This window comes from Miscanthus floridulus, chromosome 13 (genome assembly GCF_019320115.1).
Source record: "Miscanthus floridulus cultivar M001 chromosome 13, ASM1932011v1, whole genome shotgun sequence".
NCBI lineage: Eukaryota > Viridiplantae > Streptophyta > Magnoliopsida > Poales > Poaceae > Miscanthus > Miscanthus floridulus.
In genome coordinates, this window is record NC_089592.1 from 81,555,525 (window position 1) to 81,625,739 (window position 70,215).

The window sequence follows — 70,215 nt, forward strand, 5'->3', positions numbered from 1 at the left end:
TTCCGACCCCGCGACACTTGTCTTAGTGGTGTGGATGCCGTAGGCGTGGTGGCACACTGGCGCGCGCTGCTGGTGTTAGGTGAGGAAACTGAAGATGGGCGATTGATGGGCGGGACCCGTGATAATGTCATTTGGTTCGTTTATACTAGTGTTTTTTTAGGGAATCTTTTATACCAGTGTTGACATGCCAAAAACGAATCAACGTAGAATTGGGCTAGGCCATTGAGTTGCTAACATCAAGAACGTGCCAAAAAAAATATTTGGAACAACACGATTTGAAGCGTCAAACCAAAAAGAAAGAAAAGGAGAAGGAAACTGTGTTGCTCTAGCCAAACCGGCCGGTTTCCCTGCTCCTCATCCAAACAGGGCCCTAGCAGGATTCTCGCTAGATGTTTGTTTGAAGCAAACTCTAGTTGTGAGAACTGGCTCGATCAAATTTAACATGTTATTACGAAAGGCTTGCCCGCTTGAGCAACACGCTTCTTTAAGAGAAGTTTTTTTTTGCGAATATTTCAGAAAAGAAGTTAAGCGCTCATAGCATGAATTTGTTGACTATTCACAGTTCAAACACGCAGGAGAATTCTCGATTGCAATCGTGAATTGTCTTGTCTCACAGTACGCTGATCTGGATTTGAATTCCGAAATAGTGCAGCGCAGCGCACTCGGCTTCACGAACAAAACTACGGTTGGCGTGCCGCATTGCGGCGAGAGCATGTTCCAATCGTCCGATCAACCAGGCCGGTCTTGCTCGCGCCCCTGGCGGCGACCACAAGCGGTCCCCGGCGATCGGTGCCCCGTTGCCACACATACGGTACGGCTGCAACAAAATATCCCGCGAAAACAACGGCGAGCCAGCCAGCCAACCACCGCCACCGGCTGCATCCCGTGCGTGCGTCCTGCGCTAGCTGCGCCATGGCTACCGTGACCAGCACCGCCTCCCTCTGCCCGGCCGCAGCCGGCGGCCTGTCTTCGTCGTCGTCGTCGTTCACGCACAAGCCCAGCAGCAGGCGGCTGCGGCAGGCAGCATCAACGGTCCGCCACTGCCGCCCTGCTCGGTACACACGTCAATCTCGTACACTCCAACAGTAGTTTCGCACGCACCTCGCTCGTTGGCACAATTCAGCGCCACCAGCTTGCATGGTTGTCAGGGTGGAGGGGCTGGACCGGAGGGACGCCTTGCTCGGCATCGCCCTCTCCGCTGCGGCGCCGCCGCTGCTCGCCCCCGCGGTTGCGCTGGCGGACGAGGCCACCACCGGTACAGCAGCGCCTACGCTCTCGCCTTGCGACATTCAGTTCTCTTTGCTACCGTGTTCATGCTGGTGTTCCAGCTGTGTATATATGCTTATTGCTTCAGTTTTGGTCGGCGAGTAAGAGTCGCAGGAGGGCTTCACGACGTACGAGGATGAGGCCAACAAGTTCAGCATTCAAGTTCCACAAGGTACTCAATTCTTCCCCTTTCAGCAGTTGTAGGAGCGCTTCAATTTCCCTGTATCCAATGCAAAATAAGTCGAAATCAGTCGATCAGTTGGCAGAATTTGGTCGCAATGGCAACTGACCAGCTCTGTGCGTGTGTCTGCAGGCTGGCTGGTCGGCGCCGGCGAGGCCAGCGGCATCAAGTCCGTCACGGCGTTCTACCCCGAGCAGGCCGCCGCCGATTCCAACGGTACGCCTGCTGCTTTGTCTTCTTCTCCCGCCTCGGCGACACCGTCAGTCCCGCTTTCATTCGGGGAATGAATGAACTCACGCTGACGGGCCCGTGCATCTTGTTCCACTCTAATCAGTCAGCGTCGCCATCACCGGGATCGGGCCAGACTTCACCAGCCTCAAGTCCTTCGGCGACGTCGACTCCTTCGCCGAGGGACTGGTACGTGCTCGCTCCAGCCTGCTCTGTCTCAACATTGCTGACTGATTTGGCACCAACCAATGCAAGCCGTGTTCTGAGTTCTGATGGCCACCGTCTGAGAGCAGGTGAACGGCCTGGACAGGAGTTGGCAGAAGCCGCCGGGGCTCGCCGCCAAGCTCATCGACTCCAGGGCGGCAAACGGTACTACTACTAGCTCACAGTCACAGCACAACTGACGGAAGGAACGCAGCGCTTCTGAACCTGACCTGACCATATATATGCACACTGACTGCGCGCTGCAGGTCTGTACTACCTGGAGTACACGCTGCAGAACCCCGGCGAGCGGCGGCGGCACATCGTCTCGGCCATCGGGATGGCGTTCAACGGCTGGTACAACCGCCTCTACACGGTGACAGGCCAGGTGAGCCTCCTGCTACAGCTTGGCAAGCCAACGCCTGCTTCCTCAGCTGGATTAACAGCTTCGAACAAATGCTGTTGTCTGTCTCGTTGCAGTACATCGACGACGACGATTCGGAGAAGTACAGGCCTCAGATCGAGAAGGTGAGACGATCCGTGTTGATTCTGCTCTGTTCTGCTCCCTGTTCTTTTATGATGATGGTTTATGGTTTCCCTTCTTCTCCTGCCCTATACTTTTGCAGGCTGTCCGATCGTTCAGGCTCACATGAAAGAGACGAGCTGATTCAGCAGCCTACGGTACATATGCAGAGAAGCTCAGGTTTCAGTAACATATATGCCAGTAAATTGACACCTGGTCATTTCGATGAGACAAGACGAGACATATATTCCAATTCTTGAGAGTGGTGTTTTTCGGTTGTGTATGTTTAGAGGGTCGTGCTGAAGGAGCAACTATGTGGCCTTTATTCTCTTTTCAAGTCAAAGTTCCTCTCACTTCGCTTCAAAACAGGCAAATGATTTTGTTTCTTGAGTTGGATAACAAGCAAACTTAGAGCATCTCCAACATATATCTTATAATGTATCTACTATAAGTTGGTTTAGACAGTGTCTTAAAATCAATTTAGAATACAAGAGAGAATACAAGAGAACACTGTGGTAGCGGATTACCTAAATTTTGGCTCCTATATTTCTTCAGAGGGGAGAGGGTTGTCTTCTTCATTTAAGAGAAAGGGCGCTTCTTTTTGGGAGATCTCTTAAAAGTTATTGGTATAGAAGACGAGGTAAGAGATTTGATGCTTCGCATGCATCTCCTAAATGTTGTTTTTTAGATATAGGAGATTGAGTATGGAGATGCTCTAAGTACTCCCTCTGTTGACAAATATAAAGATTTCTGAGTTTTTTGTAAGTCAAATTGTTATAAGTTTGACTAAGGTCAAAGATCAAAATAAGTAGCATCAAATACATTACTTACTTTCTCTATTTTTTCTAGGGAATTGCTAGCGTCCGAACATCCGATGGATAGGATTCCATCGGACGGTACCGAATGGCCAGCAGAAACGCGCTGCACTCCCACCGCATCGCTGCATTCCTTTCTCGTCTGTCTCGTCCCGCCATGCATGCGCACACCAACCCATCCGTCTCGCCTTGCCCCGCGCCCGCCGCTCCTTCTCCCTGACCCCTTCCTCTCTCTCCGCGCGTGTGGGACCCAGGAGCCTGGATGAGGACGATCATGCCCCGTCCGTAGGACCCCAGCCGCGCCGCGCCCCCCATTCGCCGGTCCCTGGCTCACGGCGCCCCATACCCCGACGCTCGGACCGTGCCCCATAACTCTCTGAACATACCTCTGAAAGACGAGACACTTGCAACATGAAACACTTGAACGCAACATACGTCTGAAGCAGATAAAAACATTTGGAACATACACTTGCAACATGTGTATGAAACATATGCAACATCCAGATAAAACACTTGCAGCTCGCAACACAAAAACACTTATTGCAACAGAAGACTGAAACAACCGAAACATTTTCAACATAGTCGTACAACATATGTGTGAAACATATACAACATCCAAATAAGTACACTTGCAACATATATCTGAAAAAACAGATGAAACATTTGGAATGTGCGCTTGCTACATACGTGTACAATGCAACATCACGATCTATTTTTACAACATTCATATAAAACACTTACGACATAGACAACGGCACATAACTCTGTTAACGAAAAAAAAACGGCACATAACTCGTATGAAAGCAAATCAACGGCCCATAACTCGCATGAAAGCAAGCGACGATACGTGCGCCCCTCCACCGAAATAGTGGGCGATTACAAATTCGTAATCACCAAAAGGAAACCGTTAGAGCGCCGCCCCTCAATCAAACAGTGAAAAGGCACTCTTCGTTTCTTCCCCTCCGCGGCTCCGCCCCCTCTAGCATATAAATCCTCCCACCATCCCATGATCCCAATCCCTACTACAACTCCACCCACCGACGCCATCTCCGGCAACGGCGCCGGCGCCGATCATGAAGATGGGCGGCGGGCGGCGCGCGGCGCGCGGCGCGCACTGGATCTGTACGAGAAGCTGGAGAAAGTCCGGGAGGGCAGGTACGGGAAGGTGTACAGGGTGCGGGAGAAGGCGACGGGCCGGATCGTGGCGCTGAAGAAGACGCGGCTCCCCGAGGACGACGAGGGCGTGCCCCCGACCGCGAAGCGGGAGGTCTCCCTGCTGCGGATGCTGTCGCAGGACCCGCACGTGGTGCGCCTGCTGCACCTCAAGCAGGGCTTCAACAAGGAGGGGCAGACCATCCTCTACCTCGTCTTCGAGTACATGGACACCGACCTGAAGAAGTTCATCCGCGGACACCGCAGCAACCGCGAGAAGATCCCCGCGGCCACCGTGAAGGTACGTGGCTTCCTCCCCCCTCTTCCTCCTTCTCCAACGGTGCACGCCAGATGTTTGTGCGAATGCCTTACCCATGTCATGTTTGTGCTCGCAGATCCTGATGTACCAGCTATGCAAGGGTGTGGCCTTCGTCCACTGCCGCGGGGTGCTGCACCGGGATCTCAAGCCGCGCAACCTGCTCATGGACTGCAAGACCATGGCACTCAAGATCGCCGACCTTAGCCTCAGCCGCGCCATCATCTTCCGCTTCCCGGGCCAGACGTGCACCCACGAGGTCGGTCTCGAGCCGCATGGATGCTACAGGCCCCTCGAGATTCTCCTGGGCGCCACGCACTACTACATGATGGCTGACATATGGTCTGTTGGCTGCATTTTTGGTACGTTTTCGATGAACTCAGAGATCACTTTTCAATGCAAACTGCTTCAGAATTCACACCGACACATATGGATATTATTCGTCTAACCTGCATGGTGTAAACTGTAGCTGAGCTGGTCACTAGCCAGCCACTTTTCGCTGGTGACTCGGACTTCCAGCAGCTGCTACACATCTTCAAGTAATATCCCCAGTGTCTCTAATTAGTTCATTGTTTCATATTGTCTGATACTGACAATGATACATCTTGTTTTCTCGAATGCCAGGTTGCTGGGCACCCCGGATGAGCAGGTGTGGCCAGGTGTTGGCAAGCTGCCCAATTGGCACGGGTACCCTCAGTGGAAGCCGACAAAGCTGTCCACTCTTGTACCCGGTCTCAATGGTGATGGCTAGGATCTGCTTGAGGTCAGTACTCAGTCAGTAGTGAATCATGCAGAGGCTGCGGTACTCTTAATTTTGTGCAATGTAGCATCTAGCCTATAAGAGAAAATTGCATGCAGTGGTGTCTGAGAAGAACTGGCATTATATATTTGTGGGGGATTTCATATTCTTACTTTGTGTTGGTCTGTTGCAGAAAATGCTAGAATACGAGCCGGAGAAGCGGATCACTGCACATAAGGCCCTGGAGCACCCCTACTACGATGTGACTTTGTTTCTTGAGTTGGATAACAAGCAAAGTTAGTACTCCCTCTGTCGACAAATATAAAGATTTCTAAGTTTATCACAAGTCAAATCGTCATAAGTTTGACTAAGGTCAAAAATAGATCAAATGAGTATCATCAAATACATTAATTTTCTCTCTTTTTTTTAAACTTAGGTAGTATGGCGGGGGAGTAGGCAATACTGTTATATATCCTCCCTTGTTTCACGAACTTTTTTTAGAAAACAAAAAATAAGATAAATCGTGTCATTCTAGACTCTATATGTACTTATAACTGCTTCTCTTGCAGCATCACTCAAGCCCTTTTTAATTTGTACTGGTATGGAAGTCCTTCAAGACTTCCATTGCATCAAGATCTTCAGCAGGTTGATCAGCTTCTTCATCAAGTTCTTCACCGAGTTCTGCATGCTTCTTGTTGTTCTCCTTTTGTTGAAATTGTACATGTGTTTCTGTACTCAACGGTGATGGCTACGATCTGCTTGAGGTCAGTACTCAGTAGTGAATCATGCAGAGGCTGCAATACTCTTAATTTTGTGCAATGTAGCATCTAGCCGATAAGAGAAAATTGCATGCAGTGGTGGCCGAGAAGAACTGGTGTTACACATTTGTAGGGGATTTCATATTCTTACTTGTTTTGGTCTGTTGCAGAAAATGCTGGAATATGAGCCGGAGAAGCGGATCACTGTGCATAAGGCCCTAGAGCACCCCTACTTCAACGATGTAATTATGTGAACAAGGTGCTGCACTGAAGCGATTCAATAATCCACCGAGGAGGCCCTTCACGAGTTGACGTGAAGGCATAGCTTGTTTAACTTGTTAGACTGGCTGGGGTGTGTTGAGCATGGTTGCCCTGAAGCAGTGCTTTTGCTACCAGGGCACACTGGCACAGACGCAGTCACAGTAGCCTGCTACCTTAGTTAGGGCCTCTTTGGCAGGGCTCCGGCGGCTCCGGCTCCCGCCTGTCGGCCGTCCAGCGGCCGACACCCTGTTACTGTTCACCGGAGCCGTTTTTCTCTCTCCTCCTTTCCTCTCTCACTGACACAACCGGAGTCGGAGAAGCTCATTTTTCTTGCTCCGCGGCTCCGGCTCCTGTAGGCACCTGTCGGCTGCCCAGCGGCCGACGCCCGGCTATAGTGCAGGAGCCGGAGCCCGCTGGAGCCCTGCCAAAGAGGCCCATTGGCTTTGGTAGCTGATTTTCCTGTGTGCTGAACCATTGGCTTTGGTTGTGAACTGGTGATGGATAAAAACACTAGGGACAAGTTAAACGTAAACAAACTCGTGTTGGCGAGTGAAATGATGTTTCTTGCACCTGTAGTAGCTAGAAAGTCTGGTTGGTCATCTTCTAGTGGTTGGATTATGGAGTTTGCCTCTGGGCTCTGGCTAGAAAGTCTGGTTGGTCATCTTCTAGTGGTCGGTTTATAGCGGTGGTTACAGAGTACCCACTCGGCGATATCCTACGAAATAAGGAAGCCAACAGTCGCATCATCAAATGGGCGGTCGAACTTGGCACATACTCCATCGACTTCAGGCCACGCCAGACGATCAAGTCGCAGGTGCTTGACAACTTTATCACTGAGTGGACGGATATGCAGACCCCTGGCCCGGTCGATCATCCCGAGCACCGGACTATGTACTTCGACGGATCTCTCAACATTGATGGCGCCTGGAAAGGCGTATATTTTATTTCCCCATCCAGGTACAAGCTTCGCTACATCCTTACGATCCACTTCTGGGAATCCAACAATGCTGCGGAGTACGAGGCGGCACTGCATGGTCTTCGTATAGCTGTAGAGCTCGGCGTTAAATGCCTCATGGTGTATGGCGACTCCGCCCTCGTAATCAACCAACTCAATAAAGATTGGAGCTGCACCAGCGAGAAGATGGACGCCTACTGCGCCGAGATGAGGAAGCTCGAAGGCAAGTACTATGGTGTCGAATACCATCATGTGGTTCAAGCTAACAACCAAGCAGCCGATGAGTTGTCGAAGTTAGGGTCAACCCGAGCAGAAGTTCCAGCCGGAGTGTTTGTCCAGGACCTTATGACACCCTCCATCAAGCAGGGGCAAGAAGTCGTTGAAGAAGCGCCACCTGCCGAGCAGATAGTTGCAACGGTTCCTGGGCGGAGCAGTGATTGGAGGGTACCTTTCATCGAATACCTAACCACTGTAGACGTCCCGACTGACAATACAGAGATGCAGCGCCTCATCCACCGCAGCAAGCATTACGTCCTAGTTGATGGAAAGCTGATGCGCAAGAATGCCAAGGAGGAGCTACTCCAAAAGTGCGTCTCCAAGGAAGGAGAGAAGATACTCAAAGAAATTCATGCCGGCACCTGCGGCAACCATGTTGCCTCTAGAACACTGGTCGGCAAAGCTTTCCGAGCAGGTTTCTATTGGCCCTTAGTCGTCACTGACGCAGAAGCACTAGTTCGCCGGTGCGAGAACTGCCAGTTTTTTGCTAAGCAAATCCACGTTCCAGAACAGGCTCTACAGACGATTCCTACGTCTTGGTCGTTTGCATGTTGGGGACTCGACATGATCGGACCATTCAAGCCCATCCCAGGAGGATTCCGCTGGGTCTACGTCTGCATCGATAAGTTTTCCAAGTGGATTGAATACAAACCCCTTGTCCAGGCCACACCGAAGAAGGCAGCCGAGCTGCTTGACGACACCATACACAAGTTCGGCTTGTCGAACAGCATCATCACCAACTTGAGGTCCACATTCACTGGTAGCGACATTTGGGATTTCTGTGACGAGCGATGCATCTCAGTCAAGTACATCTTCGTGGCTCACCCTAGGGCTAACGGCCAGGTCGAACGCGCCAACGGCATGATCCTGGACGCATTGAAGAAGAGGCTCTACGAGAAGGAGCAGAAGCACCCGGGCAAATGGCTCAAGGAACTGCCAGCTGTGGTATGGGGACTAAGAACCCAACCCAGTCGCAACACCGGCGTCTCCCCATATTTCATGGTTTTTGGCTCCGAAGCTGTTTTACCCGCCGATGTCGCCTTCCGAGCACCCAGGGTAGAGCATTACGACAAGGAGAACTCTGACCGAGCTCGGCTCGATGATGTCAATCACCTAGAAGAAGAGCGCCTAGTCACCTACGTTCAGACGACCAAGTACCTAGATAGCTTGCGCATGTACTACAACCGCAGTGCCAATGATAGATACTTTGTGGTCGGCGACCTGGTGTTACGCAGAAAATAGAAGACCAACGGGATGCATGAGCTTTCATCCCCCTGGGAAGGCCCCTTTATCGTCAAGGCGGTCACTCGACCAGGATCTTACAGATTATGCGACGTGAACGAAGTAGACGTCCCGAACTCCTGGCATATCGACCTTCTTAGGTGTTTCTATCCGTGAAACGTTTCATACTAAGATATATACCTTTCACATTTGAGTATTAAATAAAGATTTTGCTTTGATGTTTCTTCATGTTGTTTTCTCCATGTTTATTTGCTAAACGATCTTTTTTACATGTATAACATGTTAAAGATGACATACGACTCTACCTAAGGCAAATCCCCAAATAGTCATGTTTACGCTCGTGCTCCCCAGAGACGGCCATGTCCTCGGCTTCTCCCTACACGTGCACGAGCGCCTACCCTCTGTGTTATGGGTGGTCGGCAGTGGCTCCTTGGCGACGCCTTGTTTTCCTACAAGTACACGAGCTCCGCGCTCCACGTTACGATCTACGGGCTAGCCAGGGCTGGTGACTCAGTTACAAACTAACTGGCCGGACGGTCTATATTAAATATAAACATAAACTACAAACTAACACTTCGTGTTCAACAAAAGCTGCTAAGCAACTTTACACAGCATTCCAACATAAGTTTTTTCCTAATCTACTGGACATTGTCTCACCCCTCGTCGAACAGGTCGACGTCTCCAGCAAGCTTCATCGCCGCTTCCTCCGCCTCGTCCTCCAACTTCATGATCTTTGCTGCACTCGCCCCTCGGGCATAAACGGTCATTATCACTTCAGGTTTCACCGAAGGATAATGCAACCATAGCACCACGAGCGCGTGGATGACGGCTCCTTGGGCGGCGCTGCGTGTGAACTCCTTAAAGTCCATCCAGGCCCTCTGGCACCAATCTAAGATCGGTCGGTGGGGCAGGTTGGTGGGCAACTGCGTGGATCCCTCAGGTGGCTTGAAGCCGACGCAGTCAAGCACGGGTTTGATATCTGCTATCACTGCCTCCAGCTTCTCCTCCCGGGCCTTCATCTAGAACTGCGCCTGCGCATTGTAACGATACTCTGCAGCAAGGCGCTAACATGTTAAACATGTTCCTAGCACTACAAGAACAGATTCTACAGAAGATACCCTCACCCTCAAGATCTCTCATGACCCTATCGGCCTTCTCCTCCGCCTCCTCCTTCTCCTTCTAGAGTTGGGCGATGGCCTCACGTGAAAGGCCGAGCTTTGTCTCCAACTCTGCAGAAGAAAAGATGGTTAAGACACCGAACACCTATAGGACAACACTAAAGATCTCACCTTTCCGCTGGTTGGCGCCGTGACTAAGTCGCTCGGTCAGCGACCGGTTCTCCGCCCCTAGCAGCTGGTGCTCCTTCTCCAACGCTAGGACCTTCACTTCCAAGTCCTCCCGGTGGCGCCCCCTGTTCAGCCTCGCCTCGAGGTCCTTCACCGACGACTGTAGCTTCTTGTTCTCCTCGAGAATAGGAGCCATCTCATCTAGATGCCACCGGCGCTGCTTGGACGTCTTCATCACACCCTGCAGAAGCAATTGGTCAACAACTACACCTAAAGAAGAATGTAGCAACAAGATCGCTATCGACTTACCTCAATCCGGCCTATCATCGCTGACTGGTCGGCCCTCAGCCTCTTCACCTCCGCGGTCGCCTCCTCCTCTTCCAGTATGTCAAACTCGTCGCCACGTCAGATAACTGTGCGGAAGACTTGAGGAGGCTGCGCAGGCTCTCATGGTATTTCCTCGACTAGTACAGCAGCCATCCTCGAAGGAGATCTCCTTGGACGCTGTTGTGCCTAGACAGGACGTCCGGGGCCTATCTCCATCGCCGGCGACGCCTCGGGCACCACATGCTCCACGACCATGGGGGGTCCTGCGTCGTGCTATTTGGCGCATGCCCTGTGGTCTCCGCTCCCGCTCCAGCAGAGTCCACTAGCACGCCTACCATGGCCCATGCCTCTTCGTCGCCTAACGCGTCCGCGGGGTCACCCTCATCATATGCCCTACCACCAGGGGAGGTAGGCCCGACAGCCGATGGCCCCTCCACACCGGGGACGATCGGGTCCACTCCTGCTTGCCCCTGTTCGGCGTCGAGAGCTCTTGTTTCTGTTCCACGCTGCCCGTCATCAACAACCGACGGATGCAACTCTTCAGTCGTCTCCACGCTAAGACAAGGAAATAGATTTATCAAACAACAACATCAATCTAACAAAGCAATGCAAATGAAGAAAAAACTTACAATTCCGACTCTCGCTGAGCTATTCTGAAGCGGCGCGCCCGTCCGGATCTGCCCTGTCCAGCAGCAGAGCCAGCGCTGTGTCAACATTCCTTCGGCCGGCGGCCCTAGCTGTCGCCGCTAGGGTCATCCGAGCAGTCTCGGGGACTACGGCCGCAGCCTCTCGCGCTCTGCAGCCGCAGCCTCAGGGACTGCGGCCATAGCCTCCCGCGCTCGGCGCCTCTCCTATATCTCTATCCCAGCCAGCGCAGCTGGCAGAAGCGTCTCGGTGCTCGGAGGAGGAAGAACCATCATCTCTTTGTCGTTGGACGAGTTCGACAGAACCATCTATCACCGTCGGGGCTGCGCGGCATCCCCAATGTTCACTGGCCCCTCTTCATGGCGGGAGGAGACTGACATCTTCTTTCTCTTTGGGGATGGCTCATCTCGTGCTGGCCGCTTCCCCTAAAGTTTATCACGGACATAGGCGGTCCATGCATCTTCATCTCCATCCCTGGGGCCGTTCGACCTCTCCTCGACAGTCCCTGAGTTGGACTAATGCTGGGGACTACTCGGCCGGGCGTCTACAGCCCTCAACCAGTCCTCCGACAGCATCGCCGAGAAGTACACCGCTCGGTCTTGCCCATGAATCTTCAAGGATGCACATGAGTACATTGCATAAAGTTAAAGATTAAGTATACACTGCAAGCAAATTCTTACCGCCCAGGGAAGGCTCGCCACGCTGAAGGCCCTCTGCTAACCATTGGCGAAAGCACGCATTGCGAGGTTGAACAGCATCATGATACGCCGCTTGACTTCATTCCGGTCGATCTCCTCGGGCACCTCGTGGGTTCCATCGGTTTCCCCCGGGAACTCATATCCAAGATGTGCTCTTTACAGGGCTAGATCAGCCGGAAGGTGAAATTCGTCGTCACTATGACTCCATCCAGTTTCTTGTGATTTATCAAAGTCAGGAGCTCCCTCACTTGCTCCATTCCATTGGAATTGGGCCTCTTCGACCACCTGGGGTTGCTCACTAGAACTTGATCAACGTCGCATCGCACATACGGCTCCACATGCCTGATGTAGAACCATCTGCAGGCCTAGAACTTCACATTTGTGTTAAGTGGGATGATGATGTACTGACTCGCCATCCCATCCCGCAGTTGCAGATAGGCGCCGCCAACCTCCCTAGATCCGGATCCCCCTTGATTTTAAGGCAGAAGAAATGACGGAATAGGTTGAAATGGGGAAGGATTCCTAGATACGATTCACAGAGATTGATAAAGATAGCAACATGAAGGATAGAGTTCGGGCTGAGAATGTAGAGACTAACGCCATAGTAGCCAATCAGTCCGCGGAGGAAATGATGAATGGGAATGCCAAATCCACGGAAGAAATAATCCTCGAAGACAACCAATTCATCGGAGTGGGGAGTAGGAAAGTCCTCACCGGCCGCCGGGCGCCTTCCCGCCATCACCCTGTCGGGCAGGATGCCGTAAACCACCATGTTGTTGAGCGCCGTCTCGTCGCTGATGGATCGCATCCACTCTTCGTCACGATTGATCTCGCGCGCCGCCTTCTTCGAGCCCCACGGTTTCTCTCTGGTGCCACTGAGCGGATCTGGTGAGCGGAGGTCACTTTGTGCTTGGAGCTGCTCTAATGGCGGAGCGGTTGCAGTGGAAGAAGTGTGAGCGCAAGGAAGATGATGCGGTGTGTGGAGAAATGGGGAGTGCGTCTCGAAGCCACGGCGAATTTATAACGGTTCGACCCCAACTCTTCAGCTTCTAGGGTTTTTGGGAAACCACGCCCACCGCGCCGCGTTCACTCCCAAAATCCCGCGCGCCTTCCTAGTCCGCTAACTAGGCATAGTGGATCTGCCACTGAAGCCGCGTCGCATGCGGGCCGCCAAGTGGAGTTTAGTGTTAAGCACTGTTTTGTCGATATATTTGGGAATTTCAAGCAAGATTTTTTCTTGACCCTGCTACAAAATTTATTTTTTTATCTTCTAGCAGGCTCGGGGACTACGTGTGTACACGCCATCTAGCGATGACTGTACTGATTTTTCTCAGCTAAGTTGGGGACTGGTTTGATATATGAAGTCTACAAATTTTGACCCTAGCACCACGTGAATACTTCATCTACTGTCAGGCTCGGGGACTAAGTGGGCACACTTCACCTAGCGGTGAATGTGCTTATTTCTAGGACTCCGTGTTTCTTCTAAATGACTAAGTCATGAATGATAATCGTTAGCATTCTTCGTTTGGCTCTAAGAGACTCTTTTGCCTAAGGCATGGATGCTAAGCATCTACTGTTGCAAACGAGGGACTACGTTCCTCTGCGCTGACTAAGTCAGGGACGCTAAACGTCCAACTTCGCCCCCTGAAACCTAAGTGGGCACACTTTACCTAAGGTGAAGACTTCAATTTTTTTTACTTGAGCTCCTTACATCCTTCCGGCAAACCTTACCTTTGAGTGAGTCCAAACTCGGCTCCCGGTTGAACTAGTCGGATGCATATTCTAACTACTCAGTACCCAGTTAAACTGGTTGGATGTTTGATTCAGCAGCTCAGCTACCAATTAAACTGGTCGGACGCCTACTTCCAGTGATCGGCTGCAAGTTGAGCTGCTCGGACAAGCTCAAGATGGCGTTGCTCAGCGGATACAAGGCGCTCGGGGACTAGCTGTGGGGGTATAACCCCGTATACCCTCAGGGATGTACATGGGTGCACTCCTAGGGGAGGCTCAGCCCACGAGATCAAGCCGCGCGGGGCACAGCACAGGTCGGCATGCGCCGCAAGCCTGCGTGAAGCATCCTTGATGACGAAGGAGAATTTGATCGGATATGTTAGATATCGTATTCCTTATAAACACATATCATGTAATCGATCAGGATAGATACAACCGACTTGTAACCCTACCCTCCGTGCTATATAAGGCGGGTAGGGACCCCCTCGTTTTATCTCTCATCTCATAATATAATCCACCAAAGACACAGGACGCAGGGTATTACGTCAAGCTGACGGCCTGAACCTACCTAAATCGTTGTCTCTACGTTCTGTGTCACCATTTAGCTCCCATCACGCGCACCTCCACCGATTCATCTACTACCGTGGGCATACCCCTCGGTAGACTGCCGACTAGATTTCGTTGACACATTTAGACCTACCAACGGAGGTGACGGTGGTAGCTCGTCACCACCGGCAGCGTTCCATGCGAAGGGGCGCTGGTGGACACACTGGACTACATCCAAAGGCATGCCATGCGGCATAGGGTCACACCCCTTGAGCTCTTCTTTACTGCTATCTTGCTGCCATGACCGCCACTGCCCTCTGGACTTGCGCTACTGAGGAGGTGGGTTCCAAGGAGAAAGACCATGGCACGGTTGTAGGCGCACTTGCTGTAGCTGAAGATGAAAGGTCGTGGTCTTTGGCAGGGGCTCGAGGATTAACCCTCTTGGATGCCCTCGCTCTGGGTGGTTAGAGCCCTATATACCTTGGTCGTGATCTTTATGTCACTGGCGCGTTAGTTTTCTAGCAGCAGCAATGTAGTGTGTGTGTGTGTGTGTGTGTGCGTGGTTTTTGTGTGTGTTGTGTTGTATGGGTTCTTATCCCATTTTATTATCTTCTTAATATAATTATGCGCAGCTTTCCTACGTTTTTGAGAGAAAAAAAAGTAGTGAGCGGTGATGGTCCAAGTGACCATGACAGGCTGCAAGTGGAAGAAATCGAAGAGGTTTCCTGAAGAAAATGGGTGATGTGTTTTCTTAATTTTTGTCCTCTGAGTATGTGCCATATGACAAACATCATATGACACCAGGGATGGACCCACAGGGTATGCAGGGTGGGCCACCACATACCCTGGGGTCCACCAGTCATAGAGATAGGTAGAAATTTTCAATGTAAAAAAAATAAAAAAGGAAATGATCGGCGCTTTGGCTTCCGTCCTAGACTCTTGGTTCCGCGATCTCGCTAGCACCTAGCAGGCGCGGACTTCGCAGACAGAGTAACTGCTGGGCGGCGCTGTGACACATCTCGAATTCTCGATCGAGGATGAGGAGAACTGGAGAAGCCGAGAAGACGACTAGACGGGAGAGTTGGAGACGGCGACGACCGATGGCGATCCGCGGGATTTCCTGGCCATGAGTCCACGACGATCTGCTCCTGCCTGGCTCCTTCAGGGCGACGCCGCGATGGGAAAGGAGAAGCCACGAGCCCGCGATGATCCAGCGAGGTGGCGACGGTGATCTGCTCGGCTCCTCAAGGCGACGCGCGAGGTCCAGAACTCTAGCAAGTTCATTAGCACCAGTCGGTAAGTTTCAAAGTCCAAACATGAGTCAATAACTCAATATCGCATGTGACTATACTATTTGAGTTTCGCACGTTTGGTAATTATAAACTATTTTTCAGAAGAATTGTTGAATGATGAAGAGAAACGGCGACATTCGATCCTTTTTTGGCAAAGCAGCAAAGAAGCCGGCTGCAGCTGCTTTGAACCCTACCCCACCTCCGGTTGAAACTGTTGTGGAAGAGCAGAATCAAGAAGATAGAGCAGAAGTTGAAGAAATTGCAGATCCTTTGCCCCCGCTAGCGTCATCGCCACCGCCACCGCCCGCATCAAAGCCACCGGTGTATGACATCAATCTTCTACCATATGATCCAGGTGAAAGGCTGCTCATAAAAGATTATCATGTTAATGATCAAGATGCAATCCGTAGAGCATATATTACTAAAGGTCCTTGCAAACCTTATATACATGATTTCCCGTATCGAAACATTGGAGACACACCTCATCGATTCAGTTTACAGTGGTTGTATAATTATGAGTGGCTTGAATATAGTATCAAGAAGGATTCTGTATTTTGCTTTATATGCTACTTGTTCAAGAAGGGCAGTGGGTCAGATGCATTTGTTGTTGATGGATGGGATAATTGGAATATAGGAAACGCCGCACTCATCAAACATAGTGGTTCTAAGGCACACAAAGCAGCTCAGGAGAGGTATATTGGTTTTATAAATCCCAAGGTAGCAATTGATTATCACATTGACAAGTGGACTGATGAGGAGCTTCGTCTTTACAAGAAAAGATTGACATATTCACTTAGATGTATCAAGTTTCTTTTGCTTCAAGGATTGGCATTCCGTGGAAATGATGAAAGTGAAGAGTCTAGCAACAGAGGCAACTTCATTGAACTTTTGAAGTTTCTTGTAGGAAATAGTGATGAAGTGAACAAGTATGTCTTGAACAATGCACCAGGTAATTGCACTTTGACTAGCCCAAAGATACAAAAGCAAATTATTCATTGTTGTGCCATAGAAACTAGAAAGAAAATAATTGAGGAACTTGGTGATGAGCCCTTTGCAATTTTAGCCGATGAGTCTAGTGACATATCACATAAAGAACAACTAGCTCTTTGCTTGCGTTTTATTGATAAACTTGGAAGGCCATGTGAGCACTTCATTGGAGTTGTTCATGTAGATGATACTACGTCTTTGTCACTTAAGGAAGCAATCAAAGGTTTACTTGATAGTAATGGATTGAGTATGACTCGGATTAGAGGTCAAGGTTATGATGGGGCTAGCAATATGAAAGGTGATATTAAAGGGCTGAAAACATTAATCATGAAAGAATCGCCTTCTGCTTATTATATTCATTGCTTTGCACATCAACTCCAACTAGTTCTTGTAGCTGTTGCCAAGGGAAATACTGATTGCAAGACCTTTTTTGATCAAGTATCTATCTTGTTGAACATTGTTGGGGTTTCTTGCAAGCGTCATGGTATGCTTCGAAATGCTAGGCTGGAGAATGTCAAGAAATCACTACAGTGTGGTGAGCTTGAATCAGGGAGTGGTTTAAATCAAGAGATGGGTTTGCCTAGGCCTGGTGACACTCGGTGGGGCTCGCATTACAAAACTATATGTAGCATCATCACTATGTATTCCTCAATCCATGATGTGCTCATTGAGCTTGGTGCTGATATTGCATATAAGGATGATTGGGCAAAGATTCATTTTGTGCTTGGAGCATTTGAAACCTTTGAGTTTGTTTTCTTTGTGCACTTAATGTATGTTATTCTTGGATACACAAATGAGTTATCCGAGTGTTTGCAGAGAAGGGATCAAGATATTCTTAATGCAATCTCACTTGTTAATGTGGCAAAGAGCAGAATGCAACAGTTGAGGTCTGATGGTTAGGATAAATTTCATAAGACGGTCACTTCTTTTTGTATTACACATGGTGTCGAAGTTCCTGCTATGGATGATGCTTATGTGCCTTATGGAAAATCAGCAAGGTATGCCCGTGCCCGAAACCAAAAAAATGATGACCATTTTAGAAGAGAAGTGTACATTGGTGTCATTGATCAAATTAGTCAAGAGCTTGATAATCGGTTTGATGAGATCAACATGGAGCTACTCTCTTGTATGTCAGCCTTTAGTCCTTCCAAGTCCTTTGCTTCATTTGATGCATAGAAGCTGCGTAGATTGGCTGAATTTTATCCTAATGACTTCTCCAACAACAATTTGGTACAACTAGAATTGCAACTTGATAATTATATTGATGACATAAAACGAACTGAATGCTTCCAAGGTCTAGACAATATTGTTGATCTCTCAGTTAAGCTTGTTGATACAAATAGGCACAAAGTGTATGATATGGTGTTGTCGCTTCTCAAATTGGCATTGCTTTTACCGGTGGCAACTGCGAGCATTGAAAGGGTATTTTCTGCATTGGTTATAGTGAAAACAAAATAGGAATAAGCTAGGTGATATTGTTCTGGATGATTGTCTACAAACATTTATTGAGCGGGATATTTTCTTTCAAGTTGATGAAGATGATATAATTGAGACATTCATGTCATTGAGAAAGCGACGGATCAACAAGTAATATTGTAAGTCTCTTATATGGCTATATTTTAAAGTATTTTGTATTTCATTTGAACAATTTATATGGTTTTAGAATATGGTTTTACCGAATGAGAATATGGTCTTACCAAATTATATATGGTTTACCGAATTACATAAGAAAATTTTTTGCTGCGCATACCCACAGGTAAAAACCTAGGTCCGTCACTGTATGACACTATATCAAAAGGACCATCATCAATTTGAATGACGGGTTGTTTTATGCAGAGAGGAATTGTATTTGGTTGAGTTGATTCTTCACATTTGTTGTGCATATATGATTGTGGCCCCATTGAACCCACAGGCACTCACCTAGGTTTTTTAGTAGTAGTAAGAGTAGCGAAAGCGAAGGGCCTAACTGCCTAACGTGTTGCACTGCACTACAGACTCTTCACCAACACAAAAAAACCACCATGCATTATCTCTTTCCAAAGAACAAGTAACCTCGTCTTCCACTCCATGATAAATGAACCCTGTTAATTTCCTCAGCATGTAATGATTTTGGTTTTACTACTAGCAGCAGATCAAAGAGAGAACACCGGCGAGCCCCACACACACCTGGTTTAACTTTAACCTAACCTCTCATCTGCAATTAATCGCTGTTACTGCTTCACTCTGTACCACGGTCCACGGGCTTCTCGTCGGACGCCAGTGGCCCATTGCCCTTCCCTCATTCAGACTCGGGCTTTTGTGATCTGGCTTAGGTTTTGTTTTCATTTGATTGCCACGTTTACTCCTAAGAGCTGGATCAAATCCAATGGATTTTTAGGGGTGGGCCATGGGCGAGTTTGTTAGATTTGCATTGCCCTAGGTTAAGATGGAACCAAGTGCTTACTTAGCTGTTGATTTTCTGTGGTGATGCTGCAATTGTTACCTGTCAGATTTTGTGATCTTGGAGCATTTAGTAGCGTGTTTAATTGGATGATTTGATGAGCACCCACGGTGTCAAGCTGTGGGTTATCTTGATTCAAATTGATAATCTCTTTGTTCTGGAATGCCATGGATCCAAAGTCCTCTCGCATGCTATGTGCTTTCAGTTCTACTTTTCCAGATATTAGTAAAGGATCAAAACTTCTGCTTCTCAAGTTGAAAGTGAACTAGATTGCTTCACTTTGTGAGCAGGCATGTGGTAGGAAGGGCCGCTTATTGATAAAGGCCACACAAAATGTCCTTTCCCCATAATATTTGTGTTGCTACATGATGTTCACTAGCAAGTTGGCAGCTTGCAAGGTAGACTTGATACTATTTATTTTTGGTAGCTGAAAAAATAGTAAATAGTCGAAATGAGATGCATATAATCTTTTTTTTTTTTGCATAGCTGGTAGCTTACGTTTAGTTGAAAACGTTGCTTGTTAATAAGTGTAAGGATATACTGTACCTCTAACTTCACCTTTCCTGAAACAGGTTTACAGTCAACATTTTTCCTACTTTTTGTATGGATGGTTCCTAGGCACTTGTCGATTTTAAAGGTACGAACATTTTATGTTACAGAACACCAATAAAAGGATGAGGCTTGGAAGTATAAATGGTTTGCGGTTCAAGCAGCTTAAACTAGTCATTCTTGCATTTTTCGTGTTGTTTCTTCTTTGGAAATGGGAGAAGGGCACATACTGTGATTCTGAAATCCTCCAACCAGATCCATTGGTTTTGACTCATCCAGGTCATCTTAAGCTCACAGAGACATTACCTCTCTTAAGTTTCTTCTTATCACATCTACCTCCATTCTCATTTTCTTTCAAGCTTTTGCAGCTAACTTGAAGTTTGCAGATCAGCATACATCCTCAGAAGAAGACTTTCCAAGTACACAGATCTATTACATCAGTCAATTACTAGTGCACCACCACCATTGTCTACGATAGGCAATTTTGTTGATGTTGCAGATGGAAATGAAGTTCCACTTCCTGAGAAGAAAGGTATACTCATCGTGTGTGACTGCTAGAGAAACCATGAATTTATTTCTTATGTGAGCGTACAAATGTGTTCGTTTTCTCAATTGACATATTCCTCATATTGTCTTTGTACATAATACATAAGATTATTTCCTGTTCAGTTTACTTGTGCATTAGCTGGTGCGTAGGCTATCTGGCTTTAATTTCTATCTGATGTTTGCTTTATCTATCCTACAGAATGTGACTATAGGAATGGAAAGTGGGTTTCTGACAATCGTAGACCACTATACTCAGGGTTTGGTTGTAAACAGTGGCTTTCAGAGAGTTGGTCCTGCAGATTAACCCAACGAACAGATTTTGCATATGAAAAATTTAGATGGCAGCCTGAAGCTTGTGAAATGCCAGAGTTTGAGGCCTCTCAGTTCTTGAGAAGGTACATGACCATAGCCAATATCTGATGAATTTGGAGATAGTTTGTGCTGCACTGTTTGGCCTACATCTTTGAGTCAATATGGAAATACTAATTTGGATATATTTCAGAATGCAGGATAAAACCATTGCTTATGTGGGTGATTCTTTAGGGAGGCAGATGTTTCAATCAACGATGTGTATGGTCACTGGTGGAAAGCAGCGGCCAGATGTGGACGATGTTGGTGCAGAGTATGGCTTTGTGCTAGCACCAGGTGCAAAAAGACCAGATGGCTGGGCCTATCGGTTCCCGAGCACCAATACAACAATTTTATACCATTGGTCATCAACACTGTGACTTGGAGCCTCTGAATCCACCAGATAGAGCAACCAGTTATGCCATGCACCTTGGCCGGACACCTGCTTTTCTGAAGAACAATCTTAACATATTCCATGTTCTGGTTCTTAACACTGGTCACCACTGGAACCGAGGGAAGCTAAGGGCGAACAAGTGGGAGATGTATCTTGGTAGAGCACCAAACAACAACAGGAACATTTCTATCATCTGGAAGGTCAAAAATTTCATCATCCACAGTATCGTCAAGTGGATGGATGCCCAGCTCCCTCGCCACCCCCAGCTGAAGGTGTTCTATAGGACAATATCGCCTTGGCACTTCTTTAATGGGGATTGGAACACCGGAGGCAGCCGTGATAACACAAACCCTTTGGCCAAGGGAAGTGGCATTCACCTCAACCATTCCAAGGATAGTGACGCTGAGGGTGCAGTGAGGGGAACCAGGATCAAGCTTCTGGATGTCACTGCGCTGTCACGTTTGAGGGATGAAGGGCATATATCACGGTATAGTATCAAGGCCACGCCGGGTGTTGAAGATTGCTTGCACTGGTGCCTTCCTGGCGTACCGGGTACATGGAATGAGATCCTTGCAGCCCAGGTATAGCCTGCACCCTGCAGTTGAGTGTGCGAACAGTTACATTAAACAAGTTAGGGCAACAGCTCTTATATACAGTAACTACCACGGAGTACTACTTTGTTAGGCTTTGCTGCAGAGGTTTTATGCTGCTGTTAGGAAACACCGGGCAGCAGTAGATTCTTTCGGGAGTGTGCTGTGTTGTAGAAAATAATGGATCTTTTTGTTTTAGTGTAAGTAACCGTTGTATTTGCTTACTGTTACCTGTGTACTGGATTGACAATTTGGAAGTCTTGCCTGAGGTGGATGACGCTTTTTGCCGCATCCAGTCTTTGGTAACTCACTTATACCAAACGAAAAACAGAGCATTATGCGTTGCTGATTCATGTGATGTGGTTGTAACTTGTAAGTAACTGTTGTATTTGCTTACTTAGCTGTTGATTATGTGTGGTGATGCTGCAATTGCTACCTGTCAGATTTTGTGATCTTGGAGTGGTTTAGTAGCATGTTTGATTGAATGATTTGATCTGCACCCACGGTCTCAAGACGTGGGTTATCTTGATTCAAATTGTCAGTCTCTTTGTTATGGAATGCCATGGGTCCAAAGTCCTCTCACATGCTATGTGCTTTCGGTTCAAATTTTCCTGATATTAGTAAAGGGTCAAACAAAGCTTCTGCTTCTCAAGTTGAAAGTGAACTAGATTGCTTCACTTTGTGAGCAGGCATGTGAGAGATCCCCCACCAAACTTCTATTTAAAACTTCACTCCGTCAAGCCGGAATGAGCAGTAGCATTACAAGACAGAAGATAGTTACGCCAGTCGTTGATACTGTTAACATGATCAGCTTTCAGGCGCTTGCGCCAAACAACAAGATCATCGCATACTCTAGAAATTACAGCACGGCTGCTAGACAATTCGTTCCTGAAGATCTCCCCGTTTCTCGCATCCCACAGTCGCCACAGGACTGTCAGCAGGACGAAAGGCCACATGCTGGAATCAAGGCCAGGAGGCGTGTTGGTGTTTCAGATCTCGTCGTCGGAAAGGGAAGCGATGTCAGGTAGACCAATTTTGCACTATAATTCCGCACTCGCAACGCAGGTGAAGAACACATGGTGTCGGTCTTCCGGAGACGCTGGACAGCGCTGGCAGTGGTCGTCCTCCACGACGTGCTTAGAATGGAGATTAAGTCTTGTGCTCAGCCTGTCTATGATGTACAACCAGGCGAAGATTTTGACCTTGTTCGGCACACGAGTCTTCCAAATGCGGCAACCGTGGACATCAGCAGAGCCATGTGTGCTGTCGAGCGCAGTGTATGCATCACGGGATGTGTAGGGCTTGCCGGTCAGCTTCAGGACTCTAGAGTCGGAGCCCTCCCCCGGAGTCTGAATTCCTGCAGGCATGAAACGAGGCTGTCTAGCTGGGCGCTAGCAGCATTAGTGAGCCATGGTCTTAAGCCCAATTCAAACCCATTTTGAAAAACACATTGCACCGAGACATTTGGCCTAGTAACATGGGAGAAGAGGGCGGCGTGGGAAAAGCAAAGAGGGCCGGTAGGGAGCCAATGGTCAAACCAGAAAGATGTAGACGCGCCATTAAAGACATTAACAACAGTAATGGAACGGTAAGTATTGAGCTCGTCAGTGACGATTTTCCAGAGATAGCCATGAGATCCAGTTGAGGGAGTATCAAAGGAAGCTGCATCTCGTAGCAGCCAATCCTTCCAAGCCACAGCTTCATTAGAGAATAGCTTGTCGACGAATTTCATGAGCAAGCAGTAGTTTTGCACACCAAGACCACCGTCCTCTTTCCTAGCCTGCACATTTTCCCATGCCACAAGGCATTTAGATCCATGGCAGACATCGTCACCAGTCCAGAAAAACGCACCGCGCCGGCGATCAATAGCTTTGATGATGGTTTTTGGAACACTCAATGCGGACATGTAATGAAGAGGGATGGAGCTGAGGACAGCAGTAGAAAGAGTAAGACGTCCAGCCCTGTTGAGAAGAGAGGCACGCCAACCAGAAAGGTGCTTATCACAGGAGGAAATAAGGGGCAGGCAGTCATTAACAGAAATCTTGGCGGTGGTAGGAAGAGCCACTTTGAGCAGGCATGTGGTAGGAAGAGCCACTTCGATAAAGACCACACAAAATGGCCTTTCCCCACAATAATATTTGTGTTGCTACATGATTTCTACTAGCGAATTGGCAGCTTGCAGGGCATGAGGGCAGACTCGATCCTACTTATTTTTGGCAGCTGAAAAAATTAGTAAATAGTCAAAATGAGATTCATATAATCAATTCTTTTTTTTTCATTGCGGCTAGCTTACATTTCTATCAACTAATAACTCGTACAGCAAACAACGGCCCATAACATTTCTATTCCTCTCCCTCTCTGCTGCTAGCTCTCTCTCACCCACAGTTCTTATCACTGGACCGAACGCGGAATGACGAGTGAGTTCGGCCACGGCGATAAACGTCCCGTTCGCTTGAACTGATAAGTTATGGTTGAATGTACTGTTAATCGATTTATTATGAAAGAAAAATATTATTCGTTAGCTGAAAAAATACGGTTTATAAACGAACGAGCGTATGATGGCAGGCGGTCGGCGGACCGGATATGGACACAGTGGCCAGCAGGTGGTCCGGCTCCGGCACACTGCAGACTATTTCGCCTGGACAGGACGTGCGGCTTTGTGCTCTATCTACGGAGTACTAGTTCGCCTGGCCTCTTCTCCCTCGAATCCCCCTTGTGCTCTTTGGCGCTCTCGCTCTCTGATGATCTGCCGCCCTTCCTGCCACCATGGATGGTCGGGTCGGGGACAAAGATACGCACAGTGCTCCACTGCTCAACATCGGAGTCGGACCATCACGCTCGCAACGAGAAAAAAGGTGCCACGAAAACAACAGTGCCTCTGTTCGGCATCCTCCTCCGTTTCTTCTCCTCGGGTCCATGGGCCATGAACGCCCTGGCCCATAACGGCCCGTATGAGTTTCTTTGCATCCCGATCGCCACGAAAACGACAGTGCGCACCCCAACCAAATCAATTCTCAATATTTTGTTCTTTAAAATAAATATAAGTAACTATACAATGATATAGTTATTATGTACATATATACATGTCTATAAAATGATTTTTGAAAAAAAAACTCAGATATATATACCTTGTTATAAAACAAAAAAAAATTAGATGAGCCTTTAAACAAATGGCAATGAACATATTTAATCAACAACGACTAGTCTACTCGTACCAAAAAAAACTATACTACAACGACAGTTATGTTTAATTTATATATTTTTAAATGAATCAAATTTTGTTGTTATAAATTATATAAGAGGAGAAATTGATGGTTAAAATGTGACATTGATATAATGACTTTTGTATCTTTAATCAACAACTAGTCTACTCGTACCAAAAAAAACTGTACTACAACGACAGTTATGTTTAATTTATATATTTTTACATGAATCAAATTTTGTTGTTGTAAATTATATAAGAGGAGAAATTGATGGTTAAAATGTGACATTGATATAATGACTGCAGCAAGTCAAATTGCCGGTTATGTTTTGAAATTGTTGAGTGTCCTCTGTGTGCCCGTCATGGTGGAGCATCTAGGTGCATGGGTTATGAATAGCCCACTAACGGCCCGTGTGAATTGCCATTCCAAGGCCGTTCGAAGAAGCAGGCCTGTTAACGCTTTAGGCTTCTATATATATAACAGCCGAAATGCAGAAATTTTACGTGAATCACAAAGTAATTATATAGAAATCAGTCCATTTTAACACGAAAATAGGAAAAATTCCGCATTTCAAAGAGAGCCTTAGTCTCAACATATGTAAATAACATATACATATTTATCATGAACAAAACTTTTAACTTATCATGCTCTTTTTTGAAGCAAAAATCTCATGCTTACTAGATATTATAGTGGTGATACGATAAGAGAAAATGGTGGTTAAAGATAAAAACTCAAAGACAAGACATGTCTGTTGTATGATTGTGTCGAACTTTGGTATCTCACTAAATGCCAACACACACACAGTTAGGTTTGCCAAACGTCGTATTGTGTCCAAATTATGACCATATGTCCATATCCCATGGCCATATATATGCATGTGTGTGGCTGGCCATTGTGCTGGGAGATACAGATCCCTTCTAGACTCATGATAATTCACACATAGATATAGGCAATGAGTTTTTTTTTTTTTGTGTAACAATAAAGGCGATGAGTTGAACCAGATTCATGGCTAGCTAGCCATGTGCTCTTCTCACGACGAGGCTGCTCTCTAGCTCCATGATCATCTGAATCTGCCAAGGCTGCCAGACAAACCAATCGCCCTAGAAATAAATTGGTGCACATCATCAGAAGCTCAGAAACCCAGCATTGAGTACGTGGTTGCAACATCGCCAAGCGCGTATCCATCAACACAGCTAGCGTGCAATGGGCGCCGCCAGGACGCCGCTCCTCGCGCTCGCCGTCGTTCTGCTCCTTGCCACCGCCATGACCGTCGGCGGCCACTAGCACGCGCTCGCACGCCTGGCTGATGATCATCCCACCGCTGAGCGGCACAAAAGCGTTGGTGAGTAACAACATGACCTCCTTCAGTTCTCTGCCACCTGATGAGCTATCACATCGATCTGTTTGTCTCGCCGTGGGCTGCTAACACGTACGCGCGTGCCATGGCAGTTACCGGAGCCGGAGCCGGAGCCAGAGCCGGAGGCTCCGCCGCCGCCGCCGCCGCCGTGGAAGAGGACAAGGCGTACATCGTCGGGCGGCCTCTGTTCAAGGTTCCACCCAGCATCCCGTGCCGCCGTGCCAAGTCCGCGCGCTGCTGAAAAGATTTCGAGCTCCTGTCTGTCACTCAGCATCGTTTCCTCTTTCCTGGACTGCACGCCGATGAGAATTTATTAGTTCTCTCAAATAATATAGGCTTGTTGTTACCGGTCAATTGCTAAGCTAAGCTTCTTGTCTGAATGGAGTGAGTGACTGAGTGTATTCCTGATGGCCTTGAGACTTGGTTATTGGATTTTTTTAAAAAAAAAATTAATTTGGTTACTATCATAATTCTCCTTGCTGCTTCTTCTCGCACAAAAGATGTGCTTCTTTGTCACTAAGTACCGAAAGATGGTAAGCAACTGTATCCACTTGGAATGAGTTACCTAGAGATCTATACCTCTCGGTCCTGCTGAATCCCCTGGTATGGTCCTTTCGAAAACCAAGCAGTAACTCTATTTCATCAACAAACTCGGGCTGGATGTCATACAGGAAACTAGAGATGGTTGCCCAGACACATTTTGGAGCAAGAGCCACATTTTCGTAATAGAAAAAGGGGCGTCCGATAGCCTGTTTGGGAAGCAACCTGTCCATTGACACCCTGTCACCTGGCAAGCCCTCCGTTCAAAATTATAATTCGTTTGACTTTTTTGACCTCAAATTTGATCGCTCGTCTTATTCAAAAAATTTACACAAATATAGTCAAATTTAAGTCATTCTTGAAGAACTTTTGTTAATAAAGCAAGCCACAACAAAAGAAGTGATATTTAGCATAAATTTTTGAATAAGACGAGTGGTCAAATTTTGGATAAAAAAGTCAAACGAATTATAATTTGGAACAGATTTAGGCCCCGTTCGGCTTACCTTAAAACCGGCTTGTTCGACTTCTTTTTTCAGCCGGAACAATATTTTTCTCTCACAACCATTCAGTCAGAACAGTGTTTTTTTAGCCAGTTTCAGTCCAGTTTTAGCGAGCCGAACGGGCCTTAGTATTTGCTTACTGTTAACTGTGTACTGGATTGACAGTTTGGAAGTCTTGCCTGAGGTGGGCGACGCTTTTTGCCGCATCCAGTCCTTTGGGAACTCACTTATACCAAACAAAAAAACAGAGCATTATGCATTGCTGATCCATGTGATGTGGTTGTAATAAGTAACTTCTGTATTTGCTTACTTAGCTGTTGATGTTCTGTGGTGATGCTGCAACTGCTACCTGTCAGAATTTGTGATCTTGGAGTGGTTTAGTAGCATGTTTGATTGGATTATTCGATCTGCACCCACGGTCTCAAGACGTGGGTTATCTTGATTCGAATTGTTAATTAATCTCTTTGTTCTGGAATGCCATGGATCCAAAGTCCTCGCACATGGTATGTGCTTTCGGATCAAAGCTTCTGCTTCTCAACACTTTGGCAAAGGCCACACAAAACGGCCTTTCCCCATATTTGTGTTACAGACTCGATCCTATTTATTTTTGGCAGCTTGCAGGGCATACTCGGTCCTATTTATTTTTGGCAGCTGAAAAATTAGCAAATAGTCAAAATGAGATTCATATAATCAATTCTCTCTCTCTTTATTTTAGAAGTGAGCCTAGCTCGACTGGTTGGGTAAAAGGTATAGCAATGCACCCAATCATCCAGATTCAAGTCCCATATTAGACTGAATTTGGATGTCTATTTCTCTTCTTAACGAAAAACCACGTAGTTCCTCCTAGGTTGGATCTCGTTTTTTTGACTCGGTACCTCCCTCTTGGGGTGGTCAGAGTTCGAGTCCCAAGAGACTCACTCTTTATTTGTGGCTTCGGCCGCAGTGACCAAGGAAAAAAAAACTCCCTCGTCGGCCCCACATCCAAAGTATAGGTCTGTGCTAGCTCATCTCACGGAGCTGCGGTGCCTCTGTGTATGGGTGGGACAGGGGTTCAGAGATTTTCTCGATCTACATGAGAAGATCTTCTTCTTAAGCCAAAATACTCGGGGTTGTCTAGCCACCGTGGTTCTGAGTTTTATAATCAATTCTTAGCTTACATTTCTATTGATGCTTGTAACTAACTCGTACGATAGCAAATAACGGCCCATAACTCGTATGAAAGCAAAGCAACGGCCCACGAAGGCCAACAACGGCCCATAGCTCGTATGAAAGCAAAGCAACGGCCCATCCCACACGTGCACCTCCAGTCCCTCCACCGAAAGCGTGGGCGATTCCAAATTCGTAATCCCCAAAAGAAAGCCGTTGGAGCGCCTCCCCTCAAACGGCTCTCTTCCGTCTTCCCCCTCCTCCACTCCCTCCCGCATACAAATCCGCCCCTCAATCCCAAACCCTACTCCATCCACCACGCGCCCCGCTCCAGTTCCACGCACGCACCCACCCACCGACGCCATCTCTGATGAGCAACCCAAATCCGCCGCGCGCGAGAGAGCGAGGGCCGGATCCGACCGATGGCGACGATCTAGCACTAGGCGGCCGTGGCGGCCGCGGCACCATGCACGACGACAGGCGGCGGACAGCGAGCGATGGACCTGTACGAGAAGCTGGAGAAGGTCGGGGAGGGGACGTATGGGAAGGTGTACAGGGCGCGGGAGAAGGCGACGGGCCGGATCATGGCGCTGAAGAAGACGCGGCTCCCCGAGGACGACGAGGGCGTGCCCCCGACCGCGATGCGGGAGGTCTCCCTGCTGCGGATGCTGTCGCAGGACCCGCACGTGGTGCGCCTACTGGACCTCAAGCAGGGCGTCAACAAGGAGGGGCAGACCATCCTCTACCTCGTCTTCGAGTACATGGACACCGACCTGAAGAAGTTCATCCGCGGACACCGCAGCAACTGCGAGAAGATCCCCGCGGCCACCGTGAAGGTACGTGGTTTCCTGCCCGCTCTTCCTCCTTGTCCAACCCAATGTCGTGCGCTCCAGGTTTTTGTGCGAATGTGTTACCCCATGTTTCATGTTTGTACTCGTAGATACTCATGTACCAATTGTGCAAGAGCGTGGCCTTCATCCACGGCCGTGGAGTGCTCCACCGGGACCTCAAACCGCACAACCTGCTCATGGACCGCAAGACCATGGCGCTTAAGATCGCTGACCTCGGCCTCAGCCGCGCCATCACCATCCCTGTCAAGAAGTACACCCACGAGGTCGGTCTCCATCACCCACAGTTCTCGGATCTGATTAACATTGGAATTAACTGTTAAACTTCGTAGGACTCAATCGAGTCAAAATCCCAGTAATCAAAGATCCTAATACACGATCTATAGAGAGGCAGAGAGAAGGGGAGTGAGAGGTTGCAGACCATCGAAGGTCGTAGTGGTCGAAGCAGTCGGAGTGGTGGAAGCGCCAGTCGGGATCTCGTTCGCTGATTCCATCTGCACGCCGGTAGCGACGTTCGATGGAGAGAGGAGTCGGTGCAGTGACGTCCTTGGCAGTGGCATATGCGTCGGGGTGGCGTTGCCGGCGTCGGTGGTGCTTCCCGTCGCTGGCAGCGCCCCTTCTCAAGATCGGGTTAGGGTTAGGATGTCGGTGGGGTGTCTGGCGGCGCGGTGAACCTCGTACCTCGAGCCCCGGCCCCCACCTTTCCTTTATTGCGCTGTGCGACGGGGGCCCACCAACTATGTAGGGTTGGGCGCCCCCGATCAGGGTGCGAGAACAAGGCCCAAAGGCCGTTGGGCCTAATGGCGTGGGAGATCAATCCAACATTCTCTCCCTTGATCTCTCATCACTTTCTTCGTTCTTTAATTCTTACTCAAAACTTTCGATTCTTATTTTTCTTGCTTCCATCCTATTTCATCACAGATTAGTGCATAGAACTGTCCCATCATCACAGCAATTAGTGCCGTTAGACTAACAGCCACAATACACTTCTCCGTTTTGAAATGTAAACTTTCTTTGGGCCCTTCGTATGTTCGGGAATCATAGGCTTTCCCTTAAACCCATGCTGGCTACGTGTTCTCTGAACACGTTGGGTGGTAAGCCCTTTGTGAGCGGATCCACGAGCATTTTCTCTGTACTTATATGCTCAAGATTTATTATATGATCCCGAACTTTATCTTTCACAACATAGTACTTTATGTCAATGTGTTTGGCAGCACCACTTGACCTATTGTTGTGAGCATACTGTATCGCCGGGTTGTTATCACAATACAACCTCAGTAGTTCATTTATATTATCAATCACTTTCAATCCGGGTATGAATTTCTTCAGCCAATTCACCTGCCCCGTTGCCTCATAGCATGCTACAAACTCGGCATACATTGTCGAGGATGTAGTTACGGTTTGTTTGGAGCTTTTCCACGATATAGCCCCTCCTACGAGAGTAAATACATATCCTGACGTGGATTTTCTTTCATCTCCCGCATAATCAGAATCTGAATACCCCTCTATCTGCAGGGTATCAGATCTTCTATACGTAAGCTTGAGGCCTTTCGTACCCTGCAAATAACGCAGGACTTTCTTCACTAATTTCCAATGTTCAATTCCTGGATTCTTTTGATATCTGCCAAGTAACCCGGTAACAAAAGCTAGGTCAGGGCGTGTACACACTTGAGCATATTGTAAACTTCCAACAGCTGAAGCATACGGTACCGCTTTCATTCGGTCAATTTCATATTGGTTCTTGGGACACTAATGTTCCCCAAATCTATCGCCCTTGACTATAGGAGCAGATGAAGGACTGCACGCATGCATACTAAATTTCTTCAAGACCTTTTCTATGTATGTCTTTTGCGATAATCCTAGAACCACCTTTCTCCTGTCTCGGTGAATCTCTACTCCCAAAACGAATGAGGCCTCACCGAGATCTTTCATATCAAAGTTTGAGGACAAGAATTTCTTCGTTTCCATTAGTAGATTGATATCACTACTAGCAAGTAAGATATCACCCACATACAAAATTAGGAATATGTACTTTCCATTCTTGAACTTTGCATGAACGCAATTGTCCTCAACATTTTCTTTAAACCCAAAACATTTTATCGTTCTATCAAACTTCAAATACCACTGTCTTGAAGCTTGCTTCAATCCGTTGATTGATTTCTTCAGGCGGCATCCCATATTTTCCTTTCCTTTTACGACAAAACCTTTCGGTTGTGCCATATAAACATTTTCTTCCAAATCCCCGTTTAGGAAAGTCGTCTTTACATTCATTTGATGTAACTCCAAATCATAGTGGGCTACAAGTGCCATTATAATTCTGAAGGAATCTTTACATGAGACTAGAGAAAATGTCTCATTGTAATCAATCCCTTCTCTTTGCGTGAAGCCTTTTGCCATAAGTCGCGCTTTAAATCTTTCTATATTCCCTTTGGAGTCATATTTCGTTTTGTAGACCTATTTACAGCCTACTGTTTTGGCTCCTTTAGGAATATTTTCTAAGTCCCAAACTTTATTGGTACTCATTGATTTCAATTCATCTTCCATGGCCTTAAGCCACTTTGATGAGTGGTCGCTTCTCATGGCTTCTTCAAATGAGGTGGGATCATCCCGCATCTGAAATTCTTCTGTTTCATAAACTTCATAGTCATCAGTAATAGCTGATCTTCTTATTCTTTGAGACCTTCTAGGTGCCTCTGGCACTTGTTCCACATTGGGCTGTTGTTGTTCTTCCTCATGTGCAACATTTGGTTCTATAGGTTCCTCAAGGATAGGTTCCTCATGTTTATTCATTGTCACCACGGGAGAACTTGCAACAGGTGTTGGCACTACAATATCCTGCACTGTCGGTGCAACAGCAGCAGGTAGCGTGAAGAATGGTTCTTCAACTATCGAAGTGGGTACATGTACCCACTTTTCTTGTAGGCTGATTTCTCGTGCTACCATGCTCCCCCTGATCATGTTATCCTCCAAGAACACAGCATGTCTTGTTTCTATAATCTTCGTATGTCTATCAGGACAATAGAAGCGATATCCTTTCGATCTTTCTGGATAGCCAATAAAATGGCAGCTGACTGTCTTTGAGTCTAACTTTCCTATGTTCGGGTTGAAAACTTTTGCCTCGGCTGGACAGCCCCACACACGCAAATGGTTGAGTGAGGGTTCTCTTCATGTCCACAATTCATATGGTGTTTTAGGCACCGACTTGCTTGGTACACGATTAAGTATATGAATGGTGGTTTTCAGCGCCTCCATCCATAAACTAATCGGTAATGTGGAGTAACTTATCATGCTTCTTACCATATCCATTAAGGTACGGTTACGTCTTTCAGCCACTTCATTCTGCTGAGGCTCCCTCAGTGTGGAGTACTGAGCAACTATGCCATTTTCCTATAGAAACTTTGCAAACGGTCTAGGAATTTGGCCATATGGGGTATGTCGCCCATAGTACTCTCCACCTCGGTCTGATCGTACTATCTTGATTTTCTTATTGTGCTGATTTTCAACTTCAGCTCTAAATATTTTGAATTTATCCAATGCTTCCGATCTTTCTTTAATTGGATAAATATTGCCATAACGAGAGTAGTCGTCTGTGAATGTTATAAACGAATCATAACCATCCACACTTTTCACAGGAAAAAGACCACATATGTCTGTGTGGATTATTTCTAAAATTCCTGTGCTTCGTTTGGTATATTTCTTAATTTTCTTGACATACTTTCCTTTGATACAATCAACACATTGTTCTAAATCTGAAAATTCTAAGTGTGGGAGAATTGATTCCTTAACCAATCGTTCTATTCTCCCCCTCGAAATATGGCCCAAGTGACAATGCCATAATTTCGAAGAGACATAATCAATTCTCTTCCGCTTCTTAGTTACATTCGCAGATGGGGAATCATTCACATTCTCATCGCATACATTGTTCGCATTCTCAGCAAGAGATAATAAATAAAGCTTGTCTTGTCGGAAGGCAAGACCAACACATTTATTATCAACCAGTATCTTACACTTACCACCACCAAAGTGGCAATCAATTCCATCATCATCAAGTTTCGAAACGCTTATCAAATTTCTACGCAAAGAGGGAACATAAAGTACTTCTTTAAGTCTAAGTACAAACCCATTATTCAATTCTAAAGAAAAAACTCCAATGGCTTCAACATTGGCTTGCACTCCATTTACAACTTTAATCGTTCTTTCTCCTCTTTGCAAAGTTCTCGTCCCACTTAACCCCTGTAAGGAATTTGTAACATGAGTAGTTGCTCCTGAATCAACCCACCAAGTAGATTTATCATAACATAAATACAGGGATTCATCTACAAATATAATAAATTTATCACCTTTCTTTAGCAGATTTTAGGAAGTCTGGACAATCTCTCTTGTAGTGTCCCTTCTTGAAGCAGTGCTTGCACTGATCTTTTTCAGCTCCACCATACTGCTGATTCTCAGAATCCTGGGGTTTCTTTCTCTGTGAATTGGAGGAAGATGCCTTATCCCACTTAGGTTTCCCTTGTGGTTTAGAATTCTTGCCATTAAAGTTCTTTCTTTTGTTATCCTTCACAAAATGAGTGGATTCACCCTGTGAGGACTTTATCCTCTCCTCTTCTTGAGCACACATTGAGATGAGTCTTTCTATGCCCCATCTTTCAGGCTGCATATTGTAATTCACAATGAAGGTGTCATATTCTTTTGGTAAAGAAGCAAAAATCAAATGAATCAAGAAATCCTCCTCCTTCAAATTCATTTCCTGTAGCTTAGATGCCGTAGTGTTCATCTTTAAAATATGCTCTCTTATGCTACCATCAGTGAATTTCTCATTCACAAGCTTCTTAATCAGTGAACTTGCTATGGCCTTGGTAGACCCAGTAATCTGACTCTTGATTTCCTCAAGATATTTTGTGGCAGTAGCATATTCAGGGATTGAGCCCCTTATCTGTTCCTCTATGGTGGCCTTGGCCACCAACAGGCACTTGCGGTTGGAGAGAGTCCATTGCCTATGTTCAAGGTCATATTTCATTCTTATTTCAGCATGATCACGCTTTCGAGCAGCGAAATCAGCGTCAGATTCATTTTCACCTCTCACTGGGTCCTCTGGCTCAGTAGGACACGGTGAGGTGATGGCAAAATCGACCTCTCCCAACACAAATTTCAATTCATACTTCTCCCGCCACACACGGTGATTGGTTCCATTCAGCGTCGGGATGTTGGCAATGTTCACAATGCATTTGCCTCCTGAAACCACACCAGAGTAAGTAAGAAACATTTATACATAAAATTTCATGCTTTAACTCAATGTTGGTCAAATTAAAATTTATAATTCATCCATGCAAACATTTTACATCACCGTTGGGCAGAAGTAAAATTAATGCACAATTTCTCATGGATCAAAATTATAATATTGTTGTTAACAACGTTGGTCAGAAAATAACAACATCTTAATCTCATCAAAATTATCAGAAATTCATCACTTCTCTTAAAATTAAATTATCCCGTTGGTTCAAATTTAATCAAAAGAGAACGAAAATTATCATGCGCAGCGGAAACATTAATAATCTTCAATATTATTATTTTCCAGAAGCACTGAGTACTTTACTGTTTTCTGGCAAAATATCGTTGGATAATATTTGCACAGAAAAATTGTATCAAAATCATTCAAATTCATCAAAAATTATGCATTAAAATTGCTCCTGGAAAATAATAACAAAAATTTTTCTTTTCACTTCAGCCCAGCGCGGCCCAGCTTGCCCATGCGCGTGGCCCAAGACGGCAAAAAACCGGCTCGGCCTAGCTCTCCGCGCGCGCGCAGGCCGCAACCTAGGCCTGGGCCGGCAAAGTCGCGCTGCCGCGCGCGCCCGCCTGGGCCAGCCGGTGGCCCAGTCGCGCTCTACCGTCGGATCGAATCGGACGGCCGAGCGTTCGTTTCGGCCGGTCAAAACCATCGCCGCGGCCGGTGCCCCGGAACCCTTGCTCATTCGCCCCCTGCCCTTTCTCTCTCTTCGCTCTCTCTTCTCAGCCGCAGCGATGACAGCAGCCACCGAGCAGCCGCGAGCGAGGACGGCAGAGCGGGCAGCCATGGCGCCGTCGCTGGCCCCCTCGCCGGCGCGCGTGCTCCCCAACGGGTGAGCACGCCGCCGTCGAGCGGCCTGGCCACGGCGCCCCCTTGGCCGAGCCCGGCGAGCAGCTGCCCTTGGCTCGGCCCTTCTTCTCCCGCGCCGGCGAAGGGCCATCCCGACGCACGACGAGGTAGTTTTCTTCTCCCTTCGGATTCGTTTTCTATCTTCTTTCTTTTCTTTCGTTCATCCAAATGGGAAACTAGGGTTAGGGTTAGGGTTCCGACCCTTCTTTTCTTTCTTCTTCCCCTTCTTTCCCCTTTCCCCTTCTTCTTTTGATGTGGGGAATTAGGGTTAGGTCTTAGGGTTCGGCCAAATCCGAATTAGATCTGTTCTGTTCTTGGGTTAGGGTTCGTCTTCGTGAGCCGAGGGCCCTATCTCTTCTCTGATCCGAATGGATCTGTTCTCTTTTCTTCTTTTACCCGGTTAGGGATACACAGAGGCCACCTAGCTCTGATACCATTGTTAAACTTCGTAGGACTCAATCGAGTCAAAATCCCAATAATCAAAGATCCTAATACACGATCTACAGAGAGGCAGAGAGAAGGGGAGTGAGAGGTTGCAGACCATCGAAGGCCGTAGTGGTCGAAGCAGCCGGAGTGGTGGAAGCGCCGGTCGGGATCTCGTTCGCTGATGCCATCTGCACGCCGGCAGCGACGTTCGATGGAGAGAGGAGTCGGTGCAGTGACGTCCTTGGCGGCGGCGTATGCGTCGGGGTGGCGTTGCCGGCGTCGGTGGTGCTTCCCGTCGCTGGCAGCGCCCCTTCTCAAGATCGGGTTAGGGTTAGGATGTCGGTGGGGTGTCTGGCGGCGCGGTGAACCTCGTACCTCGAGCCCCAGTCCCCACCTTTCCTTTATAGCGCTGTACGACGGGGGCCCACCAACCATGTAGGGTTGGACGCCCCCGATCAGAGCGCGAGAACAAGGCCCAAAGGCCGTTGGGCCTAATGGCGTGGGAGATCAATCCAACATTAACTTGAACCGTTTTTCTGCAGATCCTTACTCTCTGGTACAGGGCTCCCAAGATTCTCCTAGGCGCCACGCACCACTCCACTCCTGTTGACATATGGTCTGTTGGCTGCATATTCGGTACGATTTCGATGAACTCAGAGATCACTTCTGAATGCAAACTGCTTCAGTGTTCTAACCTGGTGTAAATTGCAGCTGAGTTGGTCACTAACCAGCCACTTTTCCCTGGTGACTCCGAGTTGCAGCAGCTGCTCCACATCTTCAAGTAATGCCCCCCCCCCCCCCCCCCCCCCCCCCCCCCCCCCCCCCCCCCAGTGCCATAGTTCATTGTTTGATACTATCTGATACTGACGATTATACACACCTTGGTGAGTGGTGACTGTCTGATACTGACTGTGATCCATCCTGTTTCCTCGAATGCCAGGTTGCTGGGCACCCCGAATGAGGAGGTGTGGCCAGGCGTTGGCAAGCTGCCCAATTGGCACGAGTACCCCTAGTGGAAGCCGACGAAGCTGTCCAATCTTGTGCCCGGTCTCGACGCTGATGACTACGATCTTCTTGAGGTCAGTACTCAGTCGGTACTGAATCATGCAGAGAGGGTTCAATACTCTTAATTCTGGCGTTATATCTACGGAGATTGTTGTTCTTACTTGTGTTGGTTTGCTGCAGAAAATGCTGGAGTACGAACCGGCGAAGCGAATCCCGGCGAAGAAGGCCCTGGAGCACCCCTACTTCAACGACGTGAGGAAGGAGATGCACTGACTGAAGCGAGATGAAGGCATGGCTGGGGGCTGTGTTGGGCATGATTGCCCTGGAGCAGTTCTTTTGCTGTACAAGGGCACAGTAGCCTACCTTAGTTTTCTGTTTTCTACTAGATGATTTTCCTGTGTGCTGTGAACCACTCGCTTTGGTTGCGATGGATGAAAACACTAGGGATAAGTAAGTTGAGCATAAACCAACTCGTGTTGATGAGTGAAATGATGTTTCTTGCAACCTGTGGCTGAGGAAAGCCTGGCTCTATTTAGCTTCTCGTGGCCGGATTATGGAGGGTAATCATTCGTTGTAGCTTGATGGCCATCGGCAGCTGTCCAGTACAGGGGCGGCCATGACGCCATGTGTCCAGAGTGCTAAAGTTTTGCTGCCTCACATCGTCATCGTTTTGGTTATGCATAACGATGCGAGGCGGTGTGAGTCATCTTCCATGGAAAGAGGGGCACTGAAATTTGAAAAGACCCTGTAAAGGAATGAAAACGAGATAGGGGGCTCCACGGAGGGCGTGACAGTAGCTCATGTGTCCTGTCTTGCCCGTGCTTGCAAGTTCAAACCTACAAATTATAATTTTCATCAATGGATATATAAATCATATTTTTCTACTCTCCCCGTCCTTGAATAAATCAATTCTTAGAGTCGTTTTAAGTCAAAATTTCCTTCAAGTTTGACTAAATTTGTATAAAAAAGAATGTTCGGATGAATTCTGGAGGAATTTGTGAGAGAAAAACACTGTTCCGGATGAAAAAAGAAGCGGAAGCCGGGTTTAAGGGCACGTGAACGGGGCCATGACACTAAATTAGTATCATTAAATTAGGTACATTTGATGTCATAAATATTATTGTTTCTTTCTAGCAATTGAATCAGACATAAAAAGATTTATTTAACTTACAATAGGCGAGCACCGTGCTTGTGCCAAAGCCCAAACCCCAGAGCAGCCCAGCACCGTGAAGTCCCGCGTCTGCAAGCGGTAAGGAAGGAGTAGGCGAGTACGTAGCTCTAGCACGTCTCTGCTCAAGATCATCCTGATATATATCAATCAAATGGAAAGAGAGCGGGAGAAAGGACGGAACGCCTCGTCGTCGTCGTAACAGTGCGCGTGAGTGGCTGATTCCTGATCTTGTCTGGCAAACCATTATTAGTCAGTTATTATTAGTACCAAAAATGGAAGGCGACGTATTAGGAGCCAAACGCTCGAGGACGAGACTCGAGACGCGCGCGGCGCGCCGCACCTACCGGCTGGAGAGAACCAAAGCAACCGTGTGTACCACTACCACCGCGCCGCGCTGGACTGGACTGGACTGCGCGGCCGCCGCAAACTGCCCCGCCGGCCGCCGCCGCCACGTCTGCTTCCGCTCTCGTTACAGCACTAGAAACCGTAGGAAGGCGACGTGAGCCGGTCGCGGGCCCAGCAACCAGCATGGGCTCTTCGATCGTCTGCATCGCGGTGCGCTGATTGGGTGCCAAGTAGCAACCGCGTGCGTGTCAGCTGAAGCAACGCGCCAGTGCACGCGGCGTAAGCACCAGGCCTCCGGAGTGTTTGATACAGGAATTAATGTTTAGTGGATGGATACTAATTAGAAAGGCTAAATGTAAGCTTCATAAAGTTTAATACATTCGTATCGTAAATTAATTTCAATCTATGCAATTAGTTTTGTAATTAGTCTACGTTTAATATTTTAAATTAGTGTCCAACCTTCGATGTGATAGGAACTTAAATTTTAGCAAGGGACCTGTGGCTAATAATTTAATAAGCACCCGGTGCAATCTTTATTTGTTGTGGGCCCGTTCAGTAGGTGCTATCTTTATTTGTTGTGGGCCCGTCCAGTAGGTGCTAACCGGCTTTACACGTTAGAGACTTTTTGGACAACTAAGCACCTGTTGATGTCAATCCTTGTACCTTGCTATAGGAACATACGTTAAAGTTGCTCTTAGGCCTTCCCCAACGCTACAGGGTGGCGTGCTGCTTCAAGGTACTCGTCCGCATCCATCCTCCATGTCACAGCGAAGTGTAGCTTGGGTCCAGTTTAGTTGCAAAAAATTGTGCAAAATTTTTCAAGATTTCTCGTCACATCGAATCTTTAGACGTATGTATGAAGCATTAAATATAAATAAAAAATAAAACTAATTACACAGTTTAGACGAAATCCCCGAGACGAATCTTTTAAGTCTAATTAGACTATGATTGGACAGTAATTACCAAATAACAACAAAAATCGCTACAGTAGCCGTTTGCCAAATAGCTCCTGCAGAAGAGTCAATAGCTTTGTCTGACGAAAAGGCAAAGTAGCTATCAGGACGCGCATTGTGGAAATGGTGCATCCAGCATCAGCACAGCAGCGGAGAGAGAAATGAAAGAAAAGTGATTTTAGGGAAATAGTGCTAGCTGGTTCAGCACAGCAGCACATCAGCACAGCAGCTTTGTCTGTTCGGTTAGCTAGTTCGTATTGTTGCTGGTTCATTTATGTAAAAAAGAAATACTACTAGCTGATTTAGGTGAACAGTACTCATGTGAGAGGCTGGCCAGCCTAGCCAGCCTAGCGATCAGGCGGTCGGCCAGAGACAATGGTGGTGGGAACCAAGAGGAGCGAAGATGCCAAGAGGAGCGAAGATGCCAGTGTTGCTTGCGTTCAGAAACTATTCGTCCTATTTACTGGGTTTATAAGTCGTATTTTTTAGTCAACGAACAATATTTTTTTCTCATAATAAATCAGTCAACAGTATTTTCAGTCATGGCTTATCAGCTAAGGGGGTGTTTGGTTCCTTAGACCAGATTTTAGTCCCTGTCCCATCGAATGTTTGGACACATGCATGGAGTATTAAATATAGACTAAAAAAATAACTAATTACACAGATTGCGACTAATTTGCGAGACGAGTTTTTTAAGCCTAATTAGTCTATGATTTGATAATGTTGCGCTACAGTAAATATATGCTAATGATGGATTAATTAGGCTTAATAGATTCATCTCGTAAATTAGTCTACTACTGTGTAATTAGTTTTTTAATTAGCTCATATTTAATCCTCCTAGTTAGCACCTGAACGTCCGATGTGACACGGACTAACACCCCCTAAGTGAACAGGGCAATTAGCTTCGACGGTAATTTTCATGCGTGTAACTCAACTTTTTTTGCGGGGCTATTGATGTTATATGCGTGCGTTTGCTTTTGTTTGTGTGCACGATTGCCCTGATCGAAGCAGCTGCTTTTGATACCAGGGCATAGTAGCCTACCTTTAATTAATTTCTATTTTCTACGTAGTAGCTTTTTTTCCTGTGTGCTGAACCATTCGCTTTGGCTGTGATGGATAAAAACACTGGTGATGAGATGCTGAACATAAAGTCAGTCAACTCGTGTTGGCGAGTGAGATGATGTTTGTTGCACGTGTAGGCTAGCTGGGAAGTCTGGTTGGGTCATCTTCTCGTGGCCGTGTGTGTAGCTAGTTTGCCCCTGATGTGGCTATCTGGAGGTTGTACTTATTATCACGATAGCCACCGTCTCGTGACAAACCATGCATCAGGCTCAGGCATCAGTCTCAGTACCAAAAGTGGGAGGCGACGTGTACGCGTTTAGCCGCTCGGCTCATCTGATGCCAAAAGTTGAAAGACACTTGCACTGCAGCCTTACATACATGCATGCACTACGAGAAGTACAAGGGAGGGACTTCAGAAACGCTTGCTGGTGCGTGCATCAACGAGTCATCAGTGAAGTTATTAGTCATGCATGCACAGATCTGCTAATTCGCTATGGTGGACGGTGGATTGACCAGCCATACGTGTCGCGGTCGCACCCTGTCCCTGAGTGGCTGAGTCACGGCAGCCAGGAGCCAAACGCTCGAGGCGCGCCGCGCGCGGGCGCAGCACCTGCCGTCTGCGGGAGAGAACCGTGTGCCCGGTGGGAAAACCACCGGCTAGCTGGGCTGGATGGCCGCCGCCGCGCGCATGTCGGCCGCCCGGGTGGGCGCGCGCCGGCGCCACCTCCTTCCACCCCCGCCGGCCGGCTGGCAGACGCTGCACCGCACCACGCCGGTCCACGTGAGCCGGTCACGGTCCCAGCATGGGCTCTTCCATCGTATCGTACGTATGCCGCGCTGTGTCGCTGTCTCGCTGATTCGGTGCCAAGTACCAACCGCGCGCGTGTCAGCTCCATCGATTTGAATACGCAGGCACTTCGTAGTGATCTAATGTGAATCGATGGCCCCGTATGCATCGGCCCCGTTCGCTGGTCTGAATTTTGATTGAAACAGACTGAAAAATACTGTTCTAGCTAAATTGTTGTGAGAGAAAAATACTGTTTCGATTGAAAAAACAAGTCGAACAAATCAAATATGGGGTAAGATGAACGGGGCGAAACAGAATGACTGTTCTGGCAAGCAGCTTATGTGTAGACATCGACGCTACGATTTCTTGTTGTACGCGTTGGCACGGAGCGAGGCCTTATTATTATTCGTATCGTACCGCCGGTTCAAATTTGACCGATACGAATGAGCGAATCTTAGCTAGCTGCTGCTGGTCGGCTGGGCTTGCTTCCCCACTCTTAAACTTTAGTACTCGTCACATTGGATGTTTAGCACATATATGGGTATTAAATATAGATTAATTATGAAACTAAATGTACAGATTGAGACTAATTTGTGAGACGAATTTTTTAAACCTAATTAGTCCATGATTTGATGATGTGATGCTACGGTAAACATATGCTAATAATGGATTAATTAAGCTTATTAAATTCGTCTCGCGGAATACCAATGACTTTATTAACTTATTTTATTCACCCTGTTCGCTTGAGCTTATTCAGAACTAATTTTCAGTCATGGAACCGTGTTTTCCTCTCGTAACATTTTAGCATAAGCCAAATTTCTGCATCAGCGAACAGGGTGATTATTACTATCCGAACACTCGATGTGACACCACATATGATACCCGATGTGATATCCCTAAACTTTAGTTTCTGGATTCAAACACGCGTGAGGCGGCCGGCTAATAGCCTGTTCGGCAGGACTGAAAAATAAGTAAAAATACTGTTCTGGCTGATTGTTGTGAGAGAGAAAAACTGTTCTGTCTGAAAACACTGTTCACATGAACAGTGTTCGCGTGAGTACGCTGGCCAGCCCAGCCCTAGCCGGCCAGCCAGCCGAACGGGCGGTAAGATGACACACCGACGTCATGATGTACATCGCCGGTGGATGCACGGCCGTCAGCCCGCCACACCCACACAGCCACGCGAAAAATGATGAAACAGCGGACGGACCATGCATGCATCCACCATTGTCGCGATCGAGGTGATGCGTCGTCTTCAGCCTGTTCGTTTGGTTGTGGCTTGTCGTAAATGATCGTAAATTTTCAGTCGAAACGGTATTTTTCTCTCACACAAACCAGCCAGCAGTACTTTTTCACGAACCAGCAACGATACGAACCAGCCAACCGAACATGCTGTTGGATTCGTTGCAGCCGGCTGTCGTCACTTGCAGTGGAACCACCTAATGACCTACGTAAGCTTTTACAAATTAAAATTAACTCTGGGAGGAGGGGTCACGATCCAACACTACTGCAAACTATAGATTTGTACGTACACGGTCAACCGCTATTGGTAGAGGGCTGGTTCCCTGGCTCTGAAAATGATCCTTGTATGAGAAAATAAAATTTGAGAGATAGCTATGTTATGCCAACTGCCTCTAAAAATGTTTGAGAGATAGCTATGTTATGCCAACTGCCTCCAAAAATGAATTACAAAGACGCATCTCAGTCACTGCCACTGCCACTACCACCTCGAGCCACACATATGGTGATTGGCACCACTGACACCACTAGCTTGCAGTTTCGTGGAGGTGCAAAATAAGCATGTCTTTTCCGTGCCTCCTTTTTAGCCAAGCTGGATAGGTCCATCGACTCCCACTGCCTGCATACAAGAAACCCTAGAGATGGGAGATGGATAAGAATACGTTGACAAGGTCATTGCTAAGAACCTGTTTGTTTGAGCTGCAGCTTTTGGCTTTGGCTTTATGAAAGCTAGCCTGTGTTTCAACCATGTTGTTTGGCAACCCTACTTTTGAGATGGCACATGAGCCGAAGAGGTCTCAAATGTCTAAAGTAACCCTGTCTGTTTGCACTGTCCGTAATCGTTGCTTTGCACTTTGAGTCATGGTATTTAGCTTATTTAGAAAAAAAACTAAATTGCATGGATCAATTAGAAGTCATGGCATCACAAAATATAAATTCGTACGTATCCAGATTACAAACAACATTACACTACTCTCTCATAGTCATCAAAGCATCCGCAATACTATCACGAAATCCATTCATGTCGCTCTCCTCTGGTCCATTTGATTGCGGTTGCGACGACGATGCTTCTCCCACAATTGGAACATAGTCTTCATTTTGATCAGACAAGTCAAAGAGTTCGTCACTGAAAGCACTATCTCTAATAAAGTTATGCAAGGCCATACATGCAATTATTATCCTTGTTTGCTTTTCCATTGGATAACTTGGCAATTGTTGTAATATTCTCCACTTCATTTTCACTACTCTCTCATAGTCATCAAATTAAGCATCCGCAATACTATCACGAAATCCATTCATGTCGCTCTCCTCTGGTCCATTTGATTGCGGTTGCGACGACGATGCTTCTCCCACAATTGGAACATAGTCTTCATTTTGATCAGACAAGTCAAAGAGTTCGTCACTGAAAGCACTATCTCTAATAAAGTTATGCAAGGCCATACATGCAATTATTATCCCTGCTTGCTTTTCCATTGGATAACTTGGCAATTGTTGTAATATTCTCCACTTCATTTTTAGAACACCAAACGAGCGTTCAATCACATTGCATAGTGATGAGTGCAAGTGATTGAACACTTCTTTTTTACCTCTTGGACTGGGACCTTGTCAAAACTCTGACAAATGGTACTTCTCTCCTTTGTAAGGTGAAAGGAACCCCTTTTGGTTTGGATACCCTGAGTCAACAAGGTAATACTTTCCTACAAACAACACGCATGTCAGCAATAATAAAAAAAATACGAATAATTTGTAAAACGTAGTTCTCATATATGTAACTTCAGGTGGAAATGGAAACTTGTTAGCGTATTTCTGCAATGCTTCATTGAAGACCCTTGTGTCGTGCACCGAACCCGGCAGACTATGTTCTACGTATTTCTGCGAATGGAAGAGCACGGGACTGGGGTGAGGCGTCTTCTTCCCGAGTAGGAAGAGCAGCGCCAAAGCAGGGGCTGGGGGCGACTTTTGCCGAGCACAGGACCAGGGCGGCGACGAGATCTCCGGTGCCTGTTCTAACGAGCTGGGGGCAGCGACGGTTCTCCGAGCAGGGGCAGCGGCGGCCAAGAACCAACATGGGGTGACGGCCGGAACCAGCAGGAGGCGGCAGTCGGAACCAGGACTCGCCCGTCTCAGAACCCTGCCCGCGCCGGCGGCGGCTAGGGTTCGTGCGTGTGCGGGTGCGATGGGAGAAAGCGCGAGGAAGCGTGAGGTAGCGGACGGGAGGGGAAAGAAAAGAAAGCGATTCACAACATAACCGGTGGCAAGGCGGGTAAATTTTCCACCAAAGCTGAAAGAAGCCTCTTCTGGTGAGCTTTGGGGCTTTCTGTACAAACGTGGCTTTGGTGGGCTTCCTAGCTAGTCAAAGCTGGAACCAAAAGCGAGCTGTTTGTTTGGGTTTCCAGCTTCTAAGGACCAAAAGCTGCTGCAAAACTCAAACAAACAGGCCCTAAGGCATTAGGCCATGTGGCCCGATGAGAGCGTGTGGGCGCAGTAGAAGGGCCAGCAGCATGCAGCAGTGCACCGATGCCATGCGCCCTAGAAGCGTTGGAATTGAACGCGTATCAAACTGAATTGATCGTTGTATCCGAGAGCTGAGTCAAATCATGGAGGTTGCAATCTAGTTGATCACGTACCAAGACCAGCATGTGCTTCTCCACCACGTGCCACTACAAGAACCCAAGTCGTGCTCACCCTCTCAAATTCTTCACCACCTGGTTCCCCATCCCTCTCCTTGGATCCGCGGCAGAGTAGATGCGGAGACGTTGACAGCTCAACGTATCGTTACATTCGGCCATATGCTCACCCGTCCTTGTTAGATCTGGTCATGCTCACCGGACCCGCCTTATCCTCTCCATCGTCAGAGCTCCACCATAGCACCTCCATTATCGGCAGTCCACCAATATTGCCGGTGCTCCACCACTACCGCATCTCCGATTGGGGACTTTCGGCCCTAACCCTAGGGACAACCCTATGTGAGGGGTTGCCCAAGCCAGAGAGGGAGGAAGGGGCGGTCATAGAAGGAAAGAGGGGGGTTTAGGGAGGGAGGGAAGGAGGGAGCTAGAGAGGGAAAGAGGGATGACTGTAGAGGGTAAACGCGCAAGAGAGACGCTTGCTGAGACTGAGGAGGAGTCGGCTGAACGAGTGGCCGAGATAGAGAGCAACGGGTTAGGTCTCAGAGTTACGTGTGTTGGCCAATTTTTTCTATGGACCATAAGAGCCAATTTTTTCTATGGACCATAAGAGAATCCGCTCAAAAATAGATTCATTGATAGGTTTGCTTCTGTGAATTCATTTTGTAAGGCGGGTGCATTATTTGAGTGATTTTGTAATCTTTTGTCTCTCAAAATCATTTGCATATAATAAGTTAGATAAAAATATCGTCTCTGAAAATAAAATCCTTTGTATTCTAAAGTTGTTTTTGTAGTATGCAAAGGCGTGATGCGTGATTGATCCGAGTCCCAGCTCCCAACTTAAGGCTCAGAGGAGCAATTTCATGCGCTAGCTGACGAGTTACTATTCAAGCATCAACGAAAATCAAAAGCCAACGTATACGTACGTACACTTTAGCATGAATTCTTCAAACCGTGCATACACATACACGTACAGGCTAGCATTTTTCAGTGCTGATCGGATGAATGTCAATGGAGCATGCAAAAAAACATGCATGTGACGGAAATGGACACAAACACGTACCAGACACCGCGTGTTCCTAGTGCCAACACCCACACACGCATCACTACTGGAAACCCATCCTTTGCCGAGGGCTAGATCTCGGGCACTCGGCAAAGGCTCTATTTGCCGAGGGCCAGCCCCAGGAGCCCTCGGCAAAGATAGGCCCTCGGCAAAGAAACGGCCCACGGCAAAATAAATCTTTGCCGAGGGTCTAGCCCTCGGCAAATTGGCCCTCGGCAAATATGGCCGGATGGGTCACGGCGGCCACTGGCGTCAGTCTTTGCCGAGTGCCCGCTGTCAGGCACTCGGCAAAGTTTTTTTTATTTTTTTTAAATTTTCTTTGCCGAGGGCCACGGCAAAGATTTTTTATTTTTTTTAAATTTTCTTTGCCGAGGGCCATTGGCTAGGCCCTCGGCAAAGATTTTTTTTTTGTTTTTTTAACCCAGTTTTTTGTGGTGCTATAATACATTATTTAAAACTCAATTTTAAAATTTGGGCCAATTTTGACTTTTTTTGATATATTTCCCTAATTTATTTCTTTTCGTTGATTTTTTCCGAATATTTCAAATTTGAACTACAGGTGGATGGAATAATGCAATTTAGTGATTCGAAAAATGTTATTCATGGTATTTGGTGTATGTTGAGTCCCTATCTACGAACTCGCATCAAATTTCGGGCATCTTCTTCACGTAACATGACGAGGAACTTGTCGGAAAAGTGTTTTTAAATTATATAAAATTCATACGAAGTCCGAAAATCACAAAACTTGTCGAGGTGTCATGTTATCGCATGTGTAGGTTGTGGTAAAAAAATTGAGAAGGTTTCGAGCAAGTTGTGACGTCGGATGCCTAAACCCCGCGTGCCCCGCCGCCCCACCACCGCGCCGCCCGACCTCCGCGCCGCCCCAGCGCCGCCCCGCCGACACCGCCCCACCGCCCCAGAGCTGCCCCGGGGGCGCGCCCTGCCTCCCCTCCCCGTCTCGGTCGAGCAAGGGGAGCTCGGCCGCCCTGGCCGGCCCTCCGGCGGCCCCCCGCGCCGGCCTCCCCGCCCCGACACCAGCCCCCAGGCCACCCCCGTCGCCGGCTGCTGTTGGAGGGGAGGAGGCAGAGGGTGAAGTAGGAGGAAGAAGAGAAGGAGAAGAGGAGAAGGAGGAAGGGGAGGAGAAGGAGGAAGGGGAAGAGAAGGAGAAGAAGAGGAAAAGGAGAGAAGAAGGAGAAGAAGGGGAAGAAGGAGAGGAGGAGGAGAAAGAGAAGAAGGGAAGAGGAGAAGCGGAGAAGAGAGAAGGGAAGAGGGGGAGAGGAGTACTCCGACGCCGCTCGACCTCGCCGGAGAAGAAAGTGACCCCCGCACCGCGACGCCCGACTCCACCGCAACCCTAGGTAAAACTCTCGTTGTCGGCCTTCGTGCCGTATGTGGTTGTGTGGGCCTTCGTGCTGTAAATTGATATGAGGGCCTTCGTGCCGTTGTGGTTGTCGGCCTTCGTGTCGTTGTGAATGTCGGCCATCCTGACGCTTTTTTGCAGGTTTTGGAAACCTCCCCGTGCAGGGGAGGTGCTACCGAAATTTTGAACAAACAATAACCTATTGCCTTTTTATGCAGGAGAAGAGCACGTCGGAGGGGACCCGGAGGACCCCGATCGTCTTCGTCGGCGTCGCGGTTCTGCCTGCACTGCGTCGCCTCGCCACTGCATCGACTCGCCACTGCCCCGCTAGCCTGACTTCACCGACACCCTAGGTATAAATAACCTCTTTTTCCGCATGTCTGTCGTAGCCCGCGCGTAACCCAGTTAGGCGTCTCCCGTCCGAAAGAGATACGGTCGTAGGTATACGGATCATTGCATATCTGCGACCGTATCTGTTTTGGATTGTCCACGTTTTTTGGACAGCCCGCGGATGCGTAGATGGGTTAGTTTCCATGGTCCACTCCGGTCCGAGACGAAGTTTCGGCATCAAAATTCCCCGAGAGCTCTTTGCCGAGGACCGTCCTCGACAAAGCCTTTGCCGAGGATTAATGGGCCTTTGCCGAGGGCCTAGGCCGTCTCCAGTAGTGCATGCCACGTATGCATGCGATGGACATCCTTGACCACGAGATGCACAGTGTAATAATGACGTGAAGCGTCGACGTACAGTTCCAGTGATTGCACCACGTACGTCATAATAATGGTGTACACACACGAACCTCAATTGCTAGCGTTGGATTTAGACATTTATAGTTGGGCTTGAACTTACTTTTTATCATTTAAGTCAATCAATATAAGCCTAAACCCATAACTAACGTATATAATCCCATGAGTAAGGTGATCCCCCATGAAATTCTTATGCTAGTCTAAAAAAAGAATGAAATTCTTATGCACTCTTGCTGCGAAGTTTGAAAGAGAGGAAAAAGACGTGCTACCACACGCACATGTGCTGAGCCTGACTGCGAGTACCCTTCGTCTCTGAATAAATTAATTTTTAAAATCCGTGCAAGTCAAACTATCTTAAATTTGATAAATTTTATAGGAAAGAGTAACAACATCTATGACATAAAATATGCATATTACGAAAATATAGTCTATGGTATATCTAATGATACTAATTTGATGTCATAAATCTTGACGTGTTTTTCTAGAAATTCAGTCAAAGTTTAAAAAGTTTGACTTAAGACAACTCTAGAAATCTATTTATTCAGAGACAGAGAGAGTATATATAAGTCAGGCAACATACTATAATTGATCCGCAGCTACGAACAGCATAGTGGCGGCAGCAAGCACCGAGCACCCGTAATGGTTGGTGTGTTGACATTTTGTTGTGTGCTTTAATTAGTCATTTGTGAAGCTCATGGTATATTTTCTTAGTATATGTTTCTTTAGCTAGTTTCCTTTTTGCAAATATTTTAGGGACATGGTTAGTGTGGTTGACCCTAAGAACTTTATTATATATCGTATGTATGCTTGTTGATGACATTGGATGTTTTTTTAGAAAGGAGACATTGGATGTTTGAACGTGATTTGAAGCCTTGTTTGAACGGGTAATGAACAATAATTTGTTGCACTTGGTTTTAACTGTGTTTGGCTTTTGAAGCACACTCTATGGCATGTAGGACCCCAAAATTACCCTTTCTATGCCATCTGAGCATGATAGACTAGTTGGTGTTAGATTGATCTCAATCCCAAACTGGGCCCAACGACCCAGTTGGGCCTTTGATCCGCGCCCTGATCGGGGACGCCTAGCCTACTATGGCTGGAGGACCCCTGTCACACTGCGCAATAAATAGAGGTGGGGGCCGGCGGCTCAAGTCACGAGGTTTGCCTGAGCCAGTTCCCCACCGACACCTAAACCTTAATCCGATCTAGAGGGGCGCAGCCAGTGACGGGAAACCACCAGTCGTGCCGCCCGCTCCATCGACATCGACGTCTTCATCGCCCTCTTCACCGACCGTCGCTGCCCGTGCGCAAACTACACCGACGAACGTGGCGTCCTCTGAACCCTCCCCCTCTGCGGTGTCAGGTTCGACAGCCCTTGTCCATCCCCTCTATGTCCATGTCTCTCTGTCTAGAACGTGTCCTAGGTTTTGGTTCATCCAATAGCGAGTAGTCCCTCTGATCGACACCTAGATCGATCCTATGTGTTCAACAATGGTACCAGAGCCACGGTTTCTAGGGTTTTTAGATCTAGAATGGGGAAGCAGACAAGAAAGCAGAGAACCGATCATATCTAGTTCGGATCTGAGAAGAAAGAGGGTTTTCCTAGCCCTAACCCTAACTGGGTAAAAGAAAGAAGCGCAGAAATTTTACAGATTAATGGCCGTCGCCGGCCCCCTCGTCGGCGTGTGCGCTCCCCAGCGGGTGAGCGCGCTGCCGTCGAGCGGCCTGGCCGCGGCGCCCCCTTGGCCGAGCCCGGCGAGCAGCTCCCCGGCTCGACCCTTTGTTCTCCTCGCGTGCCGGCGAGGCTGCAGCACTACGCAGCGGCGAGGTAAGCCAAAACGGCTCTTCCTCTTCTCCCTTTCCCCTTCTTTCTTCTGGGATTAACCCGATTTGGGGATGGGGTCAAAAATTAGAGTTAGGGGTTCAGGAGGAGGCCGGCTGTCGGCGGTTTTGTTCAGCCGATCTCACCGCTCGGCCGTCCGATTGAATCCAATGGCGCCGGATGCACGGGTCGCATCGCGGCCCAGGCGGGCGAGCGCGCCGCGGCGCTTTGCCGGCCTAGGCCCACGTTGTGGCTTGGGTGGCAGCGGGCGCGCGCGGAGGCAATGGGTCGAGCCGGCCTTTTGTCAGTTTTGGGCCGAGAGAGGCAGAATGAGCCCGCAATTTTTTTTCTTTTTCCTGGAAAATTGAAAATGCAAATTAGCTCAAAAGAAAAATAGAAAAATGTATTTTTTCCCTGTGGGCAAAAATTCAAGAAAATGAGTTCATTTTTCCGCTGCGTATTTTAAAGTTGTTATTTTCATTATTAAATTCGAACCAACGGGGGAATTTAATTTTGAAAACATGGATATGCTTTTATCTTATTATAATATTATTATTATTCTAACCAATGTTGATTAATGGCAATATTATGATGAGTTTTGTCCTGCATTAATTCTATTTCTGCCCAACGGTGATGTAGAATTAGTGTAGAGGACAATTGTATGTTTTAATTTTGACCAACGTTGAAACTAAGACATGCAATTGTTATTATTATGTTTATGTTCTCACTCTATATGAATTGTGTTTTCAGACGGATACAACTTGATGGGTTGTATCAAAGAGATCCCCACTCTCAAAGGTGATAATTACACGGAGTGGAAGAAAAAGATTGATCTGGCCTTCATCTTGGCTGAGGTGGACTAGGTAGTCACCTCACCGTGTCCCACTGAGCCTGTGGCACCGGTGAGGGGGACAAACGAGGCTGATGCCGCTTGGGCAACCAGAGAGAGGGATTTTGCATCCCAAAAGATGTCCTATGACCTTGAGTATAGAAAATGGGTCACTGCCAACAAGAAATATATGGCTGTGATAAAGAACATGATTGAACCTGTAATTGTGGGCTCAATCCCAGAGTATGACACCGTCATCGAGTACCTCGATAGAATAAAGAGTCAGTTCACTGGCTCTTCAAAGACATATGCTACCCTGCTGATAAAGCAGTTGATGACAGAGAGGTACTTTGAAAATGGTGGCATAAGAGAGCATATACTAAGGATGAATAATTTGGCATCCAAGCTAAAACCAATGGATCTGGCTCTCAAGGAAGAGTTCCTTACCCATCTGATTTTTGCTTCCTTGCCTAGGGAGTTTGACACTTTTGTTGTCAACTACAACATACAGCCCGAGAAGTGGGACATGGAGAGGCTCATGGCTATGTGTGTGCAAGAGGAGGAGAGAATAAAAGCTACCAATGGTGGCACTATCAATTATCTTAAAGACAACAAGAAAAAGAATACTAATGCTAACTCCTCCTCAAACTCAAAGGGAAAGGGTCCCATGCTGCATCAGCCTCAGTAGAACAAGTTCACAGTAGAAAAAGACCAGTGTCTCTATTGTAAGAAGATGAGACATTATAAGAAAGATTGTCTTGACTACTTAAAGATGATCATGGCAAAGAAAGGTGAGAACATTATTACGTTCATAAATGAATCCCTGTATGTACAGTATTCAAAATCTACTTGGTGGATTGACTCAGGTGCAACTGTTCATGTTGATAATTCTTTACAGGGATTTCGTTCGACAAGGACTACGCAAAGAAGAGAAAGACACGTTAAAGTTGCAAATGGAGTCCGAGCAGATGTTGAAGCCGTTGGCGATCTTTCTCTAGAGCTTGTTGATGGTTTCACACTTTTACTTAGAGATGTACTATATGTTCCCTCTCTACAGAGAAACTTGATTAGTGTTTCATGCTTGGACAATGATGGGTATGATTGCCATTTTGGAAATGGCAAATGTAAGATAACATTTAATAATGCATGTGTCGGTCTTGCAATCTTACAAAATGAGCTTTATTTGTTATCACTATGTGATGATGTGAATGTTGTAGGCGATGATGGGAACATTGCGTGCGACAATGAGAATGTATCCTCGTCTACGGATGTAAACAGAAAACGGAAGAGAGCTCACGATGCGTTGTCGAAATTATGGCATTGTCGTTTAGGCCATATTTCGAGGGGGAGAATAGAAAGACTAGTTAAGAATGATATTCTTCCTTCATTAGAGCTCTTAGATTTAGAACAATGCAGAGAATGCATAAAAGAAAAGTATGTAAAGAAAATTAAGAAAGATGCCAAACGAAGCGCAGGAATTTTACATATTATTCACACAGACATCTGTGGTCCGTTTCCTGTAAAGAGTGTGGATGGTTATGATTCGTTCATAACATTCACAGATGATTACTCCCGTTATGGCTACATTTATCCAATCAAAGAAAGAATAGAAGCATTGGATAAATTTAAGATATTTAAGGCAGAAGTTGAAAACCAACATAATTTAAAGATTAAGATAGTCAGGTCCGACCGTGGGGAGGGAGTACTACGGTCGGCATACCCCATATGGCCAAGTTCCTGGACCTTTTGCAAGGTTCTTACAGGAGAATGATATAGTAGCCCAGTATTCTACACCGGGCGAACCTCAGTAGAATGGAGTAGCTGAAAGACGCAATCGTACCCTAATGGATATGGTGCGCAGTATGATAAGTTACTCTACCTTACCGTTGAGCCTATGGATGGAGGCGTTAAAAACCGTCATTCATATTCTCAATAGAGTACCAAGTAAGTAGGTGTCCAAAACACCATATGAGTTGTGGACAGGAAGAGTACCCTCACTAAACCACTTACGTGTGTGGGGGAGTCCTACTGAGGCTAAAGTATTTAACCCAAACATTAGGAAGCTAAATCCCAAAACAGTGAGTTGCCATTTCATTGGCTACCCAGAAAAGTCAAAAGGTTTTTGTTTCTACTGTCCAGACACACATACAAAGTTTGTGGAAACGAGACACACTGTCTTCCTAGAGGATGAAATGATGAGGGGGAGCATGGTAGCTCGAGAAATTGACCTTGAAGAGAAGCGGGCGTATGCGCCCACTCCAATGATTCATGAGCCATTTTTCTCACTACCTACTGTCGCTGCACCGATAGTGCAAGACACTATGGAGCCAGCACCTATTGTTATTCCGCCTGTGGCAACAATGAATGACGATGAGGAACCTGTTCTTCAGGATCTTGTAGAACCTATTGCCACACATGAGGGGGAGCAACAACAGCCTCAAACAGAAGATGTGTCAAATGTGGAGGCCCCTAGAAGGTATCAAAGAGTTAGAAAATCAGCTATTTCTGCTAACTATGAAGTATACAACACTGAGGAATTTCAAATGGAGGATGATCCCACCTCATTTGAAGAAGCCATGAGAAGTGATCATTCATCAAAGTGGCTTGAGGCCATGGAAGATGAAATGAAATCAATGAATGCCAATAAAGTTTGAGACTTGGAAATAATTCCTAAAGGAGCCAAAACAGTAGGCTGTAAATGGGTCTACAGAACCAAACTTGACTCTCAAGGGAATATAGAGAGATATAAAGCGCGACTTGTGGCAAAAAGCTTTACGCAAAGAGAAGGGATTGATTACAATGAGACCTTTTCTCTAGTCTTATGTAAAGATTCCTTCAGAATCATATTGGCATTAGTGGCATATTACGATTTAGAATTACATTAGATGGATGTAAAGACGATATTTTTAATGGGGACTTGGAGGAAAATGTTTACATGGCACAACCGAAAGGTTTTGTCATGGAAGGAAAAGAACGAATGGGATGCCGCCTAAAGAAATCCATTTATGGATTAAAACATGCTTCAAGACAGTGGTACTTGAAGTTTCATCAGACAATAAGGAATTTTGGGTTTAAAGAGAATGTTGATGACAATTGTGTCTATGCAAAGTTTAAGAATGGGAAGTTTATCTTTCTTGTCCTATATGTGGACGACATCTTACTTGCTAGTAGTGATGTCAGTCCACTACTAGAGACAAAGAAGTTTTTGTCCTCAAAATTTGATATGAAAGATCTTAGTGAAGCCTCGTTCATTCTAGGGATCGAGATTCACCGAGATAGAAGTAAAGGGGTATTAGGACTGTCACAAAAGGCATACATAGAAAGAATCTTAAAGAAATTCAGTATGCACAAATATAGTCTCTCACCTGCTCCTATAGTCAAGGGCGTAGATATGGGGATTTTCAATGCCCCAGGAACCAATATGAGATCGATCAAATGAAAGCGGTTATATATGCTTCAGCTGTTGGAAGCTTGCAATATGCTCAAGTATGTACGCGCCCTGACTTGACATTTGTTACCGGGTTACTTGGTAGATTCCAGAGCAATCCTGGAATAGAACACTGGAAATTAGTAAAGAAAGTCTTGCGTTATTTGCAAGGAATGAAAGGCCTCATGATGACGTATAGAAGATCTGATTCACTCCATATAGTGGGATATTCAGATTCTGATTATGCGAGAGATGATAGAAAATCCACATCTGGATATGTATTCACTCTCGTAGGGGGAACTATTTCATGGAAAAGCTCAAAGCAAACCGTCACTACATCATCCACAATGTATGCCGAGTTTGTAGCGTGTTATAAGGCAATGAGGCAGGTGAACTGGCTAAAGAAGTTCATACCTGGCTTGAAGGTGGTTGACGACATCTATAGACCACTTAAGTTATACTGCGATAATAATCCGACAGTACAATATGCTCACAACAATAAGTCAAGTGGTGCTGCCAAATACATTAACATAAAGTATTATGTTGTGAAAGATAAAGTCCGGATCATGTCATAAGTCTTGAGCATATAAGTACCAAAAAGATGCTCGCGGATCCGCTTACAAAAGGCTTACCACCCAACGTGTCAGAGAATATGTAGCCGGCATGGGCCTAAGGGAAAGCCTATAATTCCTAGACAAAAGAAGGCCCAAAGTTAAGTATCTATTTCAGAACAGAGTGGTGTGTTGCAGCTGTTAAAATCTATCGGTAATTGACCATAACAATAAAACATGCTCTACGCGCTAATCTGTAATGGAATGAACAAAAGTAAATGATATGAAATTAAAAGATGGTAGGAGACCAAGGAGGAGATTGTTAGATTGATCTCAATCCCAAACTAGGCCCAATGGCCCAGTTGAGCCTTTGATCCGCGCCCTGATCGGGGGCGCTCAGCCCACTATGGCTGGAGGGTCCCTGTCACACTGCGCAATAAATAGAGGTGGGGGCCGGTGTCTCAAGTCACGAGGTTTGCCTGAGCCATAGTTCTCCACTGACACCTAAACCCTAATCCGATCTAGAGGGGCGCAACCCGTGACGGGAAGCCACCAGCCGCGCTGCCCGCTCCATCAACGTCGACGTCTTCATCACCCTCTTCACCGACCGTTGCTGCCCGTGCGCAGACTACACCGACAAACATGATGGCGTCCTCTGAACCCTCCGCCTCTACGGTGTCAGGTTCGACAGCCCTTGTCCATCCTCTCTGTGTCCATGTCTCTCTGTCTAGAACGTGTCCTAGGTTTTGGTTCATCCAATAGCGAGTAGTCCCTCTGATCGACACCTAGATCGATCCTATGTGTTCAACAGTTGGTGCCGCTGTGGGGGGCTACTATGGTTCTTCAAAAAATCCTATTGTCTTCCACAGAGACCAGAGAGTACTTGTCTTTGAACTTTTGAAATGCTTAGCGCTATCATCCGTAATCGGTTGTTCATAGCCGACAGTCATGTCGAAAGAGACCACACGCACGATCTATGTGAGGTCATCACTCCATCTTTCCTATTGTCTGGCTACCCATCCCTTGTTGTTGATGACCCGATTGGGTAAAGAAGATATGTATAGGAAAGATGGATATGTGTCTAACAGAGCAATAAGTTGTTGTCACTACTTGTTATCTAGATAAGTATAATTGTGCACCACTAGTTCATTGTGCTGAGATAACCAAGAGTTTAACTTGCCCACCATCCTTATGAGCAACACGTATGATGCAAAGCAATAGCATTTACGACTCTATGTGTTACTAGCGGATCCGGATAAAAAAATCTAGCGTATTTTATTGGATTTCATGTCTATGTGTTAAAGTTCAACAAAATCTAATTGGTTTGATTAGATTCTCGGATTCTGAGATTTTTTTATTCGAATTCTAAAAATCCTTGGTAACCAAATGTGACCTGTATGCGCTTGCTAAGTTGTTGTACATATTTGAATAGTTGCAAGTTATTAGACTATACTCTATAAAAGATACTCTTAAATAAGTAAACAAATATGGGTTAGCTGGTTGGCTTCCGATTCTTGCCCGACCACAATCATTGAAAGCTAAAATTATTTTTAGTCATCAATTGGTCCATTGCCAAAGATTTGTCCCACGCCAATATTTATAGGCAAAGTTTTTGCATGTGTAAGGAACCGTGACGCCTATGAGGGGGGGTGAATTAGGCAACTTAAAACTCTAACTCTAAACTATGGCTTCTTTTTCTAACCTTAGCAAAACCTATGCAGAAGATAAACTATCTAAATGTGTAACTATGATTTTGCTAATGTGTTGCTATCTCTACCGCAAAAGGAGTAATACAATCAATGTAAATACAGAAGCTAAAGAGCAAGCTAGAGATATGCAAACTCCCGTCGATGACTCCGGTATTTTTACCGAGGTATCGAGAAGCACGCAAGCTTTCCCTAGTCCTCGTTGGAGCCCCTCGCAAGGAATCTGTCGCAAGGGCCAAGCTCCTGGTCGGGTAACTCCGTGGATAGCCTCGGGCCTTCCCCACGCGCAAGTGGGTCTACGACGTGCCTTCCGGCAAGCCTCTCTCGGATGCTCCCCGCCGTCTTCACTGTCAAGCTTCCGGCCAAAACACCATGGGCCTTGTTCCCTCTGGTACACTGTGGCGGCCACACCACAAACGTGGTTGGTGTGATCTCGCAAGACTACAAGCCCCTCCAATGTACAACAATGGCGCACGCAAGCACCGAGTGGTAAGAGGTATGTAAACCTCACTAAACACTAGGCCTAAACCTAGAGCAAGCGCATAAGCGGTGGTCTAATCAACCTAAGCACTTCGTAAAGCACCTACGCTAATCACCTAATAAAACACTAAGCACTATATAAGTGGAGATCACTAAAATGGTGTATCAACACCCTTGATATGTTTCCTCAACTCCACTCCTTTCAAATGGCCGGTTGGGGGGTCTATTTATAAGCCCCACTGAGAAAATAGCCATTGGGGATGAAATCTCGCTTTTCTGCTACTGACCGGACGTTGATCACGTCCTGACCGGACGCATCCGGTCATCCTGACCGTTGGAGCCACGATTCACTGATCGAACGCTACCAACGTCCGGTCACATGCCATCGGACGCGTCTGGTCGTATTTTCGCCGCTCTAGAACCTCTCTGTACTCGACCGGACTATGTTGTCCTCCGTCCAGTCGATCTGCCGCCAGTGTCCAGTCTAGTGTCCGGTCGCGCCTGTTGCCGAGCCTCTTGATCAGAGCGTCCGGTAACTTTTCTCCAGCGTCCGGTCCAGCATCCGATCACTTCTGTGAGATCGTTTCTTTGCGATCTTGCGTACGTCTTGGTTCATATCTTCGTGCTTGGACTTTGGTTGATATCTTGGGTCTTCTCTTGTGCTCCTAGGGTCTTGCTTATGGTGTTGATCATCAGATCATCACGTCGCCTTCGTCCAAGTCACGTCTTGCACCCTATTGAACTACAAAACAATCACTTGTCTAATTTGGTAGTGTTGGTCATCAAACACCAAAATCCAAAGTAAATGGGCCTAGGATCCATTTTCCTTATAATCTCCCCCTTTTTGGTGATTGATGACAACACGACCAAAGCAAGCAAATAATAAAAATTTGGAATTTAAAAACAATCTACTTGCTAGGATGCAACGCAAGGGGCAAGGTTATATGATGCTAAAAGATACTACTTGTAAGACTAAAAGATACTACATAAAAACTTATCTTGCCCTTGCAAAATATCCCCATGTGGCATTATGGATTTAAGCCGTGCTTCCTACAAATTCTCCTCATTACATAAACTAATCCATAATCCACTATCCACCCTTTCTCAGACCATTACCACTTGTAGACTATTACCACTTGTAAATTATCATGATCTAGCTTATGGCCCTACAAATTAATGCTTGCTTTTGGTCCTCTAAAATCTCCCCCTTTGGAACCAAACACCAAAAAGGAAGATATTAGTAGCACAAGGGAGGGTCAAACTTTGTGATCCTTTGTGTGTAGAGTGGAATAGGTCACAAAATTTGACTCTCACATTATATAGACTAAGCTCCCCCTAAATATATGCATACATATGGTAGAATGCAAAGCATATGCATAATTGGCAAATTGTTGCTCAAGCGAATTTAATCTATATAATGCATGGAGAAAGCATATAAATATCAAAATAAAATCAACATGATGATATCGGTTTAGAAATACCATATGTGGAAACCAATTTGATTTCTACCACTTGCAATAGGTGGTGGATATTTGAAGTATGATGCTTAACTCCGGGGACTCCATTTTCCTTGCAATAAGACTACTACACACATGATAAGCTTGAAAAGGTGTTAGTCTCAAAGCATCCAACTTATAGAGTAACCTCCTCCTAAATTTGTGCACATAAGTATGGAATACTTGTAGAAGACATGCACATTGATTTTAGAATAAAAAATACCACTTGAAAGATGACATCACATGAATGTGAGTCATTTTCGAATGTGATATTTAGGAGAAATTATCTACAATTTGGACTTTGGCACATATTAGATGAACAATTATAAGACAAGCTATGTGCCGTGCTCCTAAACAATTTTAAACCATGTAGGTTTGCTCCAAGGGTTAAGAATGAAACCGAGCAAGCCTACCATAAGATATACCTAGTATATGTATGACAAACGATATAAGTTTGCAAATGCAAACATAGGCATAAAATGTAACTAGATGCTTAAAGATACCAATTTGTAAGAAATACCACTTGTAAGAAATGTAAATTGATACTACTTGAAGGAAATTGAATCTAGTTACCTAACATGGGAAGGGAAATTTGGGTCCATAGTATTCACTAACCCACTTGGCAATGATTTTGTCCATCATGATGCACCCCATGAAATGCATCCATACTTTGCCAAGTCTCCAAATTTTCCGAAGTCCATCGGACTTCTCACTTCCCTCTCAGGATCCAAACCTTTTTGGTGCTCTTCATATTGGAAATGATTTCCTTTGGCACCCAAAAACGTTTGACCCCATTGTTGACTTGCTTGTTCACCTTGATGGCCACCACCTAGTCATTTTTCTTCTTCTTTAACAAGTATGGTGTGGAGGCCTTCTTGTCCACCTTGTTGGTGTAGGTGTTGGAGTGCTTGCTTGTTTGCTTCTTCTCTTTCTTCTTTGTTCCTCCCCCATTCTTCACCTTGCACTCATAGGACTTGTGACCTTCCTTGTGGCACACGTAGCAAACCACGGTTTGTCCTTCATCAAGCTTCTTCACTCCCTTGACGGTGTTATCTTGATGAAGTTGGGCTTGCTTTGTCTTGCCTTTCACTTGAGTCAAGTCCTTGATGAGGCAATCTACTTCTTGCTCGAGTTGCTCATTCTCCTTTGCAACCTCATGTGTGCATGTATCTACAACAACTTTCTCAACACAAACTTGGTTGCACAAAGATGAGTCTAAACATAAGTCATTACAAGAAGTAGAAGCATCCTTTTTAGGCATGTTAAAGATAGAGCTTTTCTTTTTAGATGCCTTGGAGGGGGTTGTACTAACGGCTTCAAGATTAGTAACTTTATTAGTTAGCTCATCACAATGTTTGCACGTGGTTTCCATTTTAGCAAGCAAACTTTTATAAGCATCTTGTGAGCTAGCTAACTTTTCTTTTAATCTTTCATTTTTCTTTACAAGTTGCTCACCATTGATTGTGCATGCATTTGTAGTTGTACTAGCCTTAAGTTGCTCAATTTTAGTAGATAGTTCAACATTAAGATTAGCAAAGTTCTCATATTGTTCGAGCAAAGTTTTGTATGCTTCTTGTGAACTATTTAGGTTTTCTTTTAATTTTTCGAGCTTCTTTTGTTGACTAGTGCAAACTTTAGCATAATTAAGATTTTGTTGCACAATTTCATCATAAGAAAGCATTTCATCATCACTATCACTCTCACTAGAGGATGAGCTTTCGTTACCTCGTGCCATAAGGCACATACGAGAAGAGCTCAATGATGAGTGCTTGCGTTCTCGTCTCTTGTGATGGTGTTCTTCTTCACTTGAAGAATCATCCCATGACCTTATTGAAGTGAGGGCTTGGTTCTTGCATGCCTTCTTCTTTGTCTTGGGTGTGGGCTTGTTTGGACAAACTTCCATAAAGTGCCCCAACTCGCCGCATCCATAGCATCCTCTCTTTCTTTGCTCATTTCTTTGATTGGTGAAAATGAGATCTTGGATTTGGATGGGCGCACCCTTGACATTGAGCCTTTGGATCGTCTTCTCTACCTTGTTGATAAGTTTGATTGATTCTTCATCAAGATTGGAGGTGGAGGAGGAAGATTGATCATCATCACTTGAATCTTCTTCTTCATCATCATCATCCTCATCTTCTTCCTCATCTTCACTTGAGGAGCTTGAGCTTGAGCTTGTCTCAACTTGCTTGCCCTTCATCTTCTTTGTCTCGCTACATGCGAGAGCTTTGACTTTGCTCTATGAAGAGGCTTCGTCTTGACCCATCTTACGTAACATTTCAAATGCCATTATCTTGCCAATGACTATGCCTGAGGTCATGGTGCTTAGGTTCTCCATGTTGTGAAGGATGGTGATGATGCTTGCATATTTCTTTTGTGGTTGCACGGAGATGATCTTCCTCACGATGTCCGCATCATCTAGCTTTGTTAATCCTATTGAATGGAGCTCATTGATAATTAGATTCAAACGAGAATACATATCACGAACAAGCGGTTAAGCCAAAGGTCCAAATTGAGCCAACCGGCTCTGATACAAATTGTAAGGGACCATGACGCCTAAGAGGGGGGGGGGGGTGAATTAGGCAACTTAAAACTCTAACTCTAAACTATGGCCTCTTTTTCTAACCTTAGCAAAACCTATGTAGAAGATAAACTATCTAAATGTGCAACTACGGTTTTGCTAATGTGTTGCTATCTCTACCGCAAAAGGAGTAATACAATCAATGTAAATGCGGAAGCTAAAGAGCAAGGTAGAGATATGCAAACTCCCGTCGACGACTCCGGTATTTTTACTGAGGTATCGAGAAGCATGCAAGCTTCCCCCTAGTCCTCGTTGGAGCCCCTCGCAAGGGCCAAGCTCCCGGTCGGGTAACTCTGTGGATAGCCTCGGACCTTCCCCACGCGTAAGTGGGTCTCCGACATGCCTTCCGGCAAGCCTCTCCCGGATGCTCCCCGCCGTCTTCACTATCAAGCTTCCGGCCGAAACGCCGCGGGCCTTGTTCCCTCCAGTACACGGTGGCGGCCACACCAGAAACGCGGTTGGTGTGATCTTGCAAGACTACAAGCCCCTCTAATATACAACAATGGTGCACGCAAGCACCGAGTGGTAAGAGGTATGCAAACCTCACTAAACACTAGGCCTAAACCTAGAGCAAGCACATAAGTGGTGGTCTAATCAACCTAAGCACTTCGCAAAGCACCTATGCTAATCACCTAATAAAACACTAAGCACTATGCAAGTGGAGATCACTAAAATAGTGTATCAACACCCTTGATATGTTTCCTCAACTCCACACCTTTCAAATGGCCGGTTGGGGGGTCTATTTATAAGCCCTACTGAGAAAATAGCCGTTGGGGATGAAATCCAGCTTTTCGGCTACTGACCAGACGCTGATCACGTCCTGACCAGACGTGTCCGGTCGTCCCGACCGTTGGAGCCGCGATTCACTGATCGGACGCGTCCGGACGTATTTTCGCTGCTCTGGAACCTCTCTGTACTCGACCGGACTCTGCTGTCCTGCGTCCGGTCGATCTGTTGCCAATGTCCGGTCTAGTGTCCGGTCATGCCTGTTGCCGAGCCTCTTGATCGGAGTGTCCGGTCACTTTCCTCTAGCGTCCGGTCACTTCTGTGAGCTCGTTTCTTTATGATCTTACGTACGGCTTGGACTTTGCTTGATATCTTAGGTATTCTCTTGTGCTCCTAGGGTCTTACTTATGGTGTTGATCATCAGATCATCACGTCGCCTTCGTCCAAGTCACGTCTTGCACCCTATTGAACTACAAAACAATCACTTACAAATTCATTAGTCCAATTTGGTAGTGTTGGTCATCAAACACCAAAATCCAAAGCAAATGGGCTTAGGGTCTATTTTCCTTATAGCATGTTTCTAGAAATGATAATAATACTGCGTGGGCGTTCCTCCTATTCGGGCGCCGCGCATGTGGGCCTGCATCCCAATTAGACCGACGCAGATGCCACCGAAGAAAAGAAGGTCGAACCGATCCCTCCGACGTCTTGCCATTCTCATCCGCCACCGCATGCCCCGGCCGCTCGCTGTTGCGCCCGCCCACGCGTGCTCTCTGGGACGAACGCCACGCTCGTGTCTAGCTCATTGTCGCCTCGGCTGCCCGCGCCCCCTTCCTCCCTCCCTCCCCCCTCAGCGACCTCCATTGTGACCCAGCTCCCACATCCCCCACCGGAGACGAGGACGACAACGGCAACTCCGATGAGTTGGGCTGGTGCTCCTCTAGATCTGAGCCTCCTCCTCCTCCTTTGGATCTGAGTCCTCGTCCTCCTCCTCCTCCACCACCTTTGGATCCGAGAGACGCGGCGGTGGCTAGGGTTCCGGTGAGCTCTGGGGTCCTATTCCATCCTCCCTCCGGTGAGCTCGAAGGTGATGGGCCAGGGCTGGAGCAAAGCCCATCCCCTTGCTGTTTTTGCATGTCCTTTTTTGTTGATTTCTCAATGTTGCAATGAGTTTTTTTATGTTGCAACAGATGATTTTAAAATGTTGCAATGAGATTTTTGGGTTGTTGCAAAAGATGATTTTCGAATATTTCCATTCCCATGTTTCATGGTTGATTTTTGCGATGTTGCAGTGCTACTATTTTCGATGGTGCAGTATATAATTTTTTATGGTGCAGCACATAATTTTCGATGTTGCAGTACATATTTTCGATGTTGCGGTACATGTTTTTTTTCGATGTTGCACTACATATTTTTTTAATGTTGCACTACATAATTTACGATGTTGTAGCAAATAATTTTCGATGTTGCACTACATATTTTTGCGATGTTGTGGTATTTATATTCCGAAGTTGCACTACATAGTTTGTGCGTTGGGCAACGGGGACAGGGGCGTCGTGGGGGAACGGGGTGCGGTGGGGGAAGGGCGCGGTGGGGAAAAGAGTCAGGGGCGCGGGTGAGGAACGGGATGCGGTGGGGGAACGGGACATGGTGGAGGAGCGCTACCTGGGACTTGCGTCTGGGCATCGCCAGAGGGCCGGACGTTCGGGCGCTAGGTATTCTGTTCTGGAACCTTCTTAAATTGCATGAGAGAAAAAGTGCTTTATACCATGGCTATGGCACTCAACCAATTACATATCTATGATTTTGCCTTAAATTTGATGGGCCTTAATTTTGGCAAGCCTGAGTTTTTATTTGTTATGAATTTTCTTGCACAATAATTAGAAGCTAACCAAGCAGGCCCACAAAAGACGTTCGGCCGTAGTGGTCTAGTGGCTGCGGCCACACGGCGGCTGCAGCAGCAGAGCAACCAGCCAGCAGCTAGTCACAGAATGATAGATGCCATGTTTCATTGACTGATAAAAAGTATTGTTGTCTGATTTATTGGAAAAAAAATATTATTTATTAACCGAAAAATACGACGTGGACAAGCGAAACGCCAGCAGCTACGCAGGAGTAAGGAGACGACTTTTCCCAACAGCGGTGCTGTACAGTACAGTCAAGAAATGGCCTAAGTGAACACGCCCATAGTAATAATAAAGCGCTCTGATCTGTGATCATGTCGTGGCGTAAGCTGATGTTTTTCCAACTAAACAAACGCGTTTGCACGATGCGATCTGCCTCTACACGACGATTCCAGAGGAGAGAATTCCTTATTTGACAGCAGACGAATGATCTATTTTTTTTTTGTCCTCAAAAAATTCCCGTTCCCTATTTAACACCGAGTTCAACTTTTATTCCTTATACGACACTCTATTGGATTTTCCATCCGTGAAGCGTTAACTGCCATGTGAAAAGACGATTTTATCCCTGTGGGCCCCACCACCCTTCTCCCTCCTCTCCTCCCCTGACTCGCCCGACGCTGAAGCCCCGACCCTGCCGCCACCACGGCGCCGGCGCCTTCTCCCCCTCCCCCTCCACCTCCCCCACCGTTCCCGCTGAAGCCAGCTCGTAGTTTCACGACGAACGGACCGAGGTGGCCAACCCTAGCACGGCGGCCCCAATCTCCCCAACGCCGCCGCCGCCGGTGGCACCGGCCGGCACCGGCGCCCCTCCCTCCCTTCCCATCCACCTCCCCCAACCCCTCCGCTATTGCCTCGTCGCGAGTCTCCTCCCCGTCCCCGCCACCGCCGCCACCGGGTGCCGCCGCCGTGGCCACCGCATCCGCTGCCGTGGTTGCCCCAGGGAAGTGCGTGAGTGCTGGATCTGGAAGGCACGCGTCCACAGCGGCGCCTTCGACGCAGCGGCCGACGAGGCCATCTTGGCCACCTCCGGCGGATGCCGGCACGGATGCCAGCGGCCAAGCGGACGGCGGGCCCTTCGCGCAGCAGTCGCCGATGGCCACGGTGGCTCCCGCGGCGCCCTGCACGCCGCTGCAGCAGCAGACGGCGCCAAGAAGCCCCGGCGGAGATGGACCTCGAGCCGTGAGGCCCTCTTCTGGGTCCGCGTCCTATGAGGTCGCCCTTGCGTCTACCATCGACACCGAGAGAGAGAGGGACCTTATACGGGCACAGACACGTCGGGAGAAAGGGAGGAGAGGAGGGAGAAGGGTGGTGGGGCCCACAGGGGCAAAATCGTCTTTTCACATGGTCGTTAACGGTTCACGGATGGAAAAACCAACGGAATGTCGTATAAGGAATGAAAGTTGAACTCGATATTAAATAGGGAACGAAAAATTTTTGAGAATCAACAAAGAAACGGATCATTTATAAAAGCGTCAAATAAATTCTCTCATTCCAGAGCCCCCGCGAAAAGCGAAAAGCTAGGCCAGCGCTCATTCCAGAGCCCCCGCGAAAAGCGAAAAGCTAGGCTAGCGCAGCAAAAGGCCAAAGCGGCCCACGCGGCCACGCCGGCTAGCTCGAGGCTGCTCTCGGCGCGGCACCGTGGGCCCGCCCTGGTGGCCAGCTCGTGCGCTCGCGGCCTCGTGGGCCCGTCTGCGTGCGGTAAGCGCACCGGACGTGGTGGGCTGCCTGCCAGTCCGCTCCGCTCACGCTCCGCCGCTATTTTAAAGGCCCGCGCCGGCCGCTGCTGGCCTCCCCGTGGCCGCCCGCGTCCCGAGGAGTGGAGGGGGGTCAACCCGAGATAGCCGCTCCACCGCCGGTCTCCTCCCCACCTCCTCGCGGCTCACGGCGCGGCCGGCCATAGCCCCCCATACACCTTTGGTGGGGGCGACAGAGCTCGCGACCACTCACTGCCCGTCACGCCGTCTTTGACTCGTTGACCGCGGACTGACCGTGCGCCGGAGCCGGCCATGGAAGTGCGCGGCCGTGGAGTGGTGGGGCAGGGTTCGGCGGCGGCGGCCCGGCACCGGCACCCGTCGCCGTCGCACCGGGCGGCGGCGGCGAGGGTGCAGGCCGGGGACGCGCTGCCGTTGCCGATACGGCACACCAACCTCATCTTCTCGGCGCTGTTCGCGGCGTCGCTGGCGTACCTCATGCGCCGGTGGCGCGAGAAGATCCGCTCCTCCACGCCGCTCCACGTCGTCGGGCTCGCCGAGATGCTCGCCATATTCGGCCTCATCGCCTCGCTCATCTACCTGCTCAGCTTCTTCGGCATCGCCTTCGTCCAGTCCATCGTCTCGTCCAGCGACGACGACGAGGACTTCCTGGTCGGGTCCTCTGGAGCTCCCGCCGCCGCCGCGGCGCCCTCTTCCCGGCAGCAGGCGCCGGCGCAGGCCCCGTGCGCGCTGCTCGGGAGCCCCGCCGCCGCGGCGCACGAGAAAATGCCGGAGGAGGACGGGGAGATCGTCGCCTCGGTCGTCGCCGGGAAGATCCCGTCCTACGTGCTCGAGACCAGGCTCGGCGACTGCCGCCGCGCTGCCGGCATCCGGCGCGAGGCCGTGCGGCGGATCACGGGGAGGGAGATCGACGGCCTCCCGCTCGACGGCTTCGACTACGCCTCCATCCTCGGCCAGTGCTGCGAGCTGCCGGTCGGGTACGTGCAGCTGCCCGTGGGCATCGCGGGGCCGCTCCTGCTCGACGGCCAGAGGTTCTACGTGCCCATGGCCACCACCGAGGGCTGCCTAGTCGCCAGCACCAACCGAGGCTGCAAGGCCATCGCCGAGTCGGGCGGGGCCACCAGCGTCGTGCTGCGGGACGGGATGACGCGCGCCCCCGTCGCCCGCTTCCCCACCGCGCGCCGCGCAGCCGAGCTCAAGGCATTCCTGGAGGACCCTGCTAATTTTGACACGCTCTCCATGGTCTTCAACAGGTGAATTGAATTTTGCTACAAGAATCTTGATAGCATTCCACTGTTCATGCTGATTCATGCACAAAATGGCACCATGTTGAGGTTAACACGCGGCACAAATTCCTATACGTCTCCACAGTACTACCTCCGTTACCGAATTTTTACTGTAGTAATTTTGGATATACATCAAGTTTTCACATATATGATTCTTTATTGAACATACTTTATTAGTATTATATACATTGAAGTATCTAAGATTTTTTTAGAAGGAAAAAACAGATGGTCAAATTTGCTACAGTAAAAAGTTGCTGACAAGTAAACTAGAAACGGAGGGAAGTAGTACAAGACTCCTGTCTTAATCAAATCATTAAGCAATCAAAACCATTTTTTCTTTTCATCTGTTACTTATCCTGCAAGGTTTTGAAATCGTTGTGTGGGATGATTGAGCATGACACGGTTGCTGACTTGTTTGGGAACACCATCAAATGTGAGCAGGTCGAGCAGGTTCGCGAGGCTGCAGGGGGTGCAGTGCGCCATGGCAGGGAGGAACCTGTACATGAGATTCAGCTCCAGCACAGGGGACGCCATGGGGATGAACATGGTCTCAAAGGGCGTACAAAATGTGCTGGATTTCCTTCAGGATGACTTCCCTGACATGGATGCCATTAGCATATCAGGTTCGCCTCTTCTCTCGCTTTTGGGATAAGTTGAATCGCCTCACCTGACTGAGTCACATAGTGGCTGTTTAGTGTACTGAACTTTCAGCGCATTCTTCTATCCTAAAAAAAGCTTAAATTCGTTTTCACATTTAAGGTAAAGGGCACATAGCCGCCCCCCTAAAACAATTCATCGCTTGCTGTTGTACTTTTCTGCAAAGTGATATCTTATTTGAATCCTGACCATACTAAGGTGGTGTTCGGATCCTGTGACTAAAATTTAGGAGATGTGTCGGGAGGATGTTGCATGGGGTGTTCGGATACTAATAAAAAAATAAATTACATAATCCGTCAGTACTCCACGAGACGAATTTTTTAAGCCTAATTCATCCACCATTAGCACATGTTTACTGTAGCACCACATTGTCAAATCATGGGCTGATTAGGCTTAAAAGATTCGTCTCGCAAATTAGTCGCAAACCATGCAATTAGTTTCATAATTAGTCTCTATTTAATACTCCATGCATGTGTCTAAACATTCGGACAGCGAACTAAAATTTAGGAGAGGGCAACCAAACACCACCTAAGGAGTCTTCAATGAACAATAAGTATGAAAGACCTATTGGCAGTATAAATACCTAGTACTATTTATTCTATTGAATCATTGAGGGAAGCTTGAGGACAAAAAGGTGCTGAACATTGGATTGTTAAATCTAACTGCACCTCTTTAAATTTAGTTGGTCAGTGAACCAGTGTGGCATGGTATATGAAGTTTAAGTACTCCATCACTTCGCTATGCATTAGGATTTCAGGAAGCAAAAAAAATGGCTTTATTTTTCAGACAAAGATACCACACACTGTGTTTTATAATACAAAGATACTGCACAGAAACCAATACTGACTTAGACTAATACTTACTGTGAGTAGCTACAACTATGGGTGTGTTTAGTTGGGGAGGTGAAAATTTTTAGGTGTCACATCGGATGTGTCGGAAGGATGTCGGGAGAGGTTTTTGGATACTAATAAAAAAACAAATTACAGAACCCATCAGGAAACTGCGAGACGAATCTAATGATACTAATTAATCGGTCATTAGCACATGTGGGGTTACTGTAGCACTTAAGGCTTTTCATGGACTAATTAGGCTTAAAAGATTCGTCTCGCGATTTTGCCGAGAACTGTGCAATTAGTTTTTTTTTTCGTCTACATTTAGTACTCCATGCATGTGTCCAAACATGCTCTTTTACTGTAGGAGGCAAAATTTTTTGGAAACTAAACAGGGCCTATGTTTTCTTGGAAATCATCCATACTACTAAAATGATCTGGAGAAGGCACACAAACTCAAAAAATTATGTATATAAGAAAGAAGATTTCAAACAGAAACATAAGTACTTCTTTTACACAATCAGCAACGTGAGTGCTTTTACAAAAACAAGATGCATGAAATATTTGACTGTACCACTTGCCCACTACTTTGTTTACTCAAGTTAGCAGCTTTCGTGTACCATTAATGTCTTCAGTCATATCTGATTCTTCCTGGATCTGGTCATAATTGATTCCATCAGCATAACTTTGTGCGTCAAATGACTATATAATTGTAGATGCAAGATCCTACAACATACTTTGTACGTATGCTCCTGTAATGTTCCCAGGCTAACCAATATCTTTCACTCTTTAAATCAGGTAACTTCTGTTCTGACAAGAAGCCAGCTGCTGTGAATTGGATTGAAGGGCGTGGAAAGTCTGTGGTTTGCGAGGCTGTAATCAAGGAGGAAGTGGTGAAAAAGGTTCTAAAAACAAATGTGCAGTCACTAGTCGAGCTGAACACAATCAAGAATCTTGCTGGCTCGGCTATTGCTGGAGCTCTTGGGGGTTTCAATGCTCATGCGAGCAATATTGTAACTGCCATCTTCATCGCCACTGGCCAGGATCCTGCACAGAACGTCGAAAGCTCCCACTGCATCACAATGCTGGAACCCATAAATGACGGAAAAGATCTTCACATATCTGTCACGATGCCTTCTATTGAGGTAGGCAACAATGCCCGTTTTTGTATTCAAGCGCCAACGTATCCAGGTTTTGGTGCTGGTGATATGCTTTGCCTACAGTATGTTTGGTCCCACTTTGATTTTGTTTTGCAACAAATGCTCTGCGCGTATCTCATGGTCCCAAATGGGCTGGGACTTAACTTTCACATCCTTTTCCATGAATAATTGACCTTTGAATCCTTTCCTTTTGATCATCCCATCTACCAACTTCCTTTTTTTAATAAAGAAAAGGTGACATAATGAATGCTGATTTTCCGTTGCCTTGTATTTTGGTTGTGCACTGGTAGGGCAAAAACAGTCGTCTATTCTGCAAAGATGACATAATGAACCCATTACAATGGGCTGCATTTCTTTGTCATCACGACAGCTGTTTTGATCCCAATGGAACATGTTCTTCCATTCCCAACAGAAAGGAATCTTTTCTTCTTGTTGTTTTCCTATTCCACTCGTCTATTTGCTGGCTTGATGAGTAGGCTTTTGGCCTCTATTATGATTGATCAGGCACATAATAATTCTATTGATTTGTCTTTGTTAACCATGATGGCATATACCACTACGGAGCTGCCTAAGATTATTTTTTTAATACCTTTCGATTGAAGGGGTCTCATGACCAATTGTTCTTTGACATTATCAACACCCTGCAATAATAACAAAACGATGATTCCAGACCAAGCACTGACGATTACTTCTGAATACAGGTGGGCACAGTTGGTGGCGGGACTCAGCTGGCGTCCCAGTCCGCCTGCCTAGACCTCCTCGGCGTGAAAGGCGCGAACCGGGACTCCCCTGGATCGAACGCGAGGCTGCTGGCCACCGTGGTGGCCGGCGGGGTCCTTGCCGGGGAGCTATCGCTCCTGTCCGCCCTCGCGGCGGGGCAGCTCGTGAAGAGCCACATGAAATACAACAGGTCGAGCAAGGACATGTCCAAGGCCCTAGCCATGAAGCCGAGCCGAGACCTGGGTTGGTGCAGCGGAAATGGACAGGTCCGGACACAGTGAAAATGGCGTTCAATAATTCTTGTGCCCCGTGGAAGTGTGGAAGTGGAAGTGCAGAGGTGGCCGGTCAGTGGGGCACTGGGTATGGATGGGCAGCAGGGCAAAGGTTCAGTTCAGTCCTGGTCATCACTCTCTCAAGAGGCAAAGAATCCATCAAACATTGAGAGAAGGTGTGAACAGTTTGTGCTCGAAACAGGGAGAGTCCTTGTTCAGGAGCTTGACCTGTTGGATCCCCGATGCTGGACGGTCCAG

The 70,215-nt window shown here is 47.2% G+C and overlaps 5 protein-coding genes and 3 pseudogenes across 7 annotated transcripts in view; 6 read left to right on the forward strand and 2 right to left on the reverse strand.

The window, feature by feature from the left end:
• The first annotated feature begins 790 nt into the window (after positions 1–790).
• LOC136500940 (psbP domain-containing protein 3, chloroplastic-like) lies at positions 791–2,752 on the forward strand. 3 transcript variants are annotated; one of them, XM_066496420.1, is made up of 9 exons: positions 798–1,055; positions 1,149–1,255; positions 1,373–1,438; positions 1,580–1,663; positions 1,782–1,864; positions 1,969–2,044; positions 2,146–2,264; positions 2,357–2,404; positions 2,503–2,752. In XM_066496420.1, the coding sequence occupies exons 1-9, from the start codon at positions 913–915 to the stop codon at positions 2,527–2,529; spliced, it is 753 nt and encodes a 250-aa protein (XP_066352517.1). In that variant the 5' UTR covers positions 798–912; the 3' UTR covers positions 2,530–2,752. The 3 variants fall into 3 exon arrangements, with proteins under 3 accessions (XP_066352518.1, XP_066352517.1, XP_066352516.1); XM_066496421.1 differs by having other exon boundaries at positions 791–1,055; positions 2,357–2,752; XM_066496419.1 differs by having other exon boundaries at positions 936–1,055; positions 1,133–1,255; positions 2,357–2,752.
• A 1,314-nt stretch (positions 2,753–4,066) lies between these two features.
• Positions 4,067–6,443, forward strand: LOC136500934 (cyclin-dependent kinase B2-1-like; annotated as a pseudogene).
• A 9,112-nt stretch (positions 6,444–15,555) lies between these two features.
• On the forward strand, positions 15,556–17,325 carry LOC136500150 (uncharacterized). Its single transcript, XM_066495537.1, has one exon. The coding sequence runs from the start codon at positions 15,556–15,558 to the stop codon at positions 17,323–17,325; it is 1,770 nt and encodes a 589-aa protein (XP_066351634.1).
• Positions 17,326–19,498: 2,173 nt separating this feature from the next.
• LOC136500943 (protein trichome birefringence-like 14) lies at positions 19,499–21,464 on the forward strand (annotated as a pseudogene).
• Positions 21,465–28,460: 6,996 nt separating this feature from the next.
• On the forward strand, positions 28,461–36,924 carry LOC136500938 (cyclin-dependent kinase B2-1-like; annotated as a pseudogene).
• LOC136500937 (uncharacterized) lies at positions 32,983–35,839 on the reverse strand. The gene is made up of 3 exons (XM_066496418.1): positions 35,564–35,839; positions 33,227–34,118; positions 32,983–33,119 (listed from the first exon to the last, which is right to left on the reverse strand). The coding sequence occupies exons 1-3, from the start codon at positions 35,634–35,636 to the stop codon at positions 33,113–33,115; spliced, it is 972 nt and encodes a 323-aa protein (XP_066352515.1). The 5' UTR covers positions 35,637–35,839; the 3' UTR covers positions 32,983–33,112.
• Positions 36,925–63,802: 26,878 nt separating the features above from the next.
• On the reverse strand, positions 63,803–65,218 carry LOC136500151 (uncharacterized). Its single transcript, XM_066495538.1, has 2 exons — positions 65,153–65,218; positions 63,803–64,525 (listed from the first exon to the last, which is right to left on the reverse strand). The coding sequence occupies exons 1-2, from the start codon at positions 65,216–65,218 to the stop codon at positions 63,803–63,805; spliced, it is 789 nt and encodes a 262-aa protein (XP_066351635.1).
• LOC136500932 (3-hydroxy-3-methylglutaryl-coenzyme A reductase-like) overlaps positions 65,109–70,215 on the forward strand; it is a 5,426-nt gene continuing 319 nt past the window's right edge. The window contains exons 1-4 of the mRNA XM_066496410.1: positions 65,109–66,285; positions 66,760–66,941; positions 68,604–68,950; positions 69,667–70,215. The exon at positions 69,667–70,215 is cut by the window's right edge and continues 319 nt beyond it. Of these exons, the coding sequence (XP_066352507.1) occupies positions 65,327–66,285; positions 66,760–66,941; positions 68,604–68,950; positions 69,667–69,966 (1,788 nt within the window). The 5' untranslated portion in view covers positions 65,109–65,326 and the 3' untranslated portion in view covers positions 69,967–70,215. The remainder of the gene's footprint in view (positions 66,286–66,759; positions 66,942–68,603; positions 68,951–69,666) is intronic.

What these genes read in the sequence shown, in the direction of transcription:
- LOC136500940 (XM_066496421.1), top strand. Translation starts at nt 913, where the DNA reads ATGGCTACCGTGACCAGCACCGCCTCCCTCTGCCCGGCCGCAGCCGGC. An exon ending in CGCCACTGCCGCCCTGCTCG is followed by an intron (nt 1,056 to 1,148) that starts GTACACACGTCA and finishes CATGGTTGTCAG; the next exon opens with GGTGGAGGGGCTGGACCGGA. An exon ending in CAGCATTCAAGTTCCACAAG is followed by an intron (nt 1,439 to 1,579) that starts GTACTCAATTCT and finishes GTGTGTCTGCAG; the next exon opens with GCTGGCTGGTCGGCGCCGGC.
- LOC136500150 (XM_066495537.1), top strand. Translation starts at nt 15,556, where the DNA reads ATGAAGAGAAACGGCGACATTCGATCCTTTTTTGGCAAAGCAGCAAAG.
- LOC136500937 (XM_066496418.1), bottom strand. Translation starts at nt 35,636, where the DNA reads ATGGCATCAGCGAACGAGATCCCGACCGGCGCTTCCACCACTCCGGCT. An exon ending in GACCACTACGGCCTTCGATG is followed by an intron (nt 34,119 to 35,563) that starts GTCTGCAACCTC and finishes GTGTGGTTTCAG; the next exon opens with GAGGCAAATGCATTGTGAAC.
- LOC136500151 (XM_066495538.1), bottom strand. Translation starts at nt 65,218, where the DNA reads ATGGCCGGCCGCGCCGTGAGCCGCGAGGAGGTGGGGAGGAGACCGGCG. An exon ending in CGGTGGAGCGGCTATCTCGG is followed by an intron (nt 64,526 to 65,152) that starts GTTGACCCCCCT and finishes GCGACCTCATAG; the next exon opens with GACGCGGACCCAGAAGAGGG.